The sequence below is a fragment of the Cupressus sempervirens genome, chromosome 2 (genome assembly GCF_028749045.1).
Source record: "Cupressus sempervirens isolate cs-2001-9-10 chromosome 2, ASM2874904v1, whole genome shotgun sequence".
In the NCBI taxonomy this organism is placed as follows: domain Eukaryota; kingdom Viridiplantae; phylum Streptophyta; class Pinopsida; order Cupressales; family Cupressaceae; genus Cupressus; species Cupressus sempervirens.
In genome coordinates, this window is record NC_143119.1 from 557,158,935 (window position 1) to 557,231,023 (window position 72,089).

At 43.5% G+C, this 72,089-nt stretch overlaps 1 non-coding gene and 3 pseudogenes across 1 annotated transcript; all 4 read right to left on the reverse strand.

Moving 5' to 3' along the window:
* Positions 1 to 19,091: 19,091 nt before the first annotated feature.
* Positions 19,092 to 22,493, reverse strand: LOC149573855 (25S ribosomal RNA). The gene has a single exon (XR_016361057.1). It is a non-coding gene; the product is annotated as a 25S ribosomal RNA (ribosomal RNA).
* A 218-nt stretch (positions 22,494 to 22,711) lies between these two features.
* LOC149573856 (5.8S ribosomal RNA) lies at positions 22,712 to 22,865 on the reverse strand (annotated as a pseudogene).
* A 531-nt stretch (positions 22,866 to 23,396) lies between these two features.
* LOC149573857 (18S ribosomal RNA) lies at positions 23,397 to 25,207 on the reverse strand (annotated as a pseudogene).
* Positions 25,208 to 40,025: 14,818 nt separating this feature from the next.
* On the reverse strand, positions 40,026 to 41,536 carry LOC149573858 (25S ribosomal RNA; annotated as a pseudogene).
* Between the last annotated feature and the right edge of the window lie 30,553 nt (positions 41,537 to 72,089).

A 72,089-nucleotide genomic window follows, 5' to 3' on the forward strand; every position in this document is an offset into this window, starting at 1 on the left:
GCTCCCTTGCTCACTTGCACAAACATCCCAAATGATAGACACAAGCTCCCACCCTTAGCATCACTCTCCAGATCACCACAAAGACAAATTGGAATGATAACTCCCGAATTTGTGCCAATGGAGTGAGAAAGAAGAGCAACTTTGGGGAGCCATGCATAGAAAATGGGTTGTTGCTTCATTCTTCTTTCATATAGATCCAATGTCGTTGATTTCATTTGGAATCCAAGGCTGCATTTGTCCTTGCTCACACAAGCAATGGATCTTGTCATTGAATGGCCACGGGGAGCTTTCGATAACAAAGACTCCCTTGTCACTTGTGATGTGCAGCCCAACTGCTAGATGATGGCTCGCCCTTTAGATCGCTGCCTAGGTAACCACCACAATGGCACCACTAGAATGACAACCATTGCTGAACCATTCTGAAAATTTTGTACCAAAGAAGTTGTTGCAAAGAGAATGAATTTGGGGAGAGAGCCCTCGCATAGAAATTGGGATGGCTTCATAGCCCTCCCAATAGAAACGATGTTGGTGCCAATATTCAAAATCCAAATAACATGTCTTTCTTGAACACCAACACTGATTCTATTGGGGAGGGTCGCCGAGAACTTTTGTGATCAAAGCTCCCATAGTAGCTGCAATAGGCACACAAAAAATTGCTAGAACACTAAGCACCCACCTCATGGCTAGACAAGGGCTTCCCATTAGATCAACTCTAAAATCATTGAAAAGACACACTGTAGAATGGCAACTGCTACCAAGTCTCTTTCGTAATTGCATCAATTGAGTGATCAAAGAAGGTGATCTAAGAGATAGTCCAAGCATAGGCATTCGTTGGGCGATTTACACTGATAGAAAAAATTTATGCAATACCCAAGCAACACCGAATAGAGGTGCTAGACGAGGGCTCTCATTTTAGATCAAGTTTTAAAATCACCAAGTAAACGCGGTGAGGGCTGGCAACTGCTGCCAAACCTTTTTCTAAAATTGTTCCAATTGAGTGACAAGAAAACATGATCTAAAGGAGAGTCGAGGAATAGCACCTCGAGGGTGGGCTTCATGCCCCTCTAATTGATTCAACGTCGACGTCCACCATTTCAAAATTTGACATATCCATCCACCTTAACACTGGCATTGAATCAATGAGAGGGGCATAGGAGAGGCTTGCGGCAACCACCTCTCCCATTGTAGCCATGATAGGCACACAAAAGATTGCTAGAGCGCCAAGCACCCACCTCATGGCTACAGAAGGGCTCGCCATTATATCAACCTTGAAATCACTGAATCGACATGCTGTAGAATGGAAATCACTGCCAAGTCTCTTTCATAATTGCATTGGTCGAGTGATCAAAGAAGGTGATCAAAGAGAGAGTCCAAGGGTAGGCATTTGTTGGGTGATTCACACCGATAGAAAAAATTTATGCAATACCCGAGCAACACCAGATGGAGGTGCTAGACGAGGGCTCCAATTTTAGATCAAGTTTTAAAATCACCAAGTAGACGTGGTGAGGGTTGGCAACCGCTGCCAAACATTTTTCCAAAATTGCGCCAGTTGAGTGACAAGAAAACATGATCTAAAGGAGAGTCAAGGAATAGCACCTCGAGGGTGGGCTTCATGCCCCTCTAATTGATTCAATGTCGGCATCCTCCATTTCAAAATTTGACATATCCATCTGCCTTGACATTGACATTGAATCAATGAGAGGGGCATGGGAGAGGCTCACAAAAACCACCTCTCCCATTGTAGCCATGATAGGTACACAAAAAATTCCTAGAGCACCAAGCACCCACCTCATGGCTAGAGAAGGGCTTGCTATTAGATCAACTTTGAAATCGCTGAACAGACGTGCTGTATAATGGAAATCACTTCCAAGTCTCTTCCATAATTGCGTTGGTTGAGTGATCAAAGAAGGTGATCTAAGAGAGAGTCCAAAGGTAGGCATTCGTTGGGGGATTCGTGCTGATAGAAAAAATTTATGCAATACCCAAGCAACACCCGACGAAGGTGCTAGATGAGGGCTCTCATTTTAGGTCAAGTTTTAAAATCACCAAGTAGACGCAGTGAGGGCTAGCAACCGCTGCCAAACCTTTTTTCAAAATTGTGCCAACTGAGTGACAAGAAAACATTATCTAAAGGAGAGTTGAGGAATAGCACCTTAAGGGTGGGCTTCATGCCCCTCTAATTGATTCAACATCAGCATCCACCATTTCAAAATCTAACATATCCATTCACCTTGACACTAGTGTTGAATCAATGAGAGGGGCACATGAGAGGCTTGGGACAACAACCTCTCACATTTTAGCAGCAATAGGCACACAAAAAATTGCTAGAGTGCCAAGCACCCACCTCATGGCTAGACAAGGGCTCGCCATTAGATCAACTTTGAAATCGCTGAATAGATGCATTGTAGAATGGAAACTGCTACCAAGTCTCTTCTGTAATTGTGTCAGTTGAGTGATTGAAGAAGGTGATCTAAGAGAGAGTCCAAGGGTAGGAATTCATTGGGGGATTTGTGCTGATAGAAAAAATTTATGCAATACTCGAGCAACACCAGACGGAGGTGCTAGACGAGGGCTCTTAGTTTAGATCAAGTTTTAAAATCACCAAGTAGACGTGATGAGGGCTAGCAACCACTGCCAAACCTGTTTTTGAAATTGCACTAGCTGAGTGACAAGAAAACATGATCTAAAGGAGAGTCGAGGAATAGCACCTCGAGGGTGGGCTTCATTCCCCTCTAATTGATTCAACATCAGTGTCCACCGTTTCAAAATCTGACATATCCATCTTCCTTGACACCGGCATTGAATCAATGAGAGGGGCATGGGAGAGGCTCGTGGAAACCACCTCTCCTATATAAGCTATTAGCGCAAGGCTCACTCTACATTAGAAATTAGTGAACACACCGACAACTGCCTTAAAAATCCAAATCATTGAAAAATGTGACCAAAAAGCCATCCACGACCCCATTTTTTATGAGGTCGAAAAAGGAGCAAAAGATTGTCATCGGTTAGGAGATGTGAATTCATGGAGCTAAGGGAGTGAAAGGGTCATCAAGCTCATCTAATCAACTGGATGAATTTCACCTTGAAGGGGCCCAATCCAAAAGTTTTGGAGGTCATCTCTTGGAACTATCAAGAACAAGGCCAATCTTACATGCAAACTCTGCTATTGTGCAAACATAGGTTGCAATTAAAGAGAAATTATAAGGTCATCACAATGGCCTGAGGCCAATGGTCCGACTAAGTCAATTTTCTCTTGTAATCACCATGCCACCATTCATAGAGAGATCTCCCCATTCACTTGTGACAACGCACAATCTAAGTGCTAGACGCAAGCTTACCCTTGAAAGACCACTTTCCAAGACATCTCGATGACACATTGGAATGACAACCACTGTTGAACCATTCCCAATGTTGTGCCGATCGAGTTGCACAGAGGCGACCTTAGGGACCTCTCGCATAGCAATCAAGATTTGCTTTCGTACCCATCTCTCACAAAAACCAATGTTAGCCGAACAAATTTAGAATCCAAGGCTCATATCCATCAATATCGTTAGCACTGGGTATATATTCAAAGGTCTTGGAGAGGTTTCGATAAGAGAAGCTCCCCTGCTTGCTTGCACAAACATCCCAAATGCTAGACACAAGCTCCCACCCTTAGCATCACTCTCCAGATCACCGCAATGACACATTGGAATGAAAACTGCTATCAAAAAACTTCCAAATTTGTGCCAATGGAGTGAGAAAGAAGAGCAACGTTGGGGAGCCGTGCATAGAAAATGGGCTACTGCTTCATTCCACTCTTATATAGATTTGATGTTGTTAATAGATTGTCATCGATTAGGAGATGTGAATTCATGGAGCCAAGGGAGTGAAATGGTCATCGAGCTCATCGGGTCAACTAGATGAATTTCACCTTGAAGGGGCCCAATCCAAAAGTTTTATAGGTCATCTTCTGGAACTGTCAAGAACAAGGAAAATCTTACATGCAAACAATGCTACTGCAAAAACACAAGTTGCAATTAAAGAGATATTACAAGGCTGTCATAATGGCCCAAGGCCAATGCTCCGACTAAGTCAATTTTCTCTTGCAATCACCATGCCGCCATTCATAGAGATATCTCCCAATGAGCTTTCTCTTGAAAGACCACTTTCCAAGACATCCTAATGACACATTGGAATGACAATGGCTCTCAAACCATTCCCAATGTTGTGCCAATTGAGTTGGCATAGAGGCAACCTTAGGGAGCTCTCGCGTAGCAATCAGGATGTGCTTTCGTACCCATCTCTCAAAAAAACCAATGTTAGCTGAACAAATTTAGAATCCAAGGCTCATATCCATCAATATCGTCGGCACTAGTTCTATATTCAAAGGCCATAGAGAGGTTATAATAAGAGAAGCTTGCCTGCTCACTTGCAAAAACATCTGAAATGCTAGACATAAGCTCCTGCCCTTAGCATCGCTCTCTAGATCACCACAATGACACATTGGAATGACAACCGCTGTTAGAAAACTCTCAAATTTGTGCCAATGGAGTGAGAAAGAAGAGAAACTTTGGGGAGCCACACATAGAAAATGGGCTTCTGCTTCATTCAGCTCTTATATAGATCTAATGTCATTGATTTCATTTGGAATCTGAGGCTGCATTCATCCTTTCTCACACAAGAAATCGCTCTTCTCATCGAATGTCCATGGGGAGCTTTCAATAACAAATGCTCCCTTATCACTCATGATGCACAGCCCAACTGCTAGACGATGACTTGCCCTTCAGATCACTGCCCAGGCAACCACCACAACAGAAACATTGGAACAAAAACCAATGCTGAACCATTCTAAAAAAATTGTGCCAAAGAAGTTGTTGCAAAGAGAATGACTCTAGGAAGAGAGCCCTCACATAGCAATCGGGATGGCTTCATGGCCCTCCCAATAGAAACGATGCTGGTGCCAATATTCAAAATCTAAATAATGTGTCTTTCTTGAACACTAGCACTGATTCTATTGGGGAGGGTTTCCAAGAGCTTTTTTTATCAAAGCTCCCATTGTAGCCGCAATAGGCACACAAAAAATTGCTAGAGTGCCAAGCACCCACCTCATGGCTAGACAAGGGCTCGCCATTAGATCAACTTTGAAATCACTGAACAAACATGCTATAGAATGGCAACCACTACCAAGTCTCTTCCATAATTGCGTCGGTCAAGTGATTGAAGAAGGTGATCTGAGAGAGAGTCCAAGGGTAGGCATTCATTGGGGGATTCGCGCTGATAGAAAAAAATTTATGTAATACTTGAGCAACATCGGATGTAGGTGCTAGACGAGGACTCCCATTTACATCAAGTTTTGAAATCATGAAGTAGATGCAGTGAGGGCTGGCAACCATTGCCAAACCTTTTTCTAAAATTGTGCCAGCTGAGTGACAAGAAAACATGATCTAAAGGAGAGTCGAGGAATAGCACCTCGAGGGTGGCCTTCATGCCCTCTAATTGATTCCACGTTGGCAACCACCATTTCAAAATCTAACATATCCATTCGCCTTGACAACAATGTTGAATTAATGAGAGGGGCATGGGAGGGGCTTGTAGCAAACACCTCTCCTATATGAGCTATTAGTGTGAGGCTCACTCTGCATTAGAAATTAGTGAACACACTGACAACTGCCTTAAAAATCCAATTCATTGAAAAAGGTGACCAAATAGCCATCCATGACCTCATTTTTTATGAGGTCAGAAGAGGAGCAAAAGATTGTCATCAGTTGGGAGATGTGAATTCATGGAGCCAAGGTAGGGAAATGGCCAACTTTTGGAGATCGAGCGAAACAGCTCAGCTCAGGTAGAACAGCTTGAGTAGGATGACTCGATAATACCATTTGCCTCGATGCCTTTTTTTAGGTTTACTTGAGAAGAGAGGACACAATGTCAGCCTTGATCATTTAGGAGTCCGAGTAGGATGGCATGGTAACAATAGCTCTTCATTTTGAGTGTCTATGGTAGCTGGATGGGATTTGTGATGTTAGGTTGATTGACATTGATAGAGGATGAGATCAGCTCAACATTTGGAGTGTCCATGGTAGATGGGCAGGGTTTACGATGTTAGGTTGATTAACATTGATAGAAGATGAGATCGGCTTAACATTTGGAGTTTCCTCGGCAACTTGTTGGGGATAGGTTGAATAGCAAAGACAGAGACAAAAATGGCTTACAGGGTCGCCGAGAGCTTTCGGTATTAAAGCTCCCATGTAGCTGCAATAAGTACATTATGATAAATTGCTAGAGCACTGAGCACCCATATAAAATTGCCATTATACCAAGCAACACCGGAGTGCTAGTCAAGGGCTCATGTTTAGATCAAGTTTAAAAATCACCAAAAACACACGCCATGGATCGGCAATCACTGCCTCACCTTTTCCAAAATTGAGTCATCAAAAAACATGATCTAAAGGAGAGTCAAGGAAAAGCACTTAGATATCACTTCATGCCCCTTTAATTGATTCAACATCAACATACACCATTTGGAAATCCAACAATCCAATCTGCCTAGACACCAATGTTGAATCAATGAAAGGGGCATGAGAGAGGCTTGCGGCAACCACCTCTCCTATATAAGCTATTAGTGTGAGGCTCCTTCTGCATTCAAAAATGAAAAATAATCTATGATAGCATGGAAAAATAAAAAATGTGACCAAATAGCCGTCCAAGACACCATTTTTGGAGCTCGGCTAGATTGGGTTGACAAAAACAGCTCGGCTAGATCGGGTCGGCCAGCATGGCTCGCCCAGATCGAGTCAACCAGCATGGCTCGACCACCATTTTTCACTAAGAGCTTTTGGTATTAAAGCTCCCATGTAGCTATGATAAGTATACCGTGACAAATTGCTAGACCACCAAGCACCCATAGCAAACTGCCATTATACCAAGCAATGTCGAAGTGCTAGACAAGGGATCATGTTTAGATCAAGTTTTAAAATTACCAAAAAGAAATGCCATGGATCAACAAATGCTTCCTCACCTTTTCCAAAATTGAGTGATCAGAAAAAATGATCTAAAGGAGAGCTGAGGAAAAGTACTCATAGATCACTTCATGCCCCTTTCATTGATTCAACATTAGCATACACCATTTGAAAATCCAACAATCTGATCCACCTAGACACTAATGTTGAATCAATGAAAGGGGCATGGGAGAGGCATGCGGCAACCACCTCTCCTATATAAGCTATTAGTGCAAGGCTCCTTCTACATTCGAAATCTATGATAGCACAGACAAATCCCTTAAAAATCCAATTCAATGAAAAATGTGACCAAATAGTCATCCACAACATCGTTTTTGGAGCTCAACCAGATCGGGTCGATGAAAATAGCTCGGCCAGATTGGGTCGGCCAAAATGGCTTAGCCAGATCGAGTCGGCCAGAATGGCTCACCCAGATTGTGTCGGCCAGATCAGGTCGACTAGCATGGCTCACCCAGATTAGGTCAGCCAAAATGGTTTGCCTATTCTTGCTAAATTTGAAAATGGAGCAAAAAACTGATATCGGTTAGGTGGCATGATTTCATGAGCCATGAGAGTAAATTAATGGTGAGGAAAGATGGTAAGTCATTTGGGTGAGATGACTTGACTTAGTAAATCGACCTAGTGAGTGGACTTAGTGGGCAAACTTAAAGACTTGATTTAGTGGGCACACTTGAACTTTTGACTCTTGAGCCACTTTGGCGAGCTGACTTTGGGAATTGAGCTAGAAATATGACATGGTGAGTAGACTTCAAGATGTGACTAGGTGGGGCAACTTGGTAAGGCGACATGGTAAGTACATGTGGTGAGTTGACTTGGTGAGTAGAATTAAAGAGTCAACCCATTGAGGTGACTTTTTGGGGTTAATTGGCAAGCTTGCATGGTGAGATGCCTCGACGAGAAGAGCTAGCTAGCCTGGTGGTGAGATGACTTGGCTAGCCAACTTGGCTAGCCTAAACAAACTTAAAGAGTTGACTTGGTGAGAATACTTGGTGGGCCAACCTAGTAGCGTGACTTGATGAACAAACTTAAAGAGTCAACTTGGTGGACCGACCTGGTGGGGTGACTTGATGAACGAACTTAAAGAGTCGACTTGATGGGCTGACCTTGCGGGGTGACTTGATGAACAAACTTAGAGAGTCAACTTGGTGAGAGTAGTTGGTGACTTGGTGGGCTGACCTGGCTAGCTGACTTGAGGAACAAACTTAAAGAGTCCACTTGGTGGGCCAACCTGGTGGGGTGACTTGATGAACAAACCTAAAGAGTCAACTTGGTGAGAGTACTCCGCAGTCAAACCTGGCGGGGTGATTTGATGAACAAACTTAAAGAGTCAACTTTGTGAGAGTACTTGGTGGGATGACTTGATGAACAAACCTAAAGAGTCAACCTGGTGGGCCAACCTAGCAGGGTGACTTGATGAACAATCTTAAAGAGTCGACTTGGTGGGCCGACCTAGCAGGGTAACTTGATGAACAAACTTAAAGAATCAACTTGGTGAGAGTACTTGGTGGCAGGACTTGATGAGCAGAATTAAAGAGTCAACTTGGTGAGAGTACTTGGTGGGGTGAACTGATGAACAAACTTAAAGATTCAACTTGATGGGATTGCTTGGTGGGTTGACCTAGTGGGGTAACTTGATGAACGGACTTAAACAGTTGACTTGGAGAGAGTACTTGTTCTGGTGACTTGATCAACGAACGTAAAGAGTCGACTTGGTGAGAGTACTTGGTTGCACAACTTGATGAGTGGAATTAAAGAGTCAACTTGGTGAGAGTACTTGGTGTGCCAACCTAGTGGGGTGACTTGATGAATGGACTTAAAGAGTCAACTTGGTGAGAGTACTTGTTCTGGTGAGTTGATCAACGGACTTAAAGAGTCAACTTAGTGGGGTGACTTGATGAAAGGACTTAAAGAGTTGACTTGGTGAGAGTAATTGGTGGGGTGAATTGATGAATGGACTTAAAGCATTGACTTGGCTGGGTGACTTGATGAATGGAACTAAAGAGTTGACTTGGTGAGAGTACTTGGTGGGGTGACTTGATGAACAGACTTAAAGAGTCGACTTGGTGAGAGTACTTGGTGGGGTGACTTGATGAACGCACTTGAAGGGTCAACTTGGTGGGGTGACTTGATGAACAAAACTAAAGAGTTGACTTGGTGAGAGTACTTGGTAGGGTGACTTAATGAACAGAGTTAAAGTGTCAACTTGGTGAGAGTACTTGGTGGGGTGACTTGATGAACACACTTGAAGAATCAACTTGGTTAGAGTACTTGGTGGGTTAACTTGATGAATGAACTTAAAGAATTGACTTGGTGAGAGTACTTGGTGGCGTGACTTGATGAGCGAACTTAAAGAGTCAACTTGGTGAGAGCACTTGATAGGGTGAACTGATGAACAGACTTAATGAGTAGACTTGGTGAGAGTACTTGGTGGGCTGACCTGGTGGGCTGACTTGATGAATGGACTTAAAGAATCGACTTGCTAAGAGTACTTGTTCTGTAGACTTGATGAATGGACTTAAAGAGTCGACTTGGTGGGGTGACTTGATGAAATTACTTAAAGAGTCGACTTGGTGAGAGTACTTGGTGGGGTGACTTGATGAATGGACTTAAAGGGTCGACTGGGCAAGGTGACTTGATGAACAAACCTAAAGAGTTGACTTGGCGAGAGTACCTTGTGGGATAACTTGATGAATAGACTTAAAGAGTCAACTTGGTGAGAGCACTTAGTGAGGTGACTAGATGAACACACTTGAAGAATTAACTTGGTTATAGTACTCAGTGGGGTGGCTTGATGAATGGACTGAAAGAGTCGACTTGGTGACAGTACTTGGTGGCTCAACGTGATGAGAAGACTTAAAGAGTCAACTTGGTGAGAGTACTTGAAAGGGTGAACTAATGAATGAAATTAAAGAGTCGACTTGGTGGGAGTACTTGATGAGCCGACCTACTGGGGTGACTTGATGAACAAACATAAAGAGTCAACTTGATGAGAGTAGTTGTTCTAGTGACTTGATGAACGAACTTAAAGATTTGACTTGGTGGGGTGACTTGATGAAAGGACTTAAAGAGTCGACTTGGTGAGAGTACTTGGTGGGGTGACTTGATGAAAGGTCTTAAAGGGTCAACTTAGCAGGGTGACTTGATGAACGAACCTAAAGAGTTGACTTGGTGAGAGTACTTGGTGGGTTGACTTGATGAATAAACTTAAAGAGTGAACTTGGTGAGAGTACTTGGTGGGGTGACTTGATGAACACACTTTAAGAAACAACTTGGTTAGAGTACCTGGTGGGGTGACTTGATGAATGGACTTAAAGAGTCAACTTTTTTAGACTACTTGGTCGCACGACTTGATGAGATGACTTAAAGAGTCAACTTGGTGAGAGTACTTGTCGGGATGAACAGATGAACAAACTTAAAGAGTCGACTGGGTGAGAGTACTTGGTGGGTCGACCTGTGTTAGGATAAACCACGAACAAAAATAAAAACTACATGCAAATATAACAAATAATAGAAAATAATAGAACAGACAAAAAATGAACATAAGGCACCAAGATTTAACGTGGTTCACCCAATCCCTGGGCTACGTCCACCAAATAGCAAGTCCGATCTTATTACAATCTAGTGATTACAACCTGATTACAATCCGTAATCCCTTACAGCTCAATACCACTGCAAGAACCAATTTTGTATCAGAATATTATGAAAAATACCCAACCCTAAGCCCTTTTATACAAGTATGTACAGTACTTTCCTGACCAGTCACCACAATCTAATAACCTAGAGGGGTTACTTGATGAACGGACTTAAAGAGTCGGCTTGGTGAGAGTACTTGTTCTCATGACTTGATGAATGGATGTAAAGAGTTGACTTGGTGAGAGTACTTGGTGGCACAACTTGATGAGTGGACTTAAAGAGCCAACTTGGTGACAGTACTTGGTAGGGTGAACTAATGAATGAACTGAAAGAGTTGACTTGGTGGGAGTACTTGGTGGGCCGACTTGGTGGGGTGACTTAATGAACAGACAAAAAGAGTTGTCTTGGTGAGAGTACTTGTTTTGGTGACTTGATGAATGGACTTAAAGCGTCGACTTGGTGGGGTGACTTTATGAAAGGACTTAAAGAGTTGACTTGGTGAGAGTACTTGGTGGGGTGACTAGATTAACATACTTAAAGGGTCAACTTGGTGGGGTGACTTGGTGAATGGACCTAAAGAGTTTATTTGGTGAGAGTACTTGGTGGGGTGACTAGATGAATAGACTTAAAGAGTCAACTTGGTGAGAGTACTTGGTGGGGTGACTTCATGAACGGACTTAAAGGGTAGACTTGGTGGGGTGACTTGATGAATGGACCTAAAGAGTTGACTTGGTCAGAGTACTTAGTCGGGTGACATGATGAACAGAATTAAAGATTTGACTTGGTCAGAGTACCTGGTGGGGTGACTTGATGAACATACTAGAAGAATCGACTTGGTTAGAGTACTTTGTGGGGTGACTTGATGAAAGAACTTAAAGGGTCGACTTGGTGAGAGTACTTGGTGGTGTGAGTTGATGAGATGACTTAAAGAGTAAACTTTGTGAGAGTACGTGGCGGGGTGAACTAATGAACGGACTTAAAGAGTCAACTTGGTGGGAGTACTTGGTGGGGTGACTTGATGAACAAACTTAAAGAGTTGTCTTGGTAAGAGTACATGGTGGGGTGACTTGATGAACGGACTTAAAGGGTTGATTTGGCAGGGTGACTTGATGAACAGACCTAAAGAGTTGACTTGGTGAGAGTACTTGGTGGGGTGACTTAATGAACAGACTTAAAGAGTTGACTTCATGAGAGTACTTGGTGGGGTGACTTGATGAAAACACTTGAAGGGTCGACTTGGTTAGAGTATTTGGTGAGGTGACTTGATGAACAGACTCAAAGAGTCAACTTGGTGAGAGTACTTAGTGGCTCGAGTTGATGAGCAGAGTTAAAGAGTCCACTTGGTGAGAGTACTTGGTGGGGTGAACTGATGAATGGACTTAAAGAGTTGACTTGGTGGCCCAACCTAGAGGGTTGACTTGATGAACAAACTTAAAGATTCGACTTGGTGAGAGTACTTCATCTGGTGACTTGATGAATGAACTTAAAGAGTCAACTTGGTGGGGTGACTTGATGAAAGGACTTAAAGACTTGACTCGGTGAGAGTACTTGGTGGGGTGACTTGATGAACGGACTTAAAGTGTCGACTTGGTAGGGTGACTTGATGAACAGACCTAAAGAGTTGACTTGGTGAGAGTACTTGGTGGGGTGACTTGATGAACAGGCTTAAAGAGTCGACTTGGTGAGAGTACATGGTGGGGTGACTTGATGAACGAACTTGAAGAATCGACTTGGTTAGAGTACTTGGTGGGTTGACTTGAAGAATGGACTCAAAGAGTCAACATGGTGGCATGACTTAATGAGTGGATGTAAAGAGTAAACTTGGTGAGAGTACTTGGCAGGGTGAACTGATGAATAGATTTAAAGAGTTGACTTGGTGGAAGTGCTTGCTAGGCTGACCTGGTGGGGTGACTTGATGGACGAACTTAAAGAGTCAACTTGGTGAGAGTACTTTTTCTAGTGACTTGATGAACTGAATTAAAGAGTCAACTTGGTGGGGTGACTTGATGAAAGTACTTAAAGAGTCAACTTGGTGAGTGTACTTGGTTGGGCGACTTGACGAACAGACTTGAAGTGTCAACATGGCAGGGTAACCTGATGAATGGACCTAAAGATTTAACTTGGTGAGAGTACTTGGCGGGGTGAACTGATGAACGAACTTAAAGAGCCAACTTGGTGGAAGTACTTGGTGGGCCAACCTGGAGGGTTGACTTGATGAACGAATATAAAGAGTTGACATGGTGAGAGTACTTGTTCTGGTTACTTGATGAACAAACTTAAAGAGTCAACTTGGTGAGAGTACTTGGTATGGTGACTTGATGAACGGACTTAAAGGGTCGACTTGGTGGGGTATCTTGATGAATGGACCTAAAGAGTTGACTTGGTGAGAGTACTTGGTGGGGTGACTTGATGAACATACTTAAAGAGTCATCTTGGTGATAGTACTTGGTAGGGTGACTTGATGAATGCACTTGAAGAATCAACTTGGTGAGAGTACTTGGCGGGGTGAACTGATGAATGAACTTAAAGAGTCAACTTGGTGGGCCGACCTGGTGGGGTGACTTGATGAAAGGACTTAAAGAGTCAACCTGGTAAGAGTACTTAGTGGGGTGACTTGAAGAACAGATTTAAAGGGTTGACTTAGCAAGGTGACTTGATGAACGGACCTAAAGAGTTGACTTGGTCAGAGTACTTGGCAGGGTGAACTGATGAACGGACTTAAAGATTCAACTTGGTGGGACTAGTTGGTGGACTAACCTGGTGGGGTGACTTGATGAATGGACCTAAAGATTTGACTTGTTGAGATTACTTGTTCTGGTGACTTGATGAACAGACTTAAAGAGTCAACTTGGTGGGTGACTTGATGAAAGGACTTAAAGAGTTGACTTGGTGAGAGTACTTGGTGGGGTGACTTTATGAACAAACTTAAAGGGTCAACTTGGTAGGCTGACTTGATGAATGGACCTAAAGAGTTGACTTGGTGAGAGTACTTGGTGGGGTGACTTGATGAACAGACTTAAAGAGTCAACTTGGTTAGGGTACTTGATGGGGTGACTTGATGAACACACTTGAAGAATCAACTTGGTTAGAGTACTTGGTGGGGGGACTTGATGAACGAACTTAAAGAGTCAACTTGGTGAGAGTACTCGATGGCATGACTTGATGAGCAGACTTAAAGAGTCAACTTGGTGAGAGTACTTCGCGAGGTGAACTGATGAATGGACTTAAAGAGTCAACTTGGTGAGAGTAATTAGCAAGCTGACCTGGTGAGGTGAATTGATGAATGGACTTAAAGAGTCGACTTGGTGGGGTTACTTGATGAAATGACTTAAAGAGTCAACTTGGTGAGAGTACTTGTTCTGGTGACTTGATGAATGGACTTAAAGAGCCAGCTTGGTGGGGTGACTTGATGAATGGACCTAAAGAGTTGACTTGGTGAGAGTACTTGCTGGGGTGACTTGATGAATAGACTTAAAGAGTCGACTTGGTGAGAGTCCTCGGTGGGGTGACTTGATGAACGCACTTGAAGAATCGACTTGGTTAGAGAACTTGGTGGGGTGACTTGATGAATGGACATAAAGAGTCGACTTGGTGGCACGACTTGATGAGCAGACTTAAAGAGTCAACTTGGTGAGAGTACTTGGCAGGGTGAATTGATGAATGGACTTAAAGAGTTAACTTGGTGAGATTACTTGGTGGGGTGACTTGATGAATGGAATTAAAGATTCGACTTGGTGAGAGTACTTGGTGGGCCATACAGGTGGGGTGACTTGATGAATGAACTTAGAGAGTCGACTTGGTGAGAGTACTTGTTGGGCTAACCTGGTTGGGTCACTTCATGAACGGACTTAAAGAGTTGACTTGGTGAGAGTACTTGGTGTGCCAACCTTGTGGGGTAGCTTGATGAATGGACCTAAAGAGTAAACTTGGTGTGCCAATCTCATGGGGTCACTTGACGATCAAACTTAAAGAGTTAGCTTGGTGAGAGCACTTGGTGCGCCAACCTGAGGAGCCAAGTTGGTGAGTCAAATTGGTGAGTGAGCTTAAAAAGGTAACTTGGTTGGGAAAGTTGGCAAGGCGAGATGGTAGGCCGAGTTGGTGAGCCAACTTGTCAAGAAAACTTAAAGAATCAACTTTTTGAGGCTACTTGGTGGTTTGACCTGGTGACCTGACTTGGTGAGGTGACCCGATGAGTGAAGCTATCCAACCCTTGGTCGCCAGCCCTGAGGAGAGGCAACTTGATGAGCTGACTTGGTGACCAAACTTAAAGAGTCATCTTGGTGAGGCAACTAGATGAGTTGGTTCATTGAGATGACTTTGTGGGGTGACTCGATGAGCTAACCATGCGAGAAGACCTTTTGAGTGAACTAAAAGTGTCAACTTGGTGAGCGTGCTTGAACAGTCAACTTGTTGAGCTGACTTGGAAAGCCAACATGGTGAGTAGGGCTTAAGACGTGGCTTGGTGAGGTGATGCAAGAAGGTCCTCTTAATACCATAAACTTATAACATAGCCATAGAAATAATAGAAAATGCAAGAACAAAATGTAGTCTTGTCATTCAGACTGGAAAAGTGGAATTGCATAATTCATAAGCACAATATGCTAACCCACAGGGGTGCCTTCACTGCAACAATCTGCAAGACAAGCTGCCAACTATCACCCAGAGTTGTCTTAGACAATGTTTGGGCCTTTCTTAAATAGGAAATTTCATGCCAACTGGGAAGGTTCTAGATGCTCATACTTAATACCTATGGCTGGAAGACCTTGACAATACACATAAGTCTGCCTAATACATCTTTGACAAATTATTTTAGAAATTTCGGTAGCCCAACTTTCGAAGGCCATAACTCATGAATCATTTCTCTGATTGGCTATTATAACCACTTTTTGGAAATGTTAGCTCCTGATCTACAGGCTCAAAATGGCACATGCGCCCTTCCCTTGATTTTTTGGACCTCATCTGGGTACTCTAAGGCCTCCAACAGTGAGCCTAAAGATTTTTAGCATATTTTTCCTTCAAAAATCTGCAATAACTTTTCGACACTTATGCTTGAGCTAACTTGGTAAGTGGACTTAGAGAGTCAACTCATTGAGGTGACTTGGTGGGGTTGACCTGGTAACGTGAAACCCACTTGGTGAGAAAACTGCAAGAGTCAGCTTGGTGAGCGCACTAGAATTGCCAACTTGGCGAGCTAACATGGCGAGTGGGCTTAACGAGGCGAGTTGGTGTGGCAACTTGGAAAGTGGAATTAAAGAGCCAACTTTGTGAGGCAACTTGGTGAGTTAGTTCATTTAGATGACATGGTGAGCCAAACTAGGGAGGTGACCTAGCGAGTGAACTTGGTGAGCTGACTTGGCGAGCCAAATTGGGGAGTCAACCTGGCGAGCAAACTTGAAGAGTCAACTCATTAAGGAAACTTTGCAACTGCACCTTTTGAGTTGACCTAGGGAGATGACCTAGTGGTAGACTTGGTGAGCATTCTTGAATTTTTGTCTTGGCGATCTGACACGGGAAGTCAACCTAGTGAACTGATGTGGTGAGTGGGCCTAACAGGGCGAGTTGATGGGGCAACTTGGTGAGTGGAATTAGAGAGCCAATGTGGTGAGCCGACCTGGAAAGTAGGCTCAAAGAGTCAATATGATGAGGTGACTTAGTGGGCCTACTTGATTAGTTGACTTGGTGAGGTGACTTGATGAGCTGACACAGTGAGCGAGCTTAAAGAGACAACTTGGTAGGGTAACTCAGCAAGCCAACTTATCGAGGCGAGATGGTGAGTCAACTTGGTGAGCTGACTTGGTGAGTGCACTTAAAGAGTCAACTTCATGAGGTGACTCAGTGAGTTAGCTCACTAATGTGACTTGGGTGGGCTGACTTGGTGAGCTGACATGGTAAGTGGTCTTAGAGAAGCAACTCGGTGGGGCAACTTGGCGAGCACATTTGTTGGGGCAAGGTGGTAAAGTGACTAGGTGAGTCAACTTGGTGAGCTGACTTAGGGAGATGACATGGTGAGCAAACTTAAGGAGTCGACTTGGTGAGGCAACCTGAATAGTCAACTCGATGAGTTGACTTGGGGAGCCGACATGGTGAGCGGTCTTAAAGAAGAGGCAACCTAGTGGGGCAACCTAGTGAGGCGAGATGATAAGTCATCTTGGTGAGCTAGCTTGACAAACTGTGAGCGGACTTAAAGAGTCAATTCTTTGAGGCAACTTGGTGGGGTGATTTGGCAAAGACCACATGGTCAAATGACTCGGCGAGCTGACCTGGCTAGCAAAATTGGCAAGCAAACTTGTAGAATTGACTTGCTATCCCCAGCTAGGATCGTACACCTAGGTTGACCCAACTTGGGTCACCCAATTGGGTCAACCCATCTTCATTGCCCTAGCCTCGAGCAACCTAACTGGGTCGCTAGAGTGGGTTGATGAGGGAAAAAAAAATCATGGGAGGCCTTGTACAGCGAAAAGCGCTAAATTTTGGGCATTACAAAAAAAAAAAAACAAGTTACCCACTTTTGGATCACGCATAGGTTTCAGTTCACATATTGCCAAGCTGACTCGAGGCATTACACCTAGCTAGCCAAATTCGAGGTAGGGTAGCCGAAACGATCTGATTTGAGAATTTTCTTTATAAAAAGAGATTATGATAGGCCTCGTAAGGTGAAAAAGAATGAAATCTTGGGAGTTCAAAAAAAAATGTTACCCAGTTTTGGATGTAGCATCGAGGTGCCCTGGGTGACATGATTTGAGCAAAAAGTCGACGGTGGCATGAGTCGTGCAAAAACATTGGAGGCCATTAAGGCTTGAGGCAGTTCAAGTTGAGGTTGCTGAGGCGGGTCGGGTTGAAAACTTTGGGCGTTAACCAAAAAGAAAAAGTTAACCACTTTTGGATCATGTACACGGCTCAGGGCACTTAGAATCAAGTCGATCACGGTGACATGAGTTGTGCAAAAAATTTGGAGATGACTAGAGTTGGGGTATTCGACTCTATTCGAGCTCAAAACTTTGGGACTTGACAAAAAAAAGAAAAAAGGAAAAAGAAAAAGTTACCCAATTTTGGATCACGTAAGTGACTCGGGCCACTCAGAATCAAGGCGAGTGTGGTTACATGAGTCAAGAAAAAAAAATGGAGGCAGTTAAGGCTCGAGGAAATTCGAGTCGAGGTAGCTAAGTCGATTCAAAAACTTTGGCCGTTAGCCAAAAAAAGAGTTAATCGCTTTTGGATCATGTACATGACTTGGGGTGCATAGAATCAAGTCAAGCACGATCACATGAGTGGTTCAAAAAAATTGTAGGCGATTAAGGCTCGAGGCGATTTGAGTTGGCGTTGCTAACATGATTCAGGTTGAAATCTTTGGGTGTTAACCAAAAAAGGAAGAATTTAACCATGTTTGGATCACGCACATGACTCGAGGCACCAAGTTGATCTTGGTGACATGAGTCTTGCAAAAAAATTGGAGGTTGTTAACGCTCGAGGCAATACGAGTCAGGGTTGCCAACACAATTTGGGTTGAAAACTTTGGTCATTATCCCAAAAAAAAAAGTTGACCAGCTTTAGAGCACGCACATGACTCGACACACTTAGAATTATGTCAAGCATAGTGAAATGAGTTGTGCGAAAAAATTGGAGGTAGTTAAGGCTTGACGCGATTCGAGTCAGGGTTGGGGTAGTTGGGGCGATTCATGTCAGGGTTGCCGACACAGTTCGAGTTGAAAACTTTGGGCATTAACCCAAAACAAAAAGTTGACCTCTTTTGGACCACCTACATGACTTAGGGCACTTAGAATCAAGTCGAGCATGGTGACATGGGTTGTACAAAAAATTTGGAGGTGATTCGAGTCAAGGTAGCCAACTTGATTTGAGTTCAAAACTTTGGGCGTTAACCAAAAAAAAAGTTAACCAATTTTGGATCACGTACATGAGTTGTCTACCCTAGAAAAAATTACAAAACACCACCCGCCTAGAATTTGTAGTCAAAAGAATTTTCTGCCCTCACAAAAGTTTACAAACCCCACCCGCTCAAAATTTGGACTTGGAAGATTTTTTCACCCTCACAGAATTTACAAACCCCACCCACCAAGAATTTGGCACTTAGGAGATTTTTTCGCCCTCGCAAAAATTTTCACAAAACCTCACCCCCTCAAAATTTGGCACTTGGGAGATTTTTCTATCTTGGTAGAAATTACAAACCCCACCTGCCATGAATTTGGCACTTGAGAGATTTTTTCACCCTCATGGAAATTTTTACAAAACCCCACCCACCATGAATTTGGCACTTGGGAGATTTTCCCGCACTTGCATAAATTACAAACCCCACCCGCCAGGAATTTGGCACCCGAGACATTTTTATGTCCTCGTGAAAAAATTTGCAAACCCCACCCATCCAAAATTTGGCACTTGGAAGATTTTCTCACCCTCGTGCAAATTACAAACCCCACCCACTTCAGAGTTGAAAAGGGTTTTACGAATTGAGGCGATAGAGGGCTAAATCTCAATGGATCGTGGCAGCAAGGCCACTCTGCCACTTACAATACCCCATCGCTTATTTAAGTCATCTTCAAAAGATTCTTCTCACCAACCACTTGAAATTAATATCCAAGGTTGCTCCAACGGGCTAATGTGCCAATCGAAGATGACCAATGACACAGGCCCCTGGGAGTGCAAGAGCAACCCTACTATAGGTCACGATGTAGCTGGAGAGAGATACATGCCACATCTAGCATGGATTCTGACTTAGAGGCATTCGGTCATAATCTGACACACGGTAGCTTCGCGCTACTGGATTTTCAACCAAGCGCGATGACCAAATGTGTGAATCAATGGTTCCTCTCATAATAAATTGAATTACTATCACAACATGGATCATCAGTAGGGTAAACCTAACCTATCTCACGATGGTCTAAACCTAGCTCACATTCCCTATTGGTGGGTGAACAATCCAACACATGGTGAATTCTACTTCACAATGATAGGAAGAGCTGACATCGAAGGATCAAAAAGCAATGTCGCTATGAATGCTTGGCTGCCATAAGCCAGTTATCCTTGTGGTAACTTTTCTGACACCTTTAGCTTCAAATTCTAAAAGTCTAAAGGATCGATAGGCCACATTTTCACAATTTTTATTCGTACTAAAAATCAAAATCAAATGAGCTTTTACCCTTTTGTTCCACATGAGATTTCTATTCTCGTTGAGCACATCTTAGGACACCTGCATTATCTTTTAATAGATATGCCACCCCAGCCAAACTCCCCACCTGACAATGTCTTCCATCTAGATCAGCGTGCCTAGATGCACCTTAAGGCCAAAAATAGGGGCATTTCCCTATCTCTGCCTCATGGAATAAGTAAAATAACATTAAAATTAGTGGTATTTCACTTGTGCTTGAAAGCTCCCACTTACTCTACACCTCTCAAGTCATTTCACAAAGTCAGACTAGAGTCAAGCTCAACAGGGTCTTCTTTCCCCACTAATTCTACCAAGCCCATTCCTTTGGCTGTGGTTTTGCTAGATAGTAGATAGGGATAGTGGGAATCTTGTTAATCCATTCATGTGCATCACTAATTAGATGACGAGGCATTTGGCTACCTTAAGAGACTCATAGTTACTCCCGTCGTTTACCTGTGCTTGGTTGAATTTGTTCACTTTGACATTCAGAGAACTGGGCAAAAATCACATTGCATCAGCATCTGTAAGGACCATCACAATGCTTTGTTTTAATTAAACAGTCAGATTCCCCTTATCTGTACCAGTTTTGAGTCGACTATTTGCCACTTAGGGAAAGCCTTCTAAAGGGGGCATCTTACGTTCGTCGCTCGATCGGCATGCGACGGCCCGCCCTTGCCGCGGGAGTAGCTTGGGCAAGCTTCCAATAGCCCAAGAGTTCAAGGTGATGACCTCTAGGCCCAGCCCTTAGAGCCAATCTTTTTCCCAAAGTTATGGATCCATTTTACCGACTTCCCTTACCTACATTGTTCGATTGACCAGAGGCTATTCACCTTGGAGACTTGGTGCAGTTATGAGTATGATCGGGCATGAACAGTACTCGGTCCTCTAGATTTTCAAGGGCTACCAAAGGCACACCATGCACTATAGGATGTATGGTGCTCTTCCAATTGCTATACCCTATCTCCGGTTGAATTGATTTCAGGGTGGGCTGGCTGTTAAAAAGAAAAGATAACTCTTCCCGGGGCCCCTGTCGATTTCTCCAAATTTCCTAACATTGCCATTCACTGCCACATCCTAGTTCGAGAATGTTAACCCGATTCCCTTTTGATGATTGTGCAAAGTGCACCCTTGAAACAGGGTTTCCCCATCTCTTAGGATCAACTAACCCATGTCTAAGTGTTGTTCACATGGAACCTTTCCCCACTTCAATCTTCAAAGTTCTAATTTGAATATTTGCTACTACCACTAAGATATGCACTGGGGGCCGGTCCACCCAAGCTCATGCCCAAGGTTTCACAACAACCCCCACATCCGCCTACTCATCGGAGCCTAGCACTTGCCCCGATGGCCGAGTATAGGTTGCATGCTTCAGCGCCATCCATTTTTGAGGCTTGTTGATTTGGCAGGTGAGTTGTTACACACTCCTTAGCAGATTTCAACTTCCATGACCAATGTCATGCTATCTTAATCAACCAACACCCTTTGTGGGATCCGGGTTAGCACACAATTTGGCACCATAACTTGGCTTTTGATTCATCCTACATTGCCAGTTTGCTTACCAAAAATGGCTAACTTGGAGCTCGAGATTCCATGGCATGGCTCAATAGAGAAGCCGCACTGACTTACCTATTTTAAGTTTGAGAATAGGTCGAGGGCGTTATGCCCCCGATGCCTCTATTCATTTGCTTTACCTGATAAAACTTGCACATGAGCTCTAGCAATTATGAGGGAAACTTTATAGGAAACCAGCTACTAGATAGTTTGATTAGTCTTTCACCCCTATACCCATGTCAGACGAATGATTTGCACGTCAGTATCACTGCGGGCCTCCACCAAAGTTTTCTCTAGCTTCGCTCTCCTTAGGCATAGTTCACCATCTTTCAGGTCCCAATAGGTGTGCTCAAACTCGAACCCTTCACAGAAGATTAGGGTCAGTCGGCGGTGCACCCCCCAAGAGGTGATCTTGCTAGTCAGCTTCCTTGCACCTCATGGGTTTTTCCAACTTGCCAACTCAAACACATGTTAGACTCCTTGGTTAGTGTTTCAAGATGGGTTGGATGAAAAGCCTTCTGGCCAGTGCCACGAGCGTACAGGTGCCTAAGAGACCACCGTAAAAGCATGTGCTTCACTCCTTGACCATCATGACGAATGTATTTGTGCGACCAGAAGGTCGCACTTGTGCCATCACGATAGCCCATGCTGGGACATCCCTCAAACCGAGCGGCGAACTAGCTCACACCATTCCACATCCGATCGAGGCACATCGCCAGCCTCCATCTGCTTCCCTCTTGGAAATTTCAAGCACTCTTTAACTCTCTTTTCAAAGTCCTTTTCATCTTTCCCTCGTGGTACTTGTTCGCTATCAGTCTCTCACCCGTATTTAGCCTTGGAAAAAATTTACCACCTGATTAGGGCTGCATTCCCAAACAACATGACTCACCGACAGTGCCTTATGGTGTGAAAGGGTTGGGGCCCAATGAGGCTCTCACCCTCTCTAGTGCCCCCTTCCAGGGGACTTAGGCCTAGTCCGTCACTGAGGATGCTTCTATAGATTACAATTTGACAGGTGCGGCCGTCGATTTTCATGCTGGGCTCTTCTCGATTCACTCACCGTTACTAAGGGAATCCTGGTAAGTTTCTTTTCCTCCACTTATTGATATGATTAAACTCAGTGGGTATTCATGCTTGAATTGGGGACATGGTAGAGATGCAACATGCCCGCACTGCAATGGGCTATTGAACCTAGAATAAAGTTCCTCATGAGGAATCGGTTGATCAACGCAAACCAACGCTGTCCTTTGCGAGCCACCACTCATCATGACAGATTGATAGACCTCATGCTCATTTCATCTGACCGTGCCACTTGTTGACACGAACGATCATCTTTGCTCTTCACTAGGGAGGGAAATTTGTAGTGCGATGCCCAAGTAGATGTACCCTTGGAAAAGGCCTCAGGCGTAACTTGCATTCAAAGACTTGATGATTCATGGGATTTTGCAATTCACACTAAGTATCACATTTCGCTACATTCCTCATCATGGTGAGAGTTGTGATATCCATTCCCGAGAGTCATGATTTTGTTATGTTTTTGTATTTCAGTGACCCAAGAATGCAAGGTGCTAGATCATGCTTCATTCTTTGGATTTCTAAGGTGCATGATGCACCCGTATGTTGGGTGTTGACACATCCCAAACCCTGAGCACCCAATGGGTGTGACGAGGAATGTTGTGGTGTGTCCTTGCCCCATCACCTCACAAAGATGGGAGTCAACAAGAGCCGTGTTAGCAAACAGGGCCCTTGCCCCACAAATCATGTGAGTGCACCCATCCTAAACACAAAATTCTCCAAGCAATGAGTCAATACACTTGGGCAAGGCAACAGGGGGTTGCGGCAGTTCTGACTTGTTGTCGTCGAAATGACAGATCCCTGGCATAGCACCGCACACATGATCAAACCATGAAATCTTAACCTTAATGGTGCTAGACTTGTATCTTGGCCATCCAACAAATTGTTGCAGGGCCAAGTGTTTGGATGTCACTGAGATTTTGGGGGTGGGGAGGAGGCCAGCTCCATCCCCTACATGATTCAGGGTCTCAAGCTGACAATGATCCTACTGCAGTTTCACCTATAATAACCTTGTTACGACTTCTCTTTCCTCTAAATGATAAGGTTCAATGAACTTCTCATGATGTCACTGACAAGAACCATCATCATTCCCGCGATCTAAACACTTCACCAGATCATTCAATTGGTAGGTGCGATAGGCGGTGTGTACAAAGGGCAAGGACGTAGTCAACGCGAGCTGATGACTCGCACTTACTAGGAATTCTTTGTGGAAGATCAATAATTGAAATTGTCTATCCCCATCATGATGCAATTTGGCAAGATTTCCCAAACCTTTCAAGCCAGGGAGAGAATCTCATTGGTTGCATCAGTGTAGCGCGCATGTGGCCCAAAACATCTAAGGGCATCATAGACCTATTATTGCCTCAAACTTCCATGGCCTAAGAGGCCATAGTCCCTCTAAGAAGCTGGCCATGAAGGGGAACCTCTGCCTAGCTAGTTAGCAAGCTGAGGTCTCATTCATTAATGGAATTAACCAGAAAAATTGCTCTACAAACTAAGAACGACCATGCACCACCACCCATAGAATCAAGAAAGAGCTCTCAATCTGTCAATCCTTACTATGTCTGGACCTGGTAAGTTTCCCCATGTTGAGTCAAATTAAGCCACAGGTTCCACTCTTGGTGGTGCCCTTCTGTCAATTCCTTTAAGTTTCAGCCTTGTGACCATACTCCCCCCAAAGCCCAAACACTCTAATTTCTTAGAAGGTGTTGGTAGAGTCCTTAGAGCAACATCCATCGATCCCTGGTCGACATTTTTTATGGTTGAGACTAGGATGGTATCTGATCATCATCGAGCCCCCAAATTTCATTCTTGATTAATAGAAACATCCTTGGCAAATGCTTTTGTAGTGGTTTGTGTTCCATAAATCCAAGAATTTCACCTTTGACAATGAAATACGAATGCCCCTGACTGGCCCTATTAATCATTACTCAGGTCCCGAAGGCCAATGGAATAGGACCAGACTCATATCGTGTTATTCCATGCTAATTTATTCAAAGCATAGGCTTTCTTTGAGCACTCTTATTTTTTCAAAGTAACAGCGTCAAAACCAAAACCTAGCCAATTAAGGCCAAGAACACACTGCCAGCAGAAGGGATGTGAGGGCCAGTGCACACCCAGAAGGCAGACCGATCATGACGACCCAAGATCCAACTACAAGCTTTTTAACTGCAACAAATTAGATATATGCTATTGGAGCTAGAATTACCATGGATACTAGCACCAAACTTGCCCTCCAATAGATCCTCATTAAGGGATTTAGATTGTACTCATTCCAATTACTAGACTCGATGAGCCCAGTATTGTTATTTATTGTCACTACCTCCCCATGTCAGGATTGGGTAATTTGTATGCCTGCTGCCTTCCTTGGATGTGGTAGCCATTTCTCAGGCTCCCTCTTTAGAATTGAACCCTAATTCTCCATCACCCATCACCACCATGGTAGGCCTTTATCCTACCATTGAAAGTTGATAGGGAAAAAATTTGAATGAAGTGTCACCAGCACAAAGGCCGTGCGATCCATCAAGTTATCATGAATCACCAGAACAACGAGCGAGCCTACGCCAACCTTTTATCTAATAAATGCATCCCTTCCAAGAGTTGGGATTTGGTGCATGTATTAGCTCAAGAATTACTATGGTTATCTGAGTAGAAAAGTACCATCAAAGAAACTATAACTGATTTAATGAGCCATCCGCAGTTTCACAGTCTGAAATAGTTCATACTTAGACATGCATGGCTTAATCTTTGAGACAAGCATATGACTACTGGTAGGATTGAAAAAGTAGCTTCTAATAATGAGGGGACCCCCAAGACCTGCTATAGCCAAGGGATGCCTACCGCAAAGGGAAATCAAAATTTTCATTCGCTTCATCATGCATCCAAACCTAATCCGCTGCACAAGCAACAAGAATGATGCTCACAACACAAGCAGGACTCGCAACGCTCAAAGATTTCACACAAGAGGAAAGTGTCCGATCGTCAACTGGAGAGGGCCAAATAGGAAGCCTCAGTTCAGTGGCACTTGGGAAGAACATCCCTTATAGAACCCTTTACCCTCAACCTTGTTTTCACCACTACTCAGAAAGAAGCCTCAAGTCTGTACGAGATGCACCACGTACGTAGCCACCTCAATTGTAATGCCACTTAGAGACATCCATTTCCTCGGCATATGCCTCCTACATGCATGTTGAGGTGCACCTGCATAGAAAAAAGCCTTCTCGATCACAACAAACATTTTTCCATGATGAAGAGCTGGTTGCCAAAGTGCCAACGAGAACACTGTATTGAAGGGTGAAGGGCCATGCCAGTCAAAAATATGGTTGGTTATGCGATTGGTGGGGGCATCACTGTACACATGACCACCTCAATTATAAGGCTGATCAAGGGGATCGTGTATAACACCCCCTAAGCACATTTATAGGTGATGAGAGCCCACTCACATACACAAACATTTCTAACCTCTTGCAAATATCTCCTTTCCCAACACAACCTTGCTAACCATTCCCTGTGACACATGATCTGCCAACGCAGGTACAAAAAAGTTCCTATGGGTGAACACTCACACTAGAATTGTTGGACAAGCTTCAATCTCATGTACATGCACATACTGAAGAACTGCACCACAAGGAAACCACCTACGAGAAACCACATCTCGATAAAAAGAATTTATGCAATTTCTTCCCCTAGAAAGACATGTTGGGCCTGCACTTGTCAAAGCATTGCAAAGACAAGCACTCTGGTTCACAAGAGCCTGAGAAGAACATCTCATATGAAACCCATTCCCCCAAAATTCTTGAATCACAAATGCTTGCAGCAGAGTCATAATGCAAAGATGTACACCACACACAAAACAAAGTAAGGACACTTAGAGACATCCATTTCCCAAGTATATGCCCCCTACACACTTTTTGGTGCACCCCATATGAATGGCCATACTTCGACAAGCCCTCCAAGAATTTCTTATCTAAAGAGAGATGAAATGCCTTGGCCTTTTTGTCCACACAATGCAAACACCGAATGCTCTATTTAGGGGAAGCTGAAAAAGAGTATCTCCCATAGAACCCATGAGCCATAGCTGTTCGGATTGCATGTGCAGGACAGGGCATGGATAGTTTCCACATCCAAACAAAAATTAATGGTAATACTTTATAATTCTACTGGCCTGGACCACAAAAGCTGTCATGATAGTGCCGTGCACTTCTGTAGGATGAGACAGTGAAGAGGTGAGCACACACTAAGAACATACTAGTGAATAAATTATGTAGCAACCAAACCTTTCCCCGACCCCCCTTTCAATCCCAAGACTCTACCAATCAGAAAAAAGCTAGGGTGGAGAGTGGACCCTTGATGAAATTAGCGACATCAAGCAATGCACCCGTGCAACCATCTCTTTCCTTCTTGCCGTCCGAGCAAGATAAAAATGCAATGATAGAACGTGCTAAGAGATGGAGCCCTTGGCTAAAAGATACAACTCCATACACTTAGCAACAAGCGCATCTAAGAATCAAACACCAAATGTGTAGTGTGTTGCTAGCTGTGCAAACACCTACATATAGGGTATCCAACAAAACATAGCGACAAGTACTTCCCACCAGCTCTGCCATTGCGATTACTGAATGGAATATACTCACTGCCATAGATTAAAGACCATCATTACCATCTCAGAATAGATACAAGCACATCGAGCTCATCCGATCAATTGGATGAACTTCACCTTGAAGGCGCCCAATCCAAAAGTTTCGGAGGTCATCTCTTGGAACTGTCAAGAAAAAGGCCAATCTTACATGCAAAATTTGCTACTATGCAAACATAGGTTGAAATTATAGAGAAATTGTGAGGCCATCACAATGGCCCAAGGCCAATGCTCTGACTAAGTCAATTTTCTCTTGCAATCACCATGCCGCCGTTCACAGAGAGATCTCCCCATTCACTTGTGATGATGCACAATCCAAGTGCTAGACGTGAGCTCGCCCTTGAAAGACCACTTTCCAAGACATCTTGATGACACATTGGAATGACAACCACTATCAGACCATTCCCAACATTGTGCCAATCGAGTTGCACAGAATTGACCTTAGGGAGATCCCATGTAGCAATCAAGATGTGCTTTCATACCCATCTCTCACAAAAACCAATGTTAGCTGAACAAATTTAGAATCCAAGGGTCGTATCCATCGATATCATAAGCACTGTGTCTATATTCAAAGGCCACAGAGAGGTTCTGATAAGAGAAGCTCCCCTACTTGCTTGCACAAACATCCCAAATGCTAGACACAAGCTCTCACCCTTAGCATCGCTCTCCAAATCACTGCAATGACACATTGGAATGACAACTACTGTCGAACAACTCCCAAATTTATGCCAATGGAGTGAGAAAGAAGAGCAACTTTGGGGAGCCATGCATAGCAAATGGGCTGCTGCTTCATTCTGCTCTTATATAGATCCAATGTCATTGATTTCATTTGGAATCTAAGGCTACATTCATCGTTGCTCACACAATAAATGGCTCTTCTGATCGAATGGCCATAAGGAGCTTCTGATAGGAATGGCTCCCTTGTCACTCGTGATGTGCAACCCAATTGGTAGATGACGGCTCGCCCTTTAGATCACTGCCCAGGAAACCACCACAACGGCACCATTGGAACGACAACCGTTGTTGAACCATTCTAAAAATTTTGTGCCAAAGAAGTTGTTACAAATAGAACAACCCTAGGGATAGAACCCTTGCATAGAAATCAAGATGGCTTCAGGGCCCTCCCAATAAAAATGATGTTGGTGCCAATATTTGAAATCCAAATAACGTGTCTTTCTTGAACACCAACACTGATTCTATTGGGGAGGGTCTTTGAGATCTTTTTTTATCAAAGCTCCCATTGTAGCCACGATATGTTTACAAAAAATTGCTAGAGCGCCAAGTACCCACCTCATGGCTAGACAAGGGCTCGCCATTAGATCAACTTCAAAATCACTGAACATACGTGTTGTAGAATGGTAACCGCTACCATGTCTTTTCTATAATTGCATCAGTCAAGTGATCTAAGAGAGAGTCCAAGGGTAGGCATTCATTGGGGGTTCGTTTCAATAGAAAAAAATTTATGTAATACCTGAGCAACACTAGACAGAAGTGCTAGATGAGGGCTCCCATTTATGTCATGTTTTAAAATCGTGAAGTAGACACGGTGAGGGGTAGAAACTGCTACCAAACCTTTTTTCAAAATTGTGCCAGTTGAGTGACAAGAAAACATGATCAAAAGGAGAGTGGAGGAATAGTACCTTGAGGGTGGGCTTCATGCCCTCTAATTGATTCAATGTCAACATCCACCATTTCAAAATCTAACATATCCATCCACCTTGACAACAATGTTGAATCAATGAGAGAGGCATGGGAGAGACTTATGATAACTAGCTCTCCTATATAAGCTATTATTGCGAGGCTCACTCTACATTAGAAATTAGCGAACACACTGACAACTGCCTTAAAAATCCAATTTGTTTAAAAAGGTGACCAAATAGCCATCCATGACCCCATTTTTTATGAGGTCGACAGAGGAGCAAATGATTTTCATCAGTTGGGAGATGTGAATTCATGGAGCCAAGGTAGAGAAATGGCCAACTTTTGGAGATCAGGTGAAATAGCTCGACTCAGGTGGAACAGCTAGGGTAGGATGACTCGATAATATCATTTGCCTCGGTGCCTTTTTTGAGGTTTACTTGAGAGGAATGGACACAATGTCAGCCTTGATCATCTAACAGTCTGAGTATAATGGCATGGTAACAACAGCTCCACATTTGGAGTGTCTATGGCACCTGGATGGGATTTGTGATGTTAAGTTGATTGACATTGATAGAGGATGAGATCGGCTTAGCATTTGGAGTGTCCATGGTAGACAAGTGGGGTTTGCGATGTTAGGTTGATTAACAATTATAGAGGATGAGACTGGCTTGACATTTGGAGTTTCCTCGGTAGTTGGTTGGGGATAGGTTGAATAGCAAAGATGAGAACAAAAATGGCTTGCAAGGTCACCGAGAGCTTTCGGTATTAAAGCTCCCATGTAGCTACGATAAGTACACCATGACAAATTGCTAGAGCCCCAAGCACCCATAGAAAATCACCATTATACCAAGCAATGCTAGAGTGCTAGACAAGGGCTCACGTTTAGATCAAGTTTTAAAATCACCAAAAAGACATGCCATGGATCGGCAACCGCTGGCTCACCTTTTGAAAAATTGAGTCATCAGAAAACATTATCTAAAGGAGAGTCAAGGAAAAGCACTCAAAGATCACTCCATGCCCCTTTTATTTATTCAACATCAACATACACCGTTTGAAAATCCAACAATCCGATCTACCTAGACACCAATGTTGAATCAATGAAAGGGGCATGGGAGAGGCTCGCGGCAAACACCTCTCCTATATAAGCTATTAGTGTGAGGATCCTTGTGCATTAAAAATTTATGATAGCATGGAAAAATCAAAAATGTGACCAAATAGCCATCCACGACACCATTTTTGGAGCTCAGCAAGATCAGGTCAACGAAAATAGCTCGGCCAGATCAGGTTGGCCAACGTGGCTCACCTAGATCGGGTCGGCTAGCATGGCTCGGCCATGATTTTTTGTCAAGAGTTTTTGATATTAAAGCTCCCATGTAGCTGTGATAAGTACACCAAGAAAAATTGCTAGAGTTCCAAGCACCCATAGAAAATTGCCATTATACCAAGCAATGGTAGAGTGCTAGACAAGGGCTCACGTTTAGATCAAGTATTAAAATCACCAAAAAGACATGCCATGGATCGACGATCGCTGCCTCACCTTTTCCAAAACTGAGTCATCAAAAAAAATGATCTTAAGGAGAGCTGAGGAAAAACACTTAGAGATCACTTCATGCCCCTTTCATTGATTCAACATCAACATACACTGTTTGAAAATCCAACAATCTGATCTGCCTAGAGACCAATGTTGAATCAATGAAAGGGACATGGGAGAGGCTCACAGCAACCACCTCTCCTATATAAGCTATTAGTGTGAGGCTCCTTCTACATTTGAAATCTATGATAGCATGGAAAAATCCCTTAAAAATCCAATTCAATGAAAAATGTGACCAAATAGCCATCCACGACACCCTTTTTGGAGCTTGGCAAGATCAGGTCGACTAAAATGGCTAGGCCAAATCAGGTCCACTAGCGTGGCTTGCCCAGATCAGGTTGGCCAGCATCGCTCAACCACCATTTTTTGTTGAGAGCTTTTGATATTAAAGTACCCATGTAGCCGCAATAAGTACACCATGACAAATTGCTAGAGCGTCGATCACCCATAGAAAATTTCCATTATACCAAGCAATGCCAGAGTGCTAGACAAGGGCTCACGTTTAGATCAAGTTTTAAAATCACCAAAAAGACATGCCATGGATCGGCAGTTGCTGCCTAACCATTTCCAAAATTGAGTCAGTGAAAAACATGATCCAAAGGAGAGTCAAGGAAAAGCACTCAGAGATCACTTCATGCCCCTTTCATTGATTTAACATCAGCATACACCATTTGAAAATCCAACAATCTGATCTACCTAGACACCAATGTTGAATCAATGAAAGGGGCATGGGTGAGGCTCATGACAACCACCTCTCCTATATAAGCTATCAGTGTGAGGCTCCTTCTATATTCAAAATTTGTGGTAGCACGAACAAATCTCTTAATAATCCAATTCAATGAAAAATGTGACCAAACAACCATGCACGACACCATTTTTGGAGCTCAGCAAGATTGGGTCAACGAAAATGTCTAGGCCAAATCAGGCTAGCCAACATGGCTCACCCAGAATGGCTCGCCCAGATCAGGTTGGCCACCATGGCTCGGCCACCATTTTTTTTGAGAGCTTTCGATATTAAAGCTTCCATGTAGCCATGATAAGTACACCATGACAAATTGCTAAAGTGCCAAGCACCCATAACAAATTGCCATTATACCAAGCAATGCTAGAGTGCTAAAAAAGGGCTCATGTTTAGATCAAGTTTTAAAATCACCAAAAAGACACGCCATGGATTGGAAACTTCTACCTCACCTTTTCCAAAACTGAGTCATCAAAAAACATGATCTAAAGGAGAGCTAAGGAAAAGCACTCAAAGATTGCTTCATGCCCCTTTCATTGATTCAACATCAGCATACATCATTTGAAAATCCAACAATCTGATCCGCCTAGACACCAATGTTGAATCAATGAAAGGGGCATGGGAGAGGCTCGTGGCAACCACCTATCCTATATAAGCTATTAGTGTGAGGCTCGTTCTGCATTCAAAATCTATGATAGCATATACAAATCCCTTAAAAATCCAATTCAATGGAAAATGTGACCAAACAGCCATCCACGACACCATTTTTGGAGCTCGACCAGATCAAGTCGATGAAAACATCTCAGCCAGATTGGGTCGGCTAGAATGGCTCACCCAGATCAAGTCAGCTAGCATTGCTTGCCTAGATTGGGTCAGCTAGCAAGGCTCAGACACCATTTTTTTCTGAGAGCTTTCACTATTAAAGCTCCCATATAGTCAGGATAAGTACACCATGACAAATTGCTAGAGCGCCAAGCACCCATAGAAAATTTCCATTATACCAAGCAACGCCGAAATGCTAGACAAGGGCTCACATTTAGATCAAGTTTTAAAATTACCAAAAAGACATTCCATGGATCAGCAACCGCTACCTCACCTTTTCCAAAATTGAGTCATCGAAAAACATGATCTAAAGGAGAGCTGAGGAAAAGCACTCAAAGATTTCTTCATGCCCCTTTCATTGATTTAACATCAGCATACACCATTTGAAAATCCAACAATCTGATCTGCCTAGACACTAATGTTGAATCAATGAAAGGGGCATGGGAGAGGCTTGCGGTAACCACCTCTCCTATATAAGCTATTAGTGTGAGGTTCCTTCTGCATTCAAAATCTACAATAGCATGGAAAAATCCCTTAAAAATCTAATTCAATGAAAAATGTGACCAAACAGCCATCCATGACACCATTTTTGGAGCTCGGCCAGATCAGGTCAACTAGAATGGCTCACCCAGATTGGGTTGGCCAGCATGGCTCGACCGCCATTTTTCACTAAGAGCTTTTGGTATTAAAGCTCCCAAGTAGCCATGATAAGTACACCATGACAAATTTCTAGAGTGTTGAGCACCCATAGCAAATTTCCATTATACCAAGCAACGTCAGAGTGCTAGACAAGGGCTCACATTTAAATCAAGTTTGAAAATGTCCAAAAAGACATGCCATGGATTAGCAACCACTACCTCACCTTTTCCAAAATTGAGTCATCAGAAAGCATGATCTAAAGGAGAGCCAAGGAAAAGCACTCAGAGATCGCTTCATGCCCCTTTCATTGATTCAACATCAGCATACACCGTTTAAAAATCAAACAATTCGATCCACCTAGACACAAGTATTGAATCAATGAAAGGGGCATGGGAGAGGCTCATCGCAACCACCTCTCCTATATAAGCTATTAGTGCAAGGCTCCTTCTACATTTGAAATCTATGATAGCATGGAAAAATCCCTTAAAAATCCAATTCAATGAAAAATGTGACCAAACAGCCATCCACGACACCATTTTTGGAGCTCAGCCAGATCAGGTCAACGAAAATGGCTCGGCTAGATCGGGTCAGCTAGAATGGCTCATCTAGATTGGGTCAGCCAGAATGGCTTGCCCAAGTTGGGTTGGCCAGATTGGGTCAGCCAGAACGGCTCGCCCAAGTTGGGTTGGCCAGATTGGGTCAGCCAGCATGGCTTGCCCAGATTGAGTTGGTTAGGCTTGCTCACCTAGATCAGGTCAGCCAGGCTAGCTCGCCCACCAGATCGAGTTGGCCAGGCTCGCTCACCTAGATCAGGTTAGCCAGGCTAGCTTGCCCACCATTTTTCAAGCACACTACCTCCCCTATATAAGCTATTAGTGTAAGGCTTACTCTACATTAAAAATGTACATTCAATGGAAAAGTACCTTAAAACCCAATTCAATGAAAAATGTGACCGAATAGCCATGCACAACCCCATTTTTGATGAGGTTGTCAATGGAGACAAAGATTGTAATTGGTTAGGCGATTTGATTGCATCAGTCAGGGGAGTAAATTGATCAATTTTTGGAGACCGACTAGAATGGCTCGACGATGATTTTATATCGAAAGCTACCCAATTTGAGAATTACGACTCAAGTAGAATGGCTCGGGTACCCATTTTATATCACAAGCTACCCAAATTTTAAAATTATGGCTCGGCTTGAATTTTGTATCATAGGCAACCCAATTTGAAAATTATGGCTCGACTATATTTCGAGCACACTACCTCTCCTATATAAGATATTAGTGTAAGGCTTGCTCTACATTCAAAAATATGCATTCGCGTAGACAAGTTCCTTAAAAAAATCAATTCATTGAAAAATGTAACCGAATAGCCATCCACAACCCCATTTTTGCTGAATTTGATAATGGTGCCAAAAATTGACATCGGTTAGGTGGTATGATTTCATGAGCCATGGGAGTAAATTGATAGTGAGGAAAGATGGTAAGTCAACTGGGTGAGACGACTTGACTTGGTGAGCTGACCTAGCGAGCGGACTTGGTGGTTGAACTTAAAGATTCAACTTGGTGGGCATACTTGAACTTTTTATTCGTGAGCCACCTTGGTGAGCTAACTTGGGGAATTAAGCTAGAAATCTAACATGGTGAGCAGACTTCAAGATGTGACTAGGTGGGGCACCTTGGTAAGGTGACAAGGTAAGTCAATGTGGTGAGTTGAATTGGTGAGCAGACTTAAAGAGTCAACTCATTGAGGTGACTTTCTAGGGTGACTTGGCGAGCCCACATGGTGAGATGCCTTGGCGAGCAGAGCTGGCTAGCCTGGTGGTGAGATGACTTGGCCAGCCAACTTGGCATGCCTAAATAAACTTAAATAGTCGACTTGGTGAGAGTACTCAGTGGGCCGACCTAGCGGGGTGACTTGATGAATGAAGTTAAAGAGTCAACTTGGTGGGCCGACCTGGCGGGGTGACTTGATGAATGAACTTAAAGAGTCGAATTGGTGGGCCGACCTAGCGGGGTGACTTGATGAATGAACATAGATTGTTGACTTGGTGAGAGTACTTGGTGACTTGGTGGGCCAACCTAGCCAGGTGACTTGATGAACGAACTTAAAGAGTCCACTTGGTGGGCTGACCTAGCGAGGTGACTTGATCAATGAATCTAAAGAGTCGACTTGGTGAGAGTGCTTGGCGGTCAAACCTAGCAGGGTGATTTGATGAATGAACTTAAAGAGTCAACTTCATGAGAGTACTTGGTCGGGTGACTTGATGAACAAACCTAAAGAGTCAACTTGGTGGACCAACCTGGCAAGGTGACTTCATGAACGAACTTAAAGAGTCAACTTGGTGGCCTGACCTGGCAGGGTAACTTGATGAACAAACTTAAAGAGTACATTTGGTAAGAGTACTTGGTGGTAGGACTTGAAATGCAGACTTAAAGAGTCAACTTGGTGAGAGTACTTGGCAGGGTGAACTGATGAACGGACTTAAAGAGTCGACTTGGTGGGCCGACTTGGTGGGGTGACTTGATTAACGAACTTAAAGAGTCAACTTGGTGAGAGTACTTATTCTAGTGACTTCATGAATGGAGATAAAGAGTCAACTTGGTGAGAGTACTTGGTGGTGCGATTTGATGAGAGGACTTAAAGAGTCAACTTGGTGATAGTACTTGGCAGGGTGAATTGATGAACGGACTTAAAGAGTCGACTTGGTGAGAGTACTTGGTGGGCCGACCTGGTGGGATGACTTGAAGAATGGACTTAAAGAGTCAAATCGGTGAGAGTAATTTTTGTGGTGACTTGATGAATGGACTTAAAGAGTCAACTTGGTGGGGTTACTTGATGAAAGGACTTAAAGAGTCAACTAGGTGAGAGTACGTGGTGGGGTAACTTGATGAACGGACTTAAAGGGTTGACTTGGCAGGGTAGCTTGATGAACAGACCTAAAGAGTTGGCTTGGTGAGAGTAATTGGTGGGGTGACTTGATGAATGCACTTGAAGAATCGACTTGGTTAGAGTACTTGGTGGGGTTGCTTCATGAACGATCTCAAAGAGTCAACTTGGTGATAGTACTTTTGTGGCTCAACTTGATGAGTAGACTTAAAGAGTCAACTTGGTGAGAGTACTTGGTGGGGTGAATTGATGAACAAACTTAAAGAGTCAACTAGGTGGGAGTACTTGGTGGGCTGACCTGGTGGGGTGAGTTGATGAATGGACTTAAAGAGTTAGCATAGTGAGAGTACTTGTTCTTGTGACTTGATGAACGGATGTAAAGAGTCGACTTGGTGAGAGTACTTGGTGGCACGACTTGATGAGCAGACTTAAAGAGTCAACTTGGTGAGAGTACTTAGCAAGGTGAACTAATGAATGGACTTAAAGAGTTGACTTTGTGAGAGTACTTGATGGGCCTACCTAGTTGGGTGACTTGATGAACAGACTTAAAGAGTTAACTTGGTGAGATTACTTGTTCTGGTGACTTGTTGAACGGACTTAAAGAGTTGACTTGGTGGGGTGACTTGATGAAAGGACTTAAAGAGTTGACTTGGTGAGAGTATTTGGTGGGGTGACTTGATGAATAGACTTAAAGGGTTGACTTGGTGGGGTGACTTGATGAACAGACCTAAAGAGTTGACTTGGTGAGAGTAATTGGTTGGGTGACTTGATGAACAAACTTAAAGAGTCAACTTGGTGAGAGTACTTGGTGGGGTGATTTGATGAATGCACTTGAAGGGTCAACTTGGTAGGTTGACTTGATGAATGGACCTAAAGAGTTGAATTGGTGAGAGTACTTGGTCGGGTGACTTGACAAATAGACATAAAGAGTCAACTTGGTGAGAGTACTTGGTGGGGTGACCTGATGAACGTACTTGAAGAATTGACTTGGTTAGAATACTTGGTGGGTTGACTTGATGAATCGACTCAAAGAGTCAACTTGGTGAGAGTACTTGGTGGCTAGACTTGATGAGGAGACTTAAAGAGTCCACTTGGTTAGAGTACTTGGTGGGGTAACTTGATGAACGGACGTAAAGAGTCGACTTGGTGGCTCGACTAAATGAGCGGACCTAAAGAGTCAACTGGGTGAGAGTACTTGGAGGGGTGAATTGATGAACAAACTTAAAGAGTTATCTTGGTGAGATTACTTGGTGGGGTAAATTGATGAACGGACCTAAAGAGTCGACTTGGTGAGAGTACTTGGTTGGCCGACCTAGTGGGGTGACTTGATGAACAAACTTACAGAGTTGACTTGGTGAGAGTACTTAGTGGGCCAACCTGGTTGGGTGAATTTGTCAATGGACTTAAAGAGTCAACTTGGTGAGAGTACTTGGTGTGCCAACCTTGTGGGGTGGCTTGATGAACAGACTTAAAGAGTCAACTTGGTGCACTGATCTTGTGGGGTGACTTGATGATCAAACTTAAAGAGTCAACTTTGTGAGAGCACATGGTGCGCCAACCTAGGGAGCCAAGCTGGTGAGTCAAATTGGTTAGCGAGCTTAAAAAGGAAACTTGGTTGGGAAAGTTGGTGAGGCAAGATGGTAGGCTAACTTGGTGAGCAAACTTGTTGAGCAAACTAAAAGAGTCAACTTGTTGAGGCTACTTCATGGGGTGACCTGGCGACCCCACTTGGTGAGGCAACCCGATGAGAAAAGCTATCCAACCCTTGGTCACCAGCCCTAAGGAGAGGCAACTTGACAAGCTGACTTGGTGAGAAGACTTAAAGAGTCAACTTGGTGAGGCAACTAGATGAGTTGGGTCATTGAGGTGACTTGGTGGGGTGACTCAATGAGTTGACCATGCGAGAAGACCTTGTGAGCAAACTAAAAGTGTTGACTTGGTGAGCGTGCTTGAACAGTTGACTTGTTGAGCTAACTTGGAAAGCTAACATGGTGAGCAAGGCTTAAGATGTGACTTGGTGAGGTGACGCAGGAAGGTCCCCTTAATACCATAAACTTATAACAGAACCATAGAAATAATAGAAAATGTGAGAACAAAATGTGGTCTTGTCATTTGGACCGCAGAAGTGGAATTGCATAATTCATAAGCACAATATGCTAACCCACATAGGTGCCTTCACTGCAATAGTCTACAAGACATGCTACTAGCTATCACCCAGAGTTGTCCTAGACAACATTTGAGCCTTTATCAAATAAGCAATTGTATGCTGGTCGGGAAGGTTCTAGATGCTCGGACTTAATACCTATGGCTGGAAGACCCCGACAATACACATAATTCTACCTAATACATCTTTGACAAATTATTTTAGAAATTTTGGTAGCCCAACTTCCGAAGGCCATAACTCATGAATCGTTGCTCTGATTGGCTATTATAACCACTTTTCAGAAATGCCAGCTCCTGATCTACAGGATTGGAATGGTGCATGCGCCCTGCCCTTGATTTTTCGAACCTCATCCAAGCACTCTAAGGCCTCTAATGGTGAGCCTAAAGATTTTTAACATATTTTTGCACCAAAAATCTGCAATAACTTCTCGACACTTATGCTTGAGCTTACTTGGTGAGTGGACTTAAAGAGTCAACTCATTGAGGCAACTTGGTGGGGTTGACCTGGTAAGGTGAAACCCACTTGGTGAGAAAACTGCAAGAGTCAGCTTGGTGAGCATGCTGGAATTGCTGGCTTGGCAAGCTAACATGGCGAGTGGGCTTAAGAGGCAAGTTGGTGGGGAAACTTGGTGAGTGGAATTAAAGAGCCAACTTGGTGAGGTGACTCAGTGAGTTAGTTCATTTAGATGACATGGTGAGCCAAACTAGGGAGGCGATTCGTATTAGGGTTGGGGTAATTGGGGTGATTCGTGTCAGGGTTGCTGACATGGTTCGAGTTGAAAACTTTGGGCATTAACCCCAAAAAAATTTGACCTCTTTTGGACCACGTACATGACTCGAGGCACTTAGAATCAAGTCAAGCATGGTGACATGAGTTGTGCAAAAAATTTGAAGGTGATTCGAGTCGGGGTAGCCAACTCGATTTGAGTTCAAAACTTTGGGTGTTAACCAAAAAAATAAGTTAACAAATTTTGGATCACATACATGAGTTGTCTGCCCTCACAAAAATTACAAAACCCCACCCACCTAGAATTTACAGTTGGAAGAATTTTCTGCCCTCACAAAAATTTCCAAACCCCACGCACTCAAAATTTGGACTTGGAAGATTTTTCTGCCCTCACAGAATTTACAAACCCCACCCGCTCAGAATTTGACACTTGGAAATTATGAAACCCCACCCACCCAAAATTTGAACTTGGAAGATTTTTTCGCCCTCATAGAAATTGCAAACCTAACCCACCCAAAATTGCACTAATTACAAACCCGACCCACATGGAAATTACACTTGGAAGACTTTTTTTCCCTCGAGGAAACTTTGGCACTCGAGAGATTTTTTCGCACTCGCAAAAATCATGAAATCCCACCCACTGGGAATTTGGCACCTGGGAGATTTTTTCGCCATTTCGAAAATTGCAAACCCTACTAGCTCAGAATCTGGAACTTGGGAGATTTTTCCCCCTCGTGGAAATTTTACAAAACCCCACTCGCTCGAAATTTGGCACTCGGGAGATTTTTCTGCCTTGGTAGAAATTTTTACAAAACCCCTCCCTCCTGCCCGAAATTTGGCACTCGAGAGATTTTTTTGCCCTGGTGGAAATTACAAACCCCACCCGCTAGGAATTTGGTACCTAGGAGATTTTTACGCCCTTGTGAAAATTACAAACCCCACCCGCCGAGAATTTGGCACTTGGGAGATTTTTTTGCCCTCGCAAAAATTGCAAACCTCACCTGCCTGAAATTTGGCACTTGGGAGAATTTTTTGCCCTCACAAAAATTTTTACAAAACCCCACCTGCCCAGAATGTGGCACTTCGAATATTTTCTACCTCGGCAAAAATTACAAACCCCACCCGCCAAGAATTTGGCACCTGGGAGATTTTTCTATCCTCATGAAAATTGCAAACCCCACCTACTTGAAATTTGGCACCTGGAAGATTTTCTTGCCCTCGCGCAAATTAAAATCCCACTCGTCGAGAATTTTGCACTTGAGAGATTTTTTTGCCCTCGCAAATTTTTTTTACAAAACCCCACCCATCGAGAATTTGGCACTTGGGAGATTGTTTTGCCCTCACAAAATTTTTTGCAAAACCCCACCCGCTGAGAATTTGGCACTTGGGAGATTTTTTCGCCCTCGCAAAAATTTTCACAAAACCCCACCCACTCAAAATTTAGCACTTGGGAGATTTTTCCATCCTGGCAAAAATTACAAACCCCACTTGCTGAGAATTTGGCACTTGGGAGATTTTTTCGCCCTTGCAAAAATTTTTACAAAACCCCACCTGTCGAGAATTTCACACTTGGGAGATTTTCCCGCACTCACACAAATTACAAACCCCACCCACTAGGAATTTGGCACCCAAGAGATTTTTATGCCCTCGCAAAAAAATTTGCAAACCCCACCCATCCAGAATTTGGCACTTGGAAGATTTTCTCGCCCTCGTGCAAATTAAAAACTCTACCCACTTTAGAGTCAAAAAGGGTTTTACGAATCAAGGCAACAGAGGGCTGAATCTCAGTGGATCGTGGCAGCAAGGCCACTCTACCACTTAAAATACCCCGTCACTTATTTAAGTTGTCTACAAAAGATTCTTCTCGCCAACTGCTTGAAATTAATATCCAAGGTTGCTCCAATGGGCTAATGCATTGATCAAAGATGGCCAATGACACGGGGCCCTGGGAGTGCAAGAGCACCCCTACTGCAGGTCGCGATGTAGCTACAGAGAGATATGTGTCACATCTAGCATAGATTTTGACTTAGAGGCATTCAGTCATAATCCAATACATAGTAGCTTCGCGCCACTGGATTTTCAACCAAGCATGATGACCAAATGTGTGAATCAATGGTTCCTCTCGTACTAAGTTGAATTACTATTGCAGCGTGGATCATCAGTAGGGTAAAACTAACCTATCTCATGATGGTCTAAACCCAGCTCACGTTCCCTATTGGTGGGTGAACAATACAACACTTGGTGAATTCTGCTTCACAATGATAGGAAGAGCTGACATTGAAGGATCAAAAAGAAATCTTTCTATGAATGCTTGGCTTCCACAAGCTAGTTATCCCTGTGGTAAGTTTTCTGACACCTCTAGCTTCAAATTCCAAAAGTTTAAAGGATCGATAGGCCACACTTTCACGGTTTGTATTCGTACTAAAAATCAAAATCAAATGAGCTTTTCCCTTTTGTTCCACACAATATTTTTGTTCTTGTTGAGCTCATCTTAGGACACCTATGTTATCTTTTAACATATGTGCCGCCCCAACCAAACTTCCCAACCTGACAATGTCTTCTGCCTGGATTAGCGCACCTAGATGCACCTTAAGGCCAAAAATAGGGGCATTTCCCCATCTCTGCCTCATGGAATAAGTAAAATAATGTTAAAAGTAGTGGTATTTCAGTTGTGCCCAAAATCTCCCACTTATTCTACACATCTCAAGTCATTTCACAAAGTTAGACTAGAGTCAAGCTCAACAGGGTCTTCTTTCCCCGCTGATTTTTCCAAGCCCGTTCCCTTGGTTGTAGTTTTGCTAGATAGTAGATAGGGAAGTGGGAATCTCCTTAATACATTCATGCGTATCACTAATTAGATGATGAGGCATTTGGCCATTTAGTGAGTCATAGTTACTCTCGTTGTTTACCTGTGCTGGGTTGAATTTCTTCACTTTGACATTCAGAGCACTGGGCAGAAATCACATTGTGTCAACATCCGCTGGGACCATCACAATGCCTTATTTTAATTAAACAGTCAGATTCCCCTTATCCATACCAATTTTGAGTCAACTATTCGCCACCTAGGGAAAGCCCTCCAAAGGGGGCATCCTATGTTCATTGCTCGATCGGCACACGACGACCCACCCTCACCACGAGAGCAGCTCAGGCAGGCCGCCAAGAGCCCACAAGTTTGGGGCATAGACCCCTAGGCCCAACCCTTAGAGCCAATCCTTTTCTTGAAGTTACAGATCCATTTTGCTGACTTCCCTTACCTACATTGTTCTATTGACTTCCCTTACCTACGAGATGCACCGTGCATGTAGCCACGTACAAATACCTACATATAGGGTATCCAAGAAAACAAAGCAATAAGTACTTCCCACCAGCTCTGCCATTGTGATTACCGAATGGGATATACTCACTGCCATAGATTAATGACCATCATTACAGTCTCGAAATAGATACAAGCACATCGAGCTCATCTGATCAATTGGATGAATTTCACCTTGAAGGGGACCAATCTAAAAGTTTCAAAGGTCATCTCTTGGAACTATTAAAAACAAGGCCAATCTTACATACAAACTTTGCTACTACACAAACATAGGTTGCAATTAAAGAGAAATTACGAGGCCGTCACAATGGCCTGAGGCCAATGCTCTGAATAAGTCAATTTTCTCTTGCAATCACCATGTCGCTATTCACAGAGAGATCTCCCCATTCACTTGTGACGACACACAATCCAAGTGCTAGACGTGAGCTCGCCCTTGAAAGACCACTTTCCAAGACATCTTGATGACACATTGGAATGACAACCACTGTCGAACCATTCCCAATGTTGTGCCAATTGAGTTGCACAGAGGAAACCTTAGGGAACTCCTCTGTAGCAATCGAGATGTGCTTTCGTACCCATCTCTCACAAAAACCAATGTTAGCTAAACAAATTTAGAATCCAAGGCTCGTATCCATCAATATTGTCGGCACTGGGTCTATATTCAAAGGCCACGGAGAGGTTTTGATAAGAGAAGCTCCCTTGCTCGCTTGCACAAACATCCCAAATTCTAGACACAAGCTCTCACCCTTAGCATCACCACAATGACACATTGGAATGACAACCACTATTGAACAACTCTTGAATTTGTGCCAATGGAGTGAGAAAGAAGAGCAACTTTGGGGAGCCACGCATAGAAAACGGGCTACTGCTTCATTCTGCTCTTATATAGATCCGATGTTGTTGATTTCATTTGGAATTGAAAGCTGCATTCATCCTTGCTCACACAAGCAATGGCTCTTCTGATCGAATGGCCACAGGGAGCTTCTGATAATAATGGTTCCCTTGTCACTCATGATGCGTAGCCCAACTACTAGACAACGGCTTGCCCTTCAGATCACTGGCTAGGCAACCACCAAAATGGCACTGTTGGAATGACAACCGCTGCCGAACCATTTCAAAAATTTTGTGTGAAAGAAGTTGTTGGAAAGAGAATGACTTTGGGGAGAGAGCCCTTGCATAGCAATCAGGATGGCTTCATGACCCTCCCAATAGAAATGATGCTGGTGCCAATATTCAAAATCTGAATAACATGTCTTTCTCAAACACTAGCACTAATTCTATTGGGGAGGGTCTTCGAGAGCTTTTGTTATCAAAGCTTCCATTGTAGCCGCGATAGGCACACAAAAAATTGATAGAGGACCAAGCACCCACCTCATGGCTAGACAAGGGCTCGCCATTAGATCACTTTGAAATGGCGGAATAGACACACTATAGAATGCCAACTACTACCAAGTCTCTTCCATAATTGTGTCAATCGAGTGATTGAAGAAGGTGATCTAAGAGATAGTCCAAGGGTAGGCATTCGTTGGGGAATTCGTGTCGATAGCAAAAATTTATGAAATGCCTGAGCAACACCAGACGAAGCTGCTAGATGAGGTCTCCCATTTTAGATCAAGTTTTAAAATCACCAAGTAGATGTGTTGAGGGCTGGTAACCACTGCCAAATTTTTTTTCAAAATTGCACTAGTTGAGTGACAAGAAAACATGATCTAAAGGAGAGTCAAGGAATAGCACCTTGAGGGTGGGCTTCATGCCCCTCTAATTGATTCAACGTCAGCGTCCACCATTTCAAAACCTAACATATCCATCCACCTTGACACTAGTGTTGAATTAATGAGAGGGGCACGTGAGAGGCTCGTGGCAACCACCTCTCCCATTTTAGCCATGATAGGCACAAAAAAAAAATTGCTAGAGCACCAAGCACCCACCTCATGGCTAGACAAGGGCTCACCATTAGATCAACTTCAAAATCACTAAATAGACATGCTATAGAATGACAACCACTATGAAGTCTCTTCCATAATTGTGTCACTCGAGTGATCGAAGAAGGTGATCTAAGAGAGAGTCCAAGGGTAGGCATTCGTTGTGTGATTCGTGTTGATAGCAAAAAATTATGCAATACCTGAGTAACACTGGACGAAGGTGCTAGACGAGGGCTCCCATTTTAGATCAACTTTTAAAATCACCAAGTAGATGTGGTGAGGGCTGGGAATCACTGCCAAACCTTTTTCCAAAATATTGCCAGCTGAGTGACAAGAAAACATAATCTAAAGGAGAGTCAAGGAATAGCACCTCGAGGGTGGGCTTCATGCCCCTATAATTGATTCAACATTGGTATCCACGTTTTCAAAATTTGACATATCCATCCGCCTTGACACTAGCATTGAATCAATGAGAGGGGCATTGGAGAGGCTCACGGCAACCACCTCTCCCATTGTAGCCATGATAGGCACACAAAAAATTGCTAGAGCACCAAGCAGCCACCTCATGGCTAGACAAGGGCTTGCCATTAGATCTACTTTGAAATTGTTGAACAAACACACTCTAGAATGGCAACCACTGCCAAGTCTCTTCCGTAATTGCGTTGGTTGAGTGATTGAAGAAGGTGATCTAAGAGAGAGTCCAAAGGTAGGAATTTGTTGGGGGATTCATGTCGATAGAAAAAATTTATGAAATACCTAAGCAACACCAGACGGAGGTGCTAGACGAGGGCTCCCATTTTAGATCAAGTTTTAAAATCACCAAGTAGATGCGGTGAGGGTTGGAAATTGCTGCCAAACCTTTTTCCTGAAATTGTGCCAACTGAGTGACCAGAAAAAATGTGATTTCATACCCATCTCTCACAAAAACCAATGTTATCTGAACAAATTTGGAGTCCAAGGCTGGTATCCATCGATATCGTCAGCACTGGGTCTATATTCAAAGGCCACGGAGAGGTTTTGATAAGAGAAGCTCCCATACTCACTTGCACAAACATCCCAAATGCTAGACACAAGCTCCCACCCTTAGCATCACTCTCTAGATCACTGTAATGACACATTGGAAAGACAACCACTATTGAACAACTCCCAAATTTGTGTCAATGGAGTGAGAAAGAAGAGAAACTTTGTTGAGCCGTGCATAGCGAATGGGCTGCTACTTCATTCTGCTCTTATATAGATCCGATGTCGTTGATTTCATTTGGAATCTGAGGCTACATTCATCCTTTCTCACATGAGAAATGGCTCTTCTGATCGAATGGCCATAGGGATCTTCCGATAACAAAGTCTCCCTTGTCACTTGTGATGCACAACCCAACTGCTAGATGATGACTTGCCCTTCAGATCGCTGCCTAGGCAACCACCACAATAACACCATTGGAACGACAACTGCTACCGAACCATTCTAAAAAAAATTTGCCAAAGAATTTGTTGCAAAGAGAATGACTTTGGGGAGAGAGCCCTCACATAGCAATCAGGATGGCTTCACGGCCCTCCCAATAGAAATGATGCTGGTGCCAATATTTGAAATCTGAATAATGTGTCATTCTCGAACACCAGAACTGATTCTATTGGGGAGGGCTATCGAGAGCTTTTTTTTATCAAAGCTCCCATTGTAGCCACAATAGGCACACAAAAAATTGCTAGAGTGCCAAGTACCCACCTCATGGCTAGGCAAGGGCTCACCATTAGATCAACTTTAAAATTGCTAAATAGATGTGTTGTAGAATGGCAACCGCTGCCAAGTCTCTTCCATAATTGCGTCAATTGAGTGATCGAAGAAGGTGATCTAAGAGAGAGTTCAAGGGTAGGAATTCATTGGGGGATTCATGCCAATAGCTAAAATTTATGAAATACCTTAGCAATACCAGATGGAGGTGCTAGACGAGGGCTCCCATTTTAGATCAAGTTTTAAAATCACCAAGTAGATGTGGTGAGGGGCTGGCAACCACTACTAAACCTGTTTCTAAAATTATGCTAGCTGAGTGACAAGAAAACATGATCTAAAGGAGAGTTGAGGAACAACACCTCAAGGGTGGGCTTTATGCCCCTCTAATTGATTCAAAGTAAGCGTCCACCATTTCAAAATCTGACATATCCATTCGCCCTGACACTAGCGTTGAATCAATGAGAGGGGCATGGGAGAGGCTTGCGGCAACCACCTCTTCTATATAAGCTATTAGTGCTAGGCTTGTTCTACATTAGAAATTGGCGAACACATCGACAACTACCTTAAAAATCCAAATCGTTGAAAATTGTGACCAAACAACCATCCACTACCCAATTTTTTATGAGGTCGGCAGAGGAGCAAAAGATTGTCATTAGTTAGGAGATGTGAATTCATGGAGCCAAGGGAGTGAAATAATCATTGAGCTCATCCAATCAAATAGATGAATTTCATCTTGAAGGGGCCCAATCCAAAATTTCCAGAGGTCATCTCCTGGAACTGTCCAGAACAAGGCCAATCTTACATGCAAACTCTGCTACTGCACAAACATAGGTTGCAATTAAAGAGAAATTGCAAGGCCATCACAATGGCCCGAGGCCAATGCTCCAACTAAGTCAATTTTCTCTTGCAATCACCATGCCACCATTCACAGAGAGATCTCCCCATTCACTTGTGATGTGATGCACAATCCAAGTGCTAGATGCGAGCTCACCTTTGAAAGACCACTTTCCAAGACATCTCGATGACATTTTGGAATTAAAATCATTGTCAAACTATTCCCAATGTTGTGCCAATCGAGTTGGCATAGAGGCGACCTTAGGGAGCTCCCACGTAGCAATCGAGATGTGCTTTCATACCCATCTCTCACAAAAAAAAATGTTAACTGAAAAAATTTAGAATCCAAGGCTCATATTCATCGATATCATCAGCATTGGGTCTATATTCAAAGGCCATGAAGAGGTTCCGATAAGAGAAGCTCCCCTACTCACTTGCACAAACATCCCAAATGCTAGACACAAGCTCCTGCCCTTAGCATCACTCTCCAGATCACCACAATGACACATTGGAATGACAACTGCTATCGAACAACTCCAAAATTTGTGCCAATGGAGTGAGAAAGAAGAGCAACTTTGGGGAGCTGTGCATAGCAAATGGGCTGCTACTTCATTCTTCTCTTATATAGATCTGATGTCATTGATTTCATTTGGAATCCAAGGCTGCATTCATCCTTTCTCACACAATCAATGGCTCTTTTGATCGAATGGCCATGGGGAGCTTTCGATAACAAAGGCTCCTTTGTCACTCATGATGCATAGTCCAACTGCTAGATGATGACTCACCCTTCAAATCACTGCTTAGGCAACCACCACAATGGCACCATTGGAACGAAAATTTCTATTGAACCATTGCAAAAATTTTGTGCCAAAGAAGTTGTTGCAAAGAGAATGGCTCTAGGGAGAGAGCCCTCACATACCAATTGGGATGACTTCACAGCCCTCCCAATAGAAATGATGCTGGTGCCAAAATTTGAAATCTAAATAACATGTCTTTCTCGAACACTTGCACTGATTCTATTGGGGAGGGTTGCCGAGAGCTTTTTCTATCAAAGCTCCCATTGTAGCCACGATAGGCACACAAAAAATTGCTAGAGTGCCAAGCATCCACCTCATGGCTAGACAAGGGCTCACCATTAGATCAACTTCAAAATTTCTAAATAGACGTGTTGTAGAATGATAACCATTGCCAAGTCTCTTCTGTAATTGTGTCAGTAGAGTGATCGAAGAAGATGATCTAAGAGAGAGTCCAAGGGTAGGCATTCATTTGGGGATTTGTGTTGATAGCAAAAAATTTATGTAATACCCGAGAAACATCGAACGAAGGTGCTAGATGAGGGCTCTCGTTTACATCAAGTTTTAAAATCATGAAGTAGACGCGGTGAGGGTTGGCAACCATTGCCAAACCTTTTTCCAAAATTGCACAAGCTAAGTGACAAGAAAACATGATCTAAAGGAGAGTGGATGAATAGCACCTCGAGGGTGGGCTTCATGCCCTCTAATTGATTCAACGTTGGCATCCAAAGTTTCAAAATTTGACATATCCATCCACCTTGAAAACAACATTGAATCAATGAGAGGGACATGGGAGAGGCTCGCAGCAACCACCTCTCCTATATAAGCTATTAGTGCGAGGCTCACTCTGCATTAGAAATTAGCAAACACACTAACAACTGCCTTAAAAATCTAATTCATTGAAAAAGGCGAGCAAATAGCCATCCATGACCCAATTTTTTATGAGGTTGACAGAGGAGCAAAAGATTCTCATCAGTTGGGAGATGTGAATTCATGGAGCCAAGGTAGTGAAAAGGCCAACTTTTGGAGATTGGGCAGAATAGCTCAGCTTGGCTGGAATAGCTTGAGTAGGATAACTCGACAATACCATTTTCCTCAGTGCCTTTTTTGAGGTTTACTTGAGAGGAGCGGACACAAAATCAGCCTTGATCATCTAGGAGTCTAAGTATGATGGCTTGGTAACAATGGCTCAGAATTTGGAGTGTCTATGGAAACTGGATGGGATTTGTGATGTTAGGTTGATTAACATTGACAGAGGATGAGATCAGCTTGGCATTTTGAGTTTCCATGGTAGAAGGGTGGGGTTTGCAATGTTAGGTTGATTAACATTGACAGAGGATGAGATCGGCTCAGCATTTGGAGTTTCCTCAGCAACTTGTTGGGGATAGGTTGAATAGAAAAGATGGGGACAAAAATGGCTTGCAAGGTCGCTGAGAGCTTTCAGTATTAAAGCTCCCATGTAGCTGCAATAAGTACACCATGACAAATTGCTAGAGTGTCGACCACCCATAGCTAATTGCCATTATACCAAGCAACGTCAGAGTGCTAGACAAGGGCTCACATTTAGATCAAGTTTTAAAATCACCAAAAAGACACTCCATGGATCGGCAATTGTTGCCTCACCTTTTCCAAAATTGAGTCATCAAAAAACATGATCAAAAGGAGAGCTGAGGAAAAGAACTCAGAGATCGCTTCATGTCCCTCTCATTGATTCAAAATCAGTATACATTTTTTGAAAATCCAACAATCCGATCCGCCTAGAGACCAATGTTGAATCAATGAAAGGGGCATGGGAGAGGCTCGCGACAACCACCTCCCCTATATAAGCTATTAGTGTGAGGCTCCTTCTATATTTAAAATTTGTGATAGCATGGACAAATCCAAAATGTGACCAAATAGCCATCCTTGACACCATTTTTGGAGCTCGACAAGAGTTGGTCAACAAAAATGGCTCGGCCAGATTGGGTCGGCCAGCATGGCTCGGCCAGATCGGGTCAGCCAACATGGCTTGGCAACCATTTCTTGCTGAGAGCTTTCGGTATTAAAGCTCCCATGTAGCCACAATAAGTAAACCATGAAAAATTGCTAGAGCACCAACCACCCATAGAAAATTGCCATTATACCAAGAAACGCCAGAGTTCTAGTCAAGGGCTCACGTTTAGATCAAGTTTTAAAATCACCAAAAAGACATGCCATAGATCGGCAACCACAGCCTCACCTTTTCCAAAATTGAGTGATTGAAAAACATGATCTAAAGGATAGCCAAGGAAAAGCACTCAGAGATCACTTCATGCCCCTTTCATTGATTCAACATCAGCATACACCATTTGAAAATCCAACAATCCGATTTGCCTAGACACCAATGTTGAATCAATGAAAGGGGCATGGGAGAGGCTCGTGGAAACCACCTCTCCTATATAAGCTATTAGTGTGAGGCTCCTTCTAATTTCAAAACCTACGATAGCATGGAAAAATCCCTTAAAAATCTAATTTAATGAAAAATGTGACCAAACAGCCATCCATGACACCGTTTTTGGAGCTCGACAAGATTGGGTTGATCAAAATGGCTTGGCTAGATCAAGTCGGCTAGCATGGCTTTGCTAGAATGGCTCACCTAGATCAGGTCAGCCAACATGGCTCGGCCACCATTTTTCATCGAGAGATTTCACTATTAAAACTCCCATCTAGCGACGATAAGTACACCATGAAAAATTTCTAGAGCACCAAGCACCCATAACAAATTTCCATTATACCAAGCAACGCCAGAGTGCTAGACAAGGGCTCACGTTTAGATCAAGTTTTAAAATCACCAAAAAGACATGCCATGGATCCACAACCACTACCTAACCTTTTCCAAAATTGAGTCATCAGAAAACATGATCTAAAGGACAGCCAAGGAAAAGCACTCAGAGATCGCTTCATGCCCCTTTCATTGATTGAACATCAGCATACACCATTTGAAAATCCAACAATCTGATCTGCCTAGACACCAATGTTGAATCAATGAAAGGGGCATGGGAAAGGCTTGTGGAAAAAAACTCTCCTATATAAGCTATTAGTGCAAGGCTCCTTCTGCATTTGAAATCTGTGATAGCACAGAAAAATCCCTTAAAATCCAATTCAATGAAATATGTGACCAAATAGCCATCCACGACACCATTTTTGGAGCTCAGCCAAATTGGGTCGACAAAAATGTCTCGGCCAGATTAGGTTGGCTAGAATGGCTTGCCCAAATAAAGTCGGCCAACATGGCTCGGCCACCATTTTTCACCAAGAGCTTTTGGTATTAAAGCTCCCACGTAGCCGTGATAAGTACACCATGAAAAATTGCTAGAGCACCAAGCACCCATAGCAAATTGCCATTATACCAAGCAATGCTAGAATGCTAGACAAGGGCTCACATTTAGATCAAGTTTTAAAATCACAAAAAAGACATGCCATGGATCAGCAACCATTACCTCACCTTTTCCAAAATTGAGTCATCGGAAAACATGATCTAAAGGAGAGCCGAGGACAAGCACTCAGAGATCGCTTCATGCCCCTTTCATTGATTCAACATCAGCATACTCTATTTGAAAATCCAACAATTCGATCCGCCTAGACACCAATGTTGAATCAATCAAAGGGGCATGGGAGATGCTTGTGGCAACCACCTCTCCTATATAAGCTATTAGTGTGAGGCTCCTTTTGCATTTGAAATCTGCGATACCACATACAAATACCTTAAAAGTCCAATTCAATGAAAAATTTAACCGAATGCCATTCATGACCTCATTTTTGTTGAATTTGACAACAAAGCCAAAAATTGACATTAGTTAGGAGGCATGATTTCATGAGCCATAAGAGTAAGTTGACAGTGAGGAAAGATGGTAAGTCAACTGAGTGAGACGACTTGACTCGGTGAGCTGACCTGGTGAGTGGACTTGGTGTTCAAACTTAAAGACTCGACTTGGTGGGTGCACTTAAACTTTTGACTCATGAGCCACCTTGGTGAGCTGACTTGGGGAATCAAGCTAGAAATTTGACATGGTGAACAAACTTCAAGATGTGACTATGTGGGGCAACTTGGTAAGGTGACATGGTAACTCAATGTGGTGAGTTGACTTTGTGAGTAGACTTAAAGAGTCAACTTGTTGAGGCAACTTTCTAGGGTGACTTGGCAAGCCCACATGGTGAGATGCCTCGGTCAGTATAGCTGCCTAGCCTGGTGGTGAGATGACTTGGCCAACAAACATGGCTAGCCTAAATGAACTTAAAGAGTCAACTTGGCGAGAGTACTTGGTGGGCTGACCTAGCGAGGTGACTTGATGAACGAACTTAAAGAGTCTACTTGGTGGACCGACCTAGCGGGGTGACTTGATGAACGAACTTAAAGAGTCAACTTGGTGGGCCAAACTAGTGGATGACTTCATGAATGAACTTAGAGAGTCAATGGAGTGAGAGTACTTAATGAATTGGTGGGCTGACCTGGCTGGGTGACTTGATGAATAAACTTAAAGAGTTCACTTGTTGGGCTGACCTAGTGGGGTGACTTGATGAACAAACCTAAATAGTTGACTTGGTGAGAGTACTTAGCGGTCAGACTTGTCGGGGTGATTTCATGAATGAACTTAAGGAGTCGACTTCATGAGAGTACTTGGTCAGGTGACTTGATGAAGGAACCTAAAGACTTGACCTGGTGGGCCAACCTGGCAGGGTGACTTGATGAACGAACTCAAAGAGTCAACTTGGTGGGCCAACCTAGCAGCGTAACTTGATGAACAAAATTAAAGAGATGACTTAGTGAGAGTACTTGGTGGAAGGACTTGATGAGCGAACTTAAAGAGTCAACTTGGTCAGAGTACTTGGTAGGGTGAACTGATGAAAAGACCTAAAGAGTTGACTTGGTGAGAGTACTTATTCTAGTGACTTGATGAATGGACTTGAAGAGATGACTTGGTGAGAGTACTTGGTGGTGCGACTTGATGAGCGGACTTAAAGAGTCAACTTTGTGAGAGTACTTGGCCAGGTGAACTAATGAACGAACTTAAAGAGTCGACATGGTGGGAGTACTCGGTGGGCTAACCTGGTGGGCTGACTTGATGAATGGACATAAAGAGTCAACTTGGTGAAAGTACTTGTTCTGGTGACTTGATGAATGGACCTAAAGAGTCAACTTGGTGGGGTGGCTTGATGAAAGGACTTAAAGAGTTGACTTGGTGAGAGTACTTGGTGGGGTGACTTGATGAATGGACTTAAAGGGTCAACTTGGAGGGGTGACTTGATGAATAGACCTAAAGAGTTGACTTGGTGAGAGTACTTGGTGGGGTGACTTGATGAACAAACTTAAAGAGTCGACTTGGTGAGAGTAATTGGTGGGGTGACTTGATAAACACACTTGAAGTGTCAACTTGGTGGGGTGACTTGATGAACAGACCTAAAGAGTTTACTTGGTGAGAGTACTTGGTGGGGTGACTTGATGAACAAAGTTAAAGAGTCGATTTGGTTAGAGTACTTGGTGGGGTGACTTGATGAACGCACTTGAAGAATCAACTTGGTTAGAGTACTTGGTGGGGTGACTTGATGAACGAACTTAAAGAGTCAACTTGGTGAGAGTACTTGGTGGCGTGACTTGATGAGAAAACTTAAAGAGTCAAATTGGTGAGAGTACTTGGTAGGGTGAACTGATGAATGGACTTAAAGAGTAGACTTGGTGAGAGTGCTTGGTGGGCCAACCTGGTGGGGTGACCTAATGAATGGACTTAAAGAGTCAACTTGGTGAGAGTACTTTTTTTGGTGACTTGATGAACAGACTTAAAGTGCCGACTTGGAGGGGTGACTTCATGAAAGGACTTAAATAGTTGACTTGGTGAGAGTACTTGGTGGGGTGACTTGATGAACATACTTAAAGAGTCAACTTGGTGATAGTACTTGGTGGGGTGACTTGATGAACACACTTGAAGAATCAACTTGTTTGGAGTACTTGGTTGGGTGACTTGATGAACGGACTCAAATAGTCAACTTGGTGAGAGTACTTGGTGGCTCAACTTGATGAGTAGACTTAAAGAGTCAACTTGGTGAGAGTACCTAATGGGGTGAACTGATGAACAAATTTAAAGAGTTGACTTGGTGGGAGTACTTGGTGGGCCGACTTGGTGGGGTGACTTGATGAACGGACATAAAGAGTCAACTTGGTGAGAGTAGTTGTTCTGGTGACTTGATGAACAGACTTCAAGAGTTGACTTGGTGGGGTGGCTTGATGAAAGGACTTAAAGAGTCGACTTGGTGAGAGTACTTGGTGGGATGACTTGATGAATGGTCTTAAAGGGATGACTTGGTGGGGTGACTTTATGAACGGACCTAAAGAGTTGACTTGGTGAGAGTACTTGGTGGGTTGACTTGATGAATAGACTTAAAGAGTCGACTTGGTGAGAGTACTTGGTGGGGTGACTTGATGAACACACTTGAACAATCAACTTGGTTAGAGTATTTGGTGGGGTGACTTGATGAATGGACATAAAGAGTTGACTTTGTGAGAGTACTTGGTGGCACGACTTAATGAGCAAACTTAAACAGTCAACTTGGTGAGAGTACTTGGCGGGGTGAACTGATGAATGAACTTAAAGAGTTGACTAGGTGGGAGTACTTGGTGGGCCGACCTAGTGGGGTGACTTGATGAATGGAATTAAAGTGTCAACTTGGTGAGAGTACTTGTTCTTGTGACTTGATGAACGAACGTAAAGAGTCAACTTGGTGAGAGTACTTGGTGGTGCGACTTGATGAGCAGAGTTAAAGAGTCAACTTGGTGAAAGTACTTGGCAGGCTGAACTAATGAACGGACTTAAAGAGATGACTTGGTGAGAGTACTTGGTGGGCTAACCTCGTGGGGTGACTTGATGAATGGACTGAAAGATTCATGTTGGTGAGAGTACTTGTTCTGGTGACTTGATGAATGGACTTAAAGAGTCGACTTGGTGGGGTGACTTGATGAAAGGACTTAAAGAGTCGACTTGGTCGGAGCACTTCATGGGGTGTTTTGATGAACAGACTTAAAGGGTCGACTTAGCGGACTGAATTGATGAATAGACCTAAAGATTTGACTTGGTGAGAGTACTTGGTGGGGTGAGTTGATTAAAAAACTTAAAGAGTTGACTTGGGGAGAGTACTTGGTGGGGTGACTTGATGAACACGCTTGAAGGGTCGACTTGGTTTGAGTACTTGGTGGGGTGACTTGATGAACGAACTCAAAGAGTTGACTTGGTGAGAGTACTCGGTGGCTCAACTTGATGAGAAGACTTAAAGAGTCAACTTGGTGAGAGTACTTGGTGGGGTGAACTGATGAACAAACTTAAAGAGTGAACTTGGTGGGAGTACTTGGTGGGCCGTCCTAGTGGGGTGACTTGATGAATGGACTTAAAGAGTTGACTTGGTGAGAGCACTTGTTTTGGTGACTTGATGAACGGACTTAAAGAGTCAACTTGGTGGGGTGACTTGATGAAAGGACTTAAATACTCGACCTAGTGAGTGTACTTTGTGGGGTGACTTGATGAATGGACTTAAAGGGTCAACTTGGTGGGGTGACTTGATGAACGGACCTAAAGAGTTGACTTGGTGAGAGTACTTGGTAGGGTGACTTGATGAATAGGCTTAAAGAGTTGACATGGTGAGAGTACTTGGTGGGGTGAATTGATGAACGCACTTGAAGAATCGACTTGGTTAGAGTTGTTGGTTGGGTGACTTGATGAATGGACTCAAAGATTTGACTTGGTGAGAGTACTTGGTGGCATGACTTGATGAGCGGACTTAAAGAGTCAACTTGGTGAGAGTACTTGGCAGGGTGAACTAATGAACAAACTTAAAGAGTCGACTTGGTGGGAGTGCTTGGAGGGCCGACCTAGTGGGGTGACTTAATGAATGAACTTAAAGAGTTGACTTGGTGAGAGTACTTGTTCTAGTGATTTGATTAACGGACTTAAAGAGTCAACTTGGTGGGGTGACTTGATGAAAGAACTTAAAGAGTGAACTTGGTGAGTGTACTTGGTGGGGTGACCTGATGAACAAACTTTAAGTGTTGACTCGGCAGGGTGACTTGATGAACAGATCTAAAGAGTTGACTTGGTGAGAGTACTTGGTGGGGTGACTTGATCAACATACTTAAAGAGTCAACTTGGTGATAGTACTTGGTGGGGTGACTTGATGAACGCACTTGAAGAATCAACTTGGTTGGAGTAATTGGTGGGGTGACTTGATGAACGGACTTAAAGAGTTGACTTGGTGAGAGTACTTGGTGGCTCAACTTGATGAGCAGACTTAAAGAGTCAACTTGTTGAGAGTACTTGGCTGGATGAACCGATGAATGGACTTAAAGAGTTGACTTGGTGGGAGTACTTGGTGGGCCAACCTGGTGGGGTGACTTGATGAACGGACTTAAAGAGTTCACTTGGTGAGATTACTTGGTGGGGTGAACTGATGAATGTACTTAAAGAGTCGACTTGGTGGGAGTACTTGGTGGGCTCACCTAGTGGGTTGACTTCATGAAGAGACTTGAAGAGTCGACTTGGTGAGAGTACTTGTTCTGGTGACTTGATGAATGGACTTAGAGAGTCAACTTGGTGGGTTGACTTGATGATAGGACTTAAAGAGTTGACTTGTTGATAGTACTTGGTGGGGTGACTTGATGAACAAACTTAAAGGGTCAACTTTGCAGGGTGACTTGATGAATGGACCTAAAGATTTGACTTGGTCAGAGTACTTGGTAGGGTGACTTGATGAAAAAAATTAAAGAGTTCACTTGGTTAGAGTACTTGGTGGGGTGACTTGATGAACGCACTTGAAGAATCGACTTGATTAGAGTACTTGGTGGGGGGACTTGGTGAACGAACTTAAAGAGTTGACTTGGTGAGAGTACTTTGTGGCGTGACTTGATGAGCAGACTTAAGGAGTCAACTTGGTGAGAGTACTTGGCGGGGTGAACTGATGAACAGACTTAAAGAGTCAACTTGCTGAGAGTACTTAGCAAGCCAACCTGGTGGGGTGACTTGATGAGTGAAATTAAAGAGTTGACTTGGTGAGAGTACTTGTTCTAGTAACTTGATGAATAGACTTAAAGGGTCAACTTTGTGGGGTGACTTGATGAACAGATGTAAAGAGTTGACTTGGTGAGAGTACTTGTTCTGGTGACTTGATGAACGAACTTAAAGAGTCGACTTGGTGGGGTAACTTGATGAAAGGATTTAAAGAGTCGACTTGATGAGAGTACTTGGTGGGGTGACTTGATGAACGAACTTAAAGGGTCGACTTGGTGGGGTGACTTGATGAACGGACCTAAAGAGTTGACTTGGTGAGAGTACTTGGCAGGGTGACTTGGTGAAAAAACTTAAAGAGTCAACTTGGTGAGAGTCCTTGGTGGGGTGACTTGATGAACGCACTTGAAGAATCGACTTGGTTAGAGTACTTGGTAGCGTGACTTGATGAACGGACTAAAGAGTCAACTTGGTGGCGCGACTTGATGAGAAGACTTAAAGAGTCAACTTGGCTAGAGTACTTGGCAGGGGAAATTGATGAACAGACTTAAAGAGTTAACTTGGTGAGATTACGTGGTGGGGTGACTTGATGAACGGACTTAAAGAGTCAACTTGGTGAGAGTACTTGGTGGGCTAACCTGGTGGGGTGAGTTGATGAATGAACTTAGAGAGTCGACTTGTTGAGAGTACTTTGTGGGCCAAACTAGTTGGGTGACTTTGTGAACGGACATAAAGAGTCAACTTGGTGAGAGTACTTGGTGTGCTGACCTTGTGGGGTGGCTTGATGAATGGACTTAAAGAGTCAACTTGGTGCGCCAACATTGTTGGGTGACTTGATGATCAAATTGAAAGAGTTGACTTGGTGAGAGCACTTGGTGCGCTAACCTGCAAAGCCGAGCTGGTTAGTCGAATTGGTGAGCGAGCTTAAAAAGACAACTTGGTTTGGAAAGTTGGCAAGGTGAGATGGTAGGCCAATTTGGTGAGCCAACTTATCAAGTAAACTGAAAGAGTAAACTTTTTGGGGCTACTAGGTGGGGTGATTTGGCGACCCCACTTGGTGAGGCAACCCGATGAGTGAAGCTATCCAACCCTTGGTTGCAAGCCCTAAGGAGAGGCAACTTGAAAAGCTGACTTGGTGAGTGGACTTAAATAGTAAACTTGGTGAGGCAACTAGATGAGTTGGGTCACTGAGGCAACTTGGTGGGGTGACTCGATGAGCTGAACCTACAAGAAGACCTTGTGAGTGAACTAAAAGTGTTGACTTGGCGAGCGTGCTTGAACAGTCGACTTGTTGAGCTGACTTGGAAAGTTGACATGGTGAGCAGGGCTTAAGATGTGACTTGGTGAGGTGACATAAGAAGGTCCCCTTAATACCATAAACTTATAATAGAACCATAGAAATAATAGAAAATGCAAGAACAAAATGTGGTCTTGTCATTTGGACCGCAGAAGTGGAATTGCATAATTCATAAGCATAATATGCTAACCCACACGGGCGCCTTCACTGCAATAGTCTGCAAGACAAGGTGCTAGCTATCAATTAGAGTTGTCCTAGACAATGTTTGGGCCTTTCTTAAATCGACAATTATATGCCGGCTGGGAAGGTTCTAGATGCTCGGACTTAATACCCATGGCGGGCCGACCTGGCGAGGAAACTTAAAGAGTTGACTTGGGCAGGCTGACCTAGTGGGTGAACTTAAAGAGTTGACTTGGAAACATACTTGAACAACTAACTTGGTGAGTTGACATGGTGAGTGGGCTTAGAGAAGCAACTCGGTGGGGAAACTTGGCGAGCACACTTTCTGGGGCAAGGTGGTAAAATGACTAGGTGAGTTGACTTGGTGAGCTGACTTAGGGAGTTGACTTGGTGAGAAAACTTAAGGAGTTGACTTGGTGAGGCAACCTAAATAGTTGACTCAGTGAGCTAACTTGGGGAGCCAACATGGTGAGTGATATTAAAGAAGAGGCGACCTGGTGGGGTAACTTGGTGAGGCAAGATGGTAAGTCATCTTGGTGAGCCAGCTTGATGAGCTATCAGCAGACTTAAAGAGTCAATTCTTTGAGGCAACTTGGTGGGGTGATTTGGCAAAGAACACATGGTTAGATGACTTGGTGAGCTGACTTGGCTAGCAAAATTGCCAAGAAAACTTATAGAATCAACTTTTTGTCCTGAGGCAGGATCGCACGCCTAGGTCGACCCAACTTGGGTCACCCAACTGGGTCAACCCATCTCTATCACCCCAGCCTCAGGCGACCTGACTGGGTCGCCAGAGTGGATCAATGAGGGAAAAAAATAAATCATGGGAGGCCCTGTACAGCGAAAAGCACTAAATTTTGGGCATTACAAAAAAAAAAAAACACGTTACCCACTTTTGGATCACGCACAGGTTTTAGTTCACGTATTGCCAAGTTGACTCGAGGCGTTATGCCTGGCCAGCCAGATTCAAGGTAGGGTTGCCGAAACGATCCGATTTGAGAATTTTCTTTATAAAAAGAGATCATGATAGGCCTCGTAAGGCAAAAAAGAATGAAATTTTGGGAGTTCAAAAAAAAATGTTACCCTATTTTGGATCACGCACAGGGCTTGGGTCACGTAGCATCGAGGTGCCCTAGGTGACATGATTTGAGAGAAAAGTTGACAGTGGCATGAGTCATGCAAAAACATTGGAGGCCATTAAGGCTCGAGGCACTTCGAGTCTAGGTTGCCGAGGTGATTTGGGTTGAAAACTTTGGACGTTAACCAAAAAAAAAAGTTAACCACTTTTGGATCACATACATAGCTCGGGGCACTTAGAATCAAGTCGAGCATGGTGACATGAGTCGTGCAAAAAATTTGGAGATGACTCGAGTTGGGGTATCTAACTCTATTCAAGTTCAAAACTTTGGGAATTGACAAAAAAAAGAAAAAAGAAAAAAGAAAAAGCTACTCAGTTTTGGATCACATAAGTGACTCGGGCCACTCAGAATCAAGGCGAGTGCGGTTACATGAGCCGAGCAAAAAAAAATGGAGGTCGTTAAGGATCAAGGAAATTTGAGTTAGGGTAGCTGAGTCGATTTGAAAACTTTGGCCATTAGCCAAAAAAAGAGTTAATCTCTTTTGGATCACGTACATGACTTGGGGTGCATAGAATCAAGTCAAGCACAGTGACATGAGTGGTTCAAAAAAATTGTAGGCAATTAAGGCTCGAGGCGATTTGAGTCGGGGTTGCTGACACAATTTAGATTGAAATCTTTGGGTGTTAACCAAAAAAGGAAAGGTTAACCACGTTTGGATCACGTACATGACTCGGGGCACCAAGTCAAGCACGGTGACATGAGTCATGCAAAAAAATTTGAGGTAGTTAAGGCTCGAGGCGATACGAGTCGGGGTTGCCGACATAATTTGGGCTGAAAACTTTGGGCGCTAACCCAAAAAAATAGTTGACTTCCTTTGGATCACGCACATAACTCATCGCACTTAGAATCATGTCAAGCAGGTGACATGAGTCATGCAAAAAAATTTGAGGCAGTTAAGGCTCGACGCGATTCGAGTCGGGGTTGGGGTAGTTGGGGAAATTCGTGTTGAGGTTTCTGACACGGTTTGATTTGAAAACTTTGGGCATTAACCCAAAAAAAAAAGTTGACCTCTTTTGAACCATGTACATTACTTGGGGCACTTAGAATCAAGTCGAGCATGGTGACATGGGTTATATGAAAAATTTGGAGGCAATTCAAGTCAGGGTAGCCAACTCGATTTGAGTTCAAAACTTTGGGTGTTAAACAAAAAAATAAGTTAACCGATTTTGGATCACGTACATGAGTCATTTTCCCTCACAAAAATTACAAAACCCCACTTGCCTGGAATTTGTAGTCGAAAGAATTTTTTGCCATCATGAAAATTTGCAAACCCCACCCGCTCAAAATTTGGACTTGGAAGACTTTTCTGCCCTCACGGAATTAACAAACCCCACCTCCTCAAAATTTGGCACTTGGAAATTATGAAACCTCACCTTCTTGAAATTTGGAATTGGAAGATTTTTCCACCCTCACGAAAATTGCAAACCCGACCCACTCAAAATTGCACTAATTACAAACCTGACCCACATGGAAATTGCACTTGGAAGACTTTTTTGCCCTCGAGGAAACTTTAGCATTCGAGAGATTTTTTCGCACTAACGGAAATCACGAAACCCCACCTATCAAGAATTTGGCACTTGGGAGATTTTTTCACCCTTCCGAAAATTGCAAACCCCACCAGCTCAGAATTTGGGACTTAGGAGATTTTTTTCCCCCTCGTGGAAGTTTTACAAAACCCCACTCACCCGAAATTTAGCACTCGGGAGATTTTTCTGCCCTGAAAAAAATTTCTACAAAACCCCTCCCTCTCGCCCGACATTTGGCACTCGGGAGATTTTTCTGCCCTAGTGGAGATTACAAACCCCAGCCGCTAGGAATTTGGAACCTGGGAGATTTTTATGCCCTCGTGAAAATTGCAAACCCCACCCGCCAAGAATTTGGCACTTGGGAGATTTTTTCGCCCTCACAGAAATTGCAAACCCCACCTACCCAGAATTTGGCACTTGGGAGATTTTTTTTCACTCGCGAAAATTTTTACAAAAGCCCACCCACCTGGAATGTGGTACTTGGGAGATTTTTCTACCCGACAGAAATTACAAACCCCACCTGTTGGGAATTTGGCACCTGGGAGATTTTTTTGCCCTCATGAAAATTGCAAACCCCACCCACTCAAAATTTGGCACGTGGAAGATTTTCCTACCCTCGCGCAAATTAAAAACCCCACCCACCAAGAATTTGGCACTTGGGATATTTTTTTTCCCTCGCAGAAATTTTTTACAAAACCCCACCCACCAAGAATTTGGCACTTGGGAGATTTTTTTGCCCTCGCAAAATTTTTTACAAAACCATACCCACCGAGAATTTGGCACTTGGGATCCCTGGCACAAAACCATGCACACGATCAGACCATGAAATCTCAATGGGGGATGAGGCTGGGACCCCCTCTTAACTACAACTGAGTAGAGACCTCGCTCTGTTGCAGACATCATTCAAAGGCATCAATCCTAACCTAGATTGCATCCGAGTCTCTTCTTCGCCCTGCGGGGAATCCACGCTTTTGATCATGGCATTCGATGTGACCCTCCACCTTGACGATGCTAGACCTATAGCTTGGCCATCTAGCACATCACTGTAGGGCCAAGTGTCTGCACGTCACCAAGATTTTGGGGGCGAGGAGGAGGCCAGCTCCATCCCCTACATGATTCAGGGTCTTGGACCGAAAATGATCCTACCGCAGCTTCACCTATGGTAACCTTGTTACGAATTCTCCTTCCTCTAAATGATAAGGTTCAATGAACTTCTCGTGACATCACCAATAAGAACCGCCATCCTCACCATGATCCAAACACTTCACCAGATCATTCAATCGGTAGGAGGAATGGGCGATGTGTACAAAGGGAAGGGATGTAGTCAATGCAAGCTGATGACTCGCGCTTACTAGGAATTCCTCATTGAAGATCAATAATTGCAATGGTCTATCCCCATCACGATGCAATTTGGAAAGATTTCCCAAACCTTTTGGTCTATGGAGAGAAACTCATTGGTTGCATCAGTGTAGTGTGCATGTGGCCTAGAACATCTAAGGGCATCACAAAATTGTTATTGCCTCAAACTTCCATGGCCTAGGAGGCCATACTCCCTCTAAGAAGCTGGCCGCGAAGGGGAACCTCCATGTAGCTACTTAGCAGGCTGAGGTCTCATTTGTTAACAGAATTAACCAAACAAATTGCTCCACCAACTAAGAACGGCCATGCACCACCACCCATAGAATCAAGAAAGATCTCTCAATCTATCAATCCTTACTATGTCTTCACTTGGTAAGTTTCTCCTTTCCCAGCACAACCTCGCTAACCATTGCTTGTGACACATGATCTGCTAGCGCAGGTACAAAAAAGTTCCTATGGGTGAACACTCACACTAGCATTATCAAACAAGCTTCAATCTCATGCACATGCATATACCAAAGAACTACGCCATGAGGGAACCACCCGAAAACACCCACATCTCGGCAAAAAGCATTCATGTGATTTCTTCCCCTAGATAGACATGTTGGGCCTGCACTTGTTAGAGCATTGCAAAGACTAGTGCTCTGGTTTGTAGGAGCCTGAGAAGAACATCTCATATGAAACCCGTTCCCCCAAAATGCTTGAATCGCAAATGCTTGCAGTAGAGTCATAATGCAAAGATGTACACCACGCATGCAACTAAGTAAGGACACTCAGAGACATCCATTTCCTAGGCATATTCCCACTACATGCTTTTTGGTGCACCCCGTACAAATGGCCATACTTTGACAAGCCCTCCCAAAATTTTGCATCTGAAGAGAGATGAAACACCTTGTGCTTTTTTTCCACACAATGCAAACACTGAAAGCTCTCTTTAGGGGGAAGTTGAAGAAGAGCATCTCTCGCAAAACCCATGAGCCACAGCCATTTGGATCACACATGTAGGATAGGGCATGGAGAGTTTTTGCATCCAAACAAAAATTAGGGACGTCAAGCAATGCACCCGTGCAACCATCTCTTTCCTTCTTGCCATCTAGGCAGGCTAAAAATGCAATGATAGAACATACCAAGAGACAGATCCCTTGGCTAAAAGATACAACTCCATACACTCAGCAACAAGTGCATCTTAGAATCGAACACCAAATGTGTAGTGTGTTGCAAGTCATGCAGACACCTACATATAGGGCATCCAACAAAAAAAAGTGACAAGTACTTCCCACTAGCTCCGCCATTGTGATTACTGAATGGGATATACTCACCACCACAGATTAATGACCATCATTATAGTCTCAGAATAGATACAAGCACATCAACCTCATCCGATCAACTAGATGAATTTCACCTTGAAGGGGCCCAATCCAAAAGTTCCAAAGGTCATCTCTTGGAATTGTCAAGAACAAGGCCAATCTTACATGCAGACTCTGCTACTATGCAAACATAGGTTGCAATTAAAGAGAAATTGTGAGGCCGTCACAATTGCCCGAGGCCAATGCTCCAACTAAGTCAATTTTCTCTTGCAATCACCGTGCCACCATTCACAGAGAGATCTCCCCATTCACTTGTGATGACACACAATCCAAGTGCTAGACGCGAGCTCGCCCTTGAAAGACCACTTTCCAAGACATCCTGATGACACATTGGAATGACAACCACTGTCAAACCATTCCCAATGTTGTGTCGATTGAGTTGCATAGTGGTGACCTTAGGGAGCTATCGCGTAGCAATTGGGATGTGATTTTGTACCCATCTACCACAAAATCCAATGTTAGCTAAACAAATTTAGAATCCAAGGATCATATCCATCGATATCATCAACACTGGGTCTATATCCAAAGGCCAAGGAGAGGTTTCGATAAGAGGAGCTCCCCTACTCATTTGCACAAACATCCCAAATGCTAGACACAAGCTCCTACCCTTAGAATCACTCTCCAGATCACTGCAATGACACATTGAAATGACAACCACTATTGAACAACTCTCGAATTTGTGCCAATGGAGTGAGAAAGAAGAGCAACTTTGGGGAGCTGCACATAGCAAACGCTTTGCTACTTCATTTCACTCTTATATAGATCTGATGTCATTGATTTCATTTGGAATCCAAGGCTACATTCATGCTTGCTCACACAAGAAATGGCTCTTTTGATCAAATTTCCATGGGGAGGTTTCAATAACAATGGCTCCCTTGTCACTCATGATGCATAGTCCAACTGCTAGATGACGGCTCGCCCTTCAGATCGCTGCCTAGGCAACCACCATAATGACACAATTGGAATGACAACTGCTGCCAAACCATTCCATAAGTTTTGTGCCAAAGAAGTTGTTGCAAAGAGAACAACTTTGGGGAGAGAGCCCTTGCATAGCAATTGAGATGGCTTCACGACGCTCCCAATAGAAATGATGTTGTCGCCAATATTTGAAATCTGAATAACGTGTCTTTCTAGAACACTAGCACTAATTCTATTGGGGAGGGTTGCCAAGAGCTTTTATTATCAAAGCTCCCATTGTAGCCGCAATAGGCACATAAAAAATTGCTAGAGCGCCAAGAACCCACCTCATGGCTAGACAAGGGCTCACCATTAGATCAACTTTGAAATCGCTGAACATACGCACTATAGAATGGCAATTGCTGCCAAGTCTCTTCTATAATTGCGTCGATTGAGTGATCAAAGAAGGTGATCTAAGAGATAGTCCAAGGTTAGGCATTCATTGGGGGATTCACGTCGATAGAAAAAATTTCTGCAATACCTGAGCAACACCGAATGGAGGTGCTAGACGAGGGCTCCCATTTTAGATCAAGTTTTAAAATCACCAAGTAGACGTGGTGAGGGCTGGCAACTGTTGCCAAACATCTTTTCAAAATTTCACTAGTTGAGTGACAAGAAAACATGATCTAAAGGAGAGTCGAGGAATAGCACCTCAAGGGTGGGCTTCATGCCCCTCTAATTGATTCAACGTCAACATCCATCATTTCAAAATCAAACATATCCATCCACCTTGACACCTACATTGAATCAATGAGAGGGGCACAAGAGAGGCTCATGGTAACCACCTCTCCCATTGTAGCCATGATAGGCACACAAAAAATTGCTAGAGAGCCAAGCACCCACCTCATGGCTAGACAAGGGCTCGCCATTAGATCAACTTTGAAATTGCTGAACAGATGCACTATAGAATGGCAACCGCAGCCAAGTCTCTTCTGTAATTGCATCGATCGAGTGATCAAAGAAGGTGATCTAAGAGAGATTCCAAGGGTAGGCATTTGTTGGGGGATTCGCGCCGATAGAAAAATTTGCTACTACGCAAACATTGGTTGCAATTAAAGAGAAATTGCAAGGCCGTCACAATAGCCCGAGGCCAATGCTTTGACTAAGTCAATTTTGTATTTCAATCACCATGTTGCCATTCATAGAGAGATCTCCCCATTCACTTGTGATGTGATGAAACAATCCATGTGCTAGATGCAATCTCGCCCTTGAAAGACCACTTTCCAAGACATCCCGATGACACATTGGAATGACAACCACTATCGAATCATTCCCCATGTTGTTTCGATAGAGTTGGTATAGAGGTGACAATAGGGAGCTCCTACATAGCAATTGGGATGTGCTTTCATACCCATCTCTCACAAAAACCAATGTTACCTAAAAATATTTAGAATCCAAGGCTCATATCCATCGATATCATCGGCACTGGGTCTATATTCAAAGGCCACAGAGAGGTTCTGATAAGAGAAGCTCCCCTACTCTTATATAGATCTGATGTCATTGATTTTGTTTGGAATCTAAGGCTACATTCATCCTTGCTCACACAAGCAATGGCTCTTCTCATCGAATGGCCATGGGGAGCTTCTGATAACAAAGGCACCCTTATCACTCATGATGCCTAGCCCAACTGCTAGATGACAACTCGCCCTTCAGATCACTGCCCAGGCAACAACCACAATGGAACCATTGGAATGACAATTGCTATCGAACCATTCAAAAAAATTTGTGCCAAATAATTTGTTGCAAACAGAATGACTCTTGGGAGAGAGCCCTCGCATAGCAATCGGGATGGCTTCACGACCCTCCCAATAGAAACAATGCTGGTGCCAATATTCAAAATTTGAATAACATGTCTTTCTCAAACATTAGCACTAATTCTATTGGGGAGGGTCATCGAGAGATTTTGTTATCAAAACTCCCATTGTAGTCGTGATAGGCACACAAAAAATTGCTAGAGCGCCAACCACCCACCTCATGGATAGACAAGGGCTTGCCAGTAGATAAACTTTGAAATCACTGAACAGATTTTCTGTAGAATGGCAACCGCTGCCAAGTCTCTTCCATAATTGCGTTGGTCAAGTGATTGAAGAAGGTGATCTACGACAGAGTCCAAGGGTAGGCACTTGTTGGGGGATTCGTGCCGATAGAAAAAAATTTATGTAATACCCAAGCTACATCGAATGGAGGTGCTAGACGAGGGCTCCCATTTACATCAAGTTTTAAAATCATGAAGTAGACGCGGTGAGGGTTAGCATTCTCTGCCAAACCTTTTTTCGAAATTGTGCCAGCTAAGTGACAAGAAAACATGATCTAAAGGAGAGTAGAGGAATAGCACCTCGAGGGTGGGCTTCATGCCATCTAATTGATTCAACGTCAGTGTCCACCATTTCAAAATCTTACATATCCATCCACCTTGACAAAAATGTTGAATCAATGAGAGGGGCATGGGAGAGGCTCGCGGCAACCACCTCTCCTATATAAGCTATTAGTGTGAGGCTCCCTCTACATTAGAAATTAGTGAACACACTGACAACTGCCTTAAAAATATAATTCATTGAAAAAGGAGACCAAATAGCCATCCATGACCCCATTTTTTATGAGATTGGAAAAGGAGCAAAATATTTTCATTAGTTGGGAGATGTGAATTCATGGAGCCAAGGTAGTGAAATGGCCAACTTTTGGAGATCGGGTGGAACAGCTCGGCTTGGGTGGAATAGCTCAGGTAGGATGACTCGACAATACCATTTGCCTCGATGCCTTTTTTGAGGTTCACTTGAGAGGAGTAGACACAATGTCGGCCTTGATCATCTAGGAGTTTGACTAGGATGGCATGGTAACAACAGCTCGGCATTTGGAGTGTCTATGGTAGCTGGATGGGATTTGTGATGTTAGGTTGATTGACATTGATAGAGGATGAGATTGGCTCAGAATTTGGAGTGTCCATGGTAGACGGGTGGGGCTTGTGATGTTAGGTTGATTAACATTGACAGAGGATGAAACTGGCTCAGCATTTGGAGTTTCCTCGGCAGCTTGTTGGTGATAGGTTGAATAGCAAAGACGGGGACAAAAATGGCTTGTAGGGTCGCCAAGAGCTTTTGGTATTAAAGCTCCCATGTAGCCACAATAAGTACACCATGAAAAATTGCTAGAGCACCGAGCACCCATAGCAAGTTTCCATTATACCAAGCAACGTCGGAGTGCTAGACAAGGGCTCACATTTAGATCAATTTTTAAAATTACCAAAAAGACATGCCATGGATCGGCAACCACTGCCTTACCTTTTCCAAAATTGAGTCATTGAAAAACATGATCTAAAGGAGAGCTGAGAAAAGGCACTCAGAGATTGTTTCATGCCCCTTTCATTCATTCAACATCAGCATACACCGTTTGAAAATCCAACAATCCTATCTGCCTAGACACCAATGTTGAATCAATGAAAGGGGCATGGGAGAGGCTCGCGACAACCACCTCTCCTATATAAGCTATTAGTGCAAGGCTCCTTCTACATTTGAAATCTATGATAGCATGAACAAATCCAAAATGTGACCAAAAAACCATCCATGAAACTATTTTTGGAGCTCGGCAATATTGGGTCGACGAAAATGGCTCGGCCAAATCAGGTTGGCCAGCATGGCCCGTCCAGATTGGGTTGGCCAGCATGGCTCGGCCACCATTTTTTGCCAAGAGCTTTGGGTATTAAATATCCCATGTAGCCGCGATAAGAAAACCATGACAAATTGCTAGAGCACCAAGTACCCATAGCAAAATGCCATTATACCAAGCAATGATGAAGTGGTAGTCAAGGGCTCACATTTAGATCAAGTTTTAAAATCACCAAAAAGACACACCATGGATTGACAACTGCTGCCTCACCTTTTCCAAAATTGAGTCATCAAAAAACATGATCTAAAGGAGAGTCGAGGAAAACCACTCAGAGATCACTTCATGCCCTTTTCATTGATTCAACATCAGCATACACCATTTGAAAATCCAACAATCTGATCCACCTAGACACCAATGTTGAATCAATGAAATGGGCATGGGAGAGGCTTGCGGCAACCACCTCTCCTATATAAGCTATTAGTGTGAGGCTCCTTCTGCATTCAAAATCTACGGTAGCACAAACAAATCCCTTAAAAATCCAATTCAATGAAAATGTGACCAAACAACCATCCACGACACCATTTTTGGAGCTCGGCAAGATGGGGTCGACAAAAATGGCTCACCCAGATTGCGTCGGCTAGCATGGCTCGCCCAAAATGGCTCACCCAGATCACGTTGACCAGCATGGCTTAGCTCCTTATGCATTCAAAATCTGCAATAGCATAGACAAATCCAAAATGTGGCCAAACAGCCATCCACGACACTATTTTTGGAGCTCGGCATGATCGGGTCAATGAAAATGGCTCGGCCAAATTGGGTCAGCCAGCATGGCTCTTCCAGATCAAGTCGGCCAGCATGCCTCGACCACCATTTTTCACCAAGAGCTTTTAGTATTAAAGCTCCCATGTAGTTGCGATAAGTACACCATTACATATTGTTAGAGCGCTAAGCACCCACCCCAACTTGCCATTATACCAAGCAATGATGGAGTGTTAGACAAGGGCTTACATTTAGATCAAGTCTTAAAATCACAAAAAAGGCATGCCATGGATCGGCAACCATTGCCTCACCTTTTCCAAAATTGAGTCATTAGAAAACATGATCTAAAGAAGAGCCGAGGAAAAGCACTCAGAGATCATTTCATACCCCTTTCATTGATTCAACATTAGCATACATCATTTGAAAATCTACCAATCCAATCTACCTAGACACCAATGTTTAATCAATGAAAGGGGCATGGGAGAGGCTTGCAAAACCCACCTCTCCTATATAAGCTATTAGTGCAAGGCTCCTTCTACATTCAAAATTTTTGATAGCACAGACAAATCCCTTAAAAGTCAAATTCAATGAAAAATGTGACCAAACAGCCATCCTGACACCATTTTTGGAGCTCGGCCAGATCAGGTCGGCCAGCATAGTTCACCCATATCAGTTCAACCAGAATGGCTTGCCTAGATGGGGTCAACCAGCATGGCTTGGCCACCATTTTTTGTCAAGAGCTTTTGGTATTAAAGCTCCCATATAGCCACGATAAGTACACCATGAAAAATTTCTAGAGCACCGAGCACCCATAGCAAATTGCCATTATACCAAGCACCGCCGAAGTGCTAGACAAGGGTTCACGTTTAGATCAAGTTTTAAAATCACCAAAAAGACATGCCATGTATTAGCAACCACTGCCTCACCTTTTCAAAAATTGAGTCATCAGAAAACATGATCTAAAGAAGAGCTGAGGAAAAACACTCAAAGATCGCTTCATGCCCCTTTCATTGATTCAACATCAGCATACACCGTTTGAAAATCCAACAATCCGATCCACCTAGACACCAATGTTGAATCAATAAAAGGGGCATGGTAGAGGCTCGTGGAAACCACCTCTCCTATATAAGCTATTAGTGTGAGGCTCCTTTTGCATTTGAAATTTGTGATAGCACGGACAAATCCCTTAAAAATCCAATTCAATGAAAAATGTGACCAAATAGCCATCTACGACACCGTTTTTGGAGCTCCACTAGATCGGGTCGATGAAAATAGCTCAACCAAAATTGCTTGGCCAGATCAGGTCAGCTAGAATGGCTCACGCAGATTGGGTCAGCTAGCATGGCTCACCCAGATCGGGTCAGCTAGGCTGGCTCGCCCACCATTTTTCAAGCACACTACCTCCCCTATATAAGCTATTAGTGCAAGGCTTACTCTACATTGGAAATGTACATTCAGTGGACAAGTACCTTAAAACCCAATTCAATGAAAAATGTGATCGAATAGCCATCCATGACCCCATTTTTGATGAGGTTGTCAATGGAGACAAAGATTGGCATTGGTTAGGTGATTTGATTGCATCAGCCAGGGGAGTAAATTGATTAATTTTTGGAGACTGACTAGAATGGCTCAAGTAGAATGGCTTAGGTACCCATTTTATATCACAAGCTACCCAAATTTGAAAATTATGGCTCGGCTTGAATTTTGCATTATAGGCGCCCCAATTTGAAAATTATGGCTCCACTAGAATGACTCAACTTCCATTTTATATCCAAGGCTACCCAATTTGAAAATTATGACTCGTCTTTATTTCGAGCACACTGCCTCTCCTATATAAGATATTAGTGCAAGGCTTGCTCTGCATTAAAAAATATGCATTCACGCAGACAAGTGCCTTAAAAAAATTAAATCATTGAAAAATTTAACCGAATAGCCATCCATGACGCCATTTTTGCTAAATTTGACAATGGAGCCAAAAATTGACATCGGTTAGGTGGCATGATTTCATGAGCCACGGGAGTAAATTGATGGTGAGGAAAGATGGTAAGTCAACTGGATGAGATGACTTGACTTAGTGAGCTGACTTGGCAAGTGGACTTGGTGGGCGCACTTGAACTTTTGACTTGTGAGCCACCTTAGCAACTGAGTTGGGGAATTGAGCTAGAAATCTGACATGGTGAGCAGACTTCAAGATGTGACCAGGTGGAGCAACTTGGTAACGTGACATGGTAAGTTAATGTGGTGAGTTGACTTGGTGAGCAGACTTAAAGAGTCAACTCATTGAGGCAACTTTCTGGGGTGACTTGGTGAGCCCACATGGTGAGATGCCTCGGCGAGTAGAGCTGGCTAGCCTGGTGGTGAGATGACTTGGTCAACCAACTTTGCTAGCCTAAATGAACTTAAATAGTCGACTTGGCGAGACTACTTGGTGGGCTAACCTAGCAAGGTGACTTGATGAACAAACATAAAGAGTCGACTTGGTGGGCTGACCTAGTGGGGTGACTTGATGAACGAACTTAAAGAGTTGACTTGGTGGGCCGACCTGGCAGGGTGACTTGATGAATGAACTTAGAGAGTCGACTTGGTGAGAGTACTCGGTGTCTTGGTGGGCTGACTTGGCCGGGCCACTTAATCAACAAACTTGAAGAGTCCACTTGGTGGGCTGACCTGGCGGGGTGACTTGATGAATGAACCTAAAGAGTCGACTTCATGAGAGTACTTGGCGGTCAGACCTGGCAGGGTGATTTGATGAATGAACTTAAAGAGTCAACTTCATAAGAGTACTTGGTGGGATGACTTGATGAACAAACCTAAAGAATCAACTTGGTGGGCTGACCTAGTAGGGTGACTTCATGAACGAACTTAAAGAGTCAACTTGGTAGGCTGACCTGGTAGGGTAACTTGATGAACAAAATTAAAGAGTCAACTTGGTGAGAGTACTTGGTGGTAGGACTTGATGAGCAGACTTAAAGAGTCAACTTGGTGAGAGTACTTGGCAGGGTGAACTGATGAACGAACTTAAAGAGTCAACTTGGTGGGAGTACTTGGTGGGCCGACCTAGTGGGAAGACTTGATGAAAGGACTTAAAGAGTCGACTTGGTGAGAGTACTTTTTCTAGTGACTTGATGAATGGACATAAAGAGTCGACTTGGCAAGAGTACTTGGTGGCATGACTTGATGAGCAGACTTAAAGAGTCAACTTGGTGAGAGTACTTGGCAGGGTGAACTGATGAATGAACTTAAAGAGTTGACTTGGTGAGAGTACTTGGTGGGCCGACCTGGTGGGGTGACCTGATGAATGGAATTAAAGAGTCAACTTGGTTAGACTACTTGTTCTGGTGACTTGATCAACAGACATAAAGAGTCGACTTGGTGGGCTGACTTGATGAAAGGACTTAAAGAGTCGACTTGGTGAGAGTAATTGGAGGGGTGACTTTATGAAAGGACATCAAGGGTCAACTTGGCAGGGTGACTTGATGAATGGACCTAAAGACATGACTTGGTGAGAGTACTTGGTGGGGTGAGTTGATGGATGCACTTGAAGGTCGACTTGGTGGGGTGACTTGATGAACGGACCTAAAGAGTTGACTTGGTGAGAGTACTTGGTGGGGTTACTTGATGAATAGACATAAAAGAGACAACTTGGTGAGAGTACTTGGTGGGGTGACTTGATGAACGCACTTGAAGAATCGACTTGGTTAGAGCACTTGGTGGGGTGACTTGATGAACGGACTCAAAGAGAAGGCTTGGTGAGAGTACTTGGTGGCTCAACCTGATGAGCACACTTAAAGAGTCCACTTGGTGAGAGTACTTAGCACGGTGAACTAATGAACGAACTTAAAGATTCGACTTGGTGGGAGTACTTGGTGGGCCAACCTGGTGGGGTGACTTAATGAATGGATAGAAAGAGTCGACTTGGTGAGAGTACTTGTTTTGGTGACTTGATAAATGGACTTAAAGAGTCAACTTGATGGGGTGACTTTATGAAAGGACTTAAAGAGTCAACTTGGTGAGAGTACTTGGTGGGGTGACTCGATGAACGAA